The sequence below is a fragment of the Salmo trutta genome, chromosome 3, assembly GCF_901001165.1.
Source record: "Salmo trutta chromosome 3, fSalTru1.1, whole genome shotgun sequence".
NCBI classification, from domain to species: Eukaryota; Metazoa; Chordata; class Actinopteri; order Salmoniformes; family Salmonidae; genus Salmo; species Salmo trutta.
Genome location: NC_042959.1, coordinates 9,342,025 through 9,414,113, shown reverse-complemented (window position 1 = coordinate 9,414,113; position 72,089 = coordinate 9,342,025). Strand labels below are relative to the sequence as shown.

Genomic DNA, 72,089 nt, shown 5'->3' with positions numbered 1-72,089 from the left:
GATACCTTGGATGAACGGTGTGAATTATGTTTGTTTATTTGTTTGTTTGTCTTCAGGTGAGCAACTTTCCAGAGAGGTGGGAGGTGAGCTGGTGTTGAAGCCAGATATGTCAACTGTGACTGACCCCATCACAAGCATCCTGTGGAAGAATGGGAAGATGAAGGTGGCAGAGTGGGACAAGGATTTTGTTGGTCTGGACATCTATGCTGCCTTTAAAGGCCACACAACCCTGGACCAAACCACTGGAGAGCTGAGAGTCACCGGCTTGATGAAACCAGACAGTGGAGTTTACTCAGTGGAGTTCAACAGCAAACTGCTCGACAAGACATATACACTATCTGTTAGTGTGTGTGTGTGTGTGTGTGTGTGTGTGTGTGTGTGTGTGTGTGTGTGTGTGTGTGTGTGTGTGTGTGTGTGTGTGTGTGTGTGTGTGTGTGTGTGTGTGCGACGTGCACATGCATCAAACAGTTATGTATTTTCACATTCTAATCTTGTATAGAAAATACATTTCACCACCTTTAGGGTTGGAAATGAAAAAAGGGGGTGGTGGACCAAATTGCTCTCAAATATATATATATATTTTTTACTAGGCAAGTCAGTTAAGAACAAATTCTTATTTTCAATGACAGCCTAGGAACAGTGGGTTAACTGCCTTGTTCAAGTGCAGAATGACAGATTTGTACCTTGTCAGCTCGGGGATTCGATCTTGCAACTAGTCCAACGCTCTAACCACTAGGCTACGCTGCCGTCCCAGTGTGATCAGAAAGTTATTTTCAAAGGCCTCTTTTCAAAACACACTTCTCTAATATATTTGGTTCCTGTAGCCAATTGCAACCCACCATGCAGTCCCAATAATGTAAATACACTGTTTAGATTTTCTCTGTATATCTACAGTGGCTTGCGAAAGTATTCACCCCCATGGCATTTTTCCTATTTTGTTGCCTTACAACCTGGAATTAAAATTGATTTTTGGGGGGTTTGTATCATTTTAATTTACACAACATGCCTCCCACTTTGAAGATCCAAATATGTTTTATTGTGAAACAAACAAGAAATAAGACAAAAAAACAACTTGAGCATGCATAACTATTCACCTCCCCAAATTCATTACTTTCTAGAGTCACCTTTTGCAGCAATTAGAGCTGCAAGTCTCTTCGGGTATGTCTCTATAAGCTTGGTACATCTAGCCACTGGGATTTTTGCCCATTCTTTAAGGCAAAACTGCTCCAGCTCCTTCAAGTTGGATGAGTTCCGCTGTTGTACAGCAATCTTTAAGTCATACCACAAATTCTCAATTGGATTGAGGTCTGGGCTTTGACTAGGCCATTCCAAGACATTTAAATGTTTCCCCTTAAACCACTCAAGTGTTGCTTTAGCAGTATGCTTAGGGTCATTGTCCTGCTGGAAGGTGAACCTCCGTCCCAGTCTCAAATCTCTGAAATACTGAAATAGGTTCTTAAGAATTTCCCTGTATTTAGCCCCATCCATCATTCCTTCAATTCTGACCAGTTTCTCAGTCCCTGCCGACGAAAAACATCCCCACAGCATGATGCTGCCACCACCATGCTTCACTGTGGGGATGGTGCTCTCGGGGTGATTAGAGGTGTTGGGTTTGCGCCAGACATAGTGTTTCCCTTCATGGCCAAAAAGCTCAATTTTAGTCTCATCTGACCAGAGTACCTTCTTCCATATGTTTGGGGAGTCTCCCACATGCCTTTTGGCAAACACCAGAGATGTTTGCTTATTTTCTTCTTTGAGCAATGGCTTTTTTCTGGCCACTCTTCCATAAAGCCCAGCTCTGTGGACTGTACGGCTTAAAGTGGTCCTATGGACAGATACTCCAATTTCTGCTGTGGAGCTTTGCAGCACCTTCAGGGTTATCTTTTGTCTCTTTGTTGCCTCTCTGATTAATGCCCTCCTTGCCTAGTCCGTGAGTTTTGGTGGTCGGCCCTCTCTTGGCAGGTTTGTTGTGGTGCCATATTCTTTCAATTTTTTTAATAATGGATTTAATAGTGCTCTGTCGGATGTTCAAAGTTTCTGATATTTTTTATAACCTTAACCTGATCTGTACTTCTCCAGAAATGTGTCCCTGACCTGCTTGGAGAGCTCCTTGGTCTTTATAGTCCCGCTTGCTTGGTTGTGCCCCTTGCTTAGTGGTGTTGCAAACTCTGGGGCCTTTCTCAATAGGTGTGTGTATATATACTGAGATCATATGACTGTCAAGTCCTCCTCTTGTTCACCATCCAAAGGACACAGGGACAACTCAATAATTTTCCGACTCAATCTTTTTTATTTTTAGTTTGCCTTCAGTTGATTGGTCTGTCCAGTAATTTAGCCAGTAAATTAGCCAGTAAATTAGGTTGTAAACCTTTAAAGACAGAACAAAAAGTTACCATCTTAATTAAACATTTTAATGAACTTAAATTAGTTTAATAATTAAATAACATTCTAAATAACTAAGATGAATTAACCATTTAAGCCTTTTACCATTGGCGTCTTTGGACTGAACCTGTGAGTGAACTTGGAGTTTTCCCTCTGAAGTTTGTTCTTCTGAATGACTGACGCCCTCCATGCCTTCACAGGTGCTCCAAATCAGTGAAAATGATTGATCAGGTGACAAGCAGCCGGTTTGCTGCTGCTGGTGCACTCTGGGAAGTGCAGTTCTTTGACTCACTCCTGATATTCAGCTCAACAATGACAGATGATGTGACACTTAGATTGCACACAGGTGGACTTTCTTTAACTAATTATGTGACTTCTGAAGGTAATTGGTTGCACCAGATCGTATTTAGGGGCTTCATAGCAAAGGGGGTGAATACATATGCACGCACCACTTTTCCATTTTTTTATTTTTTATACTTTTAAATTTTTTAATTTCGCTTCACCAATTTTGACTATTTTATGTATGTCCATTAGATGAAATCCAAATAAAAATCAATTTAGATTACAGGTTGTAATACAACAAAATAGGAAAAATGCCAAGGAGGGTGAATACTTTGCAAGGCACTGTACATGCTCTGGTATAGTGCATGCATACAGGGCAGTCTCATGTATCAGGACCTGTATAAACCATTTATTACAGAGACATGTAATCACACTATCTCTGCTATTTTCATTAACACTAAGCTCAGCCTTTCAACCTCTCTCAGTGGTTATGGGCACTTATCTTTCTCCCACGTTGACCAGTTATGTACAGCTTCAAAAGCTACTCTGAACAAAAATAAAAACGCAAAATGTAAAGTGTTGGTCCCAAGTTTCATGAGCTGAAATAAAAGTTCCCAGAAATGTTCCATATGTACAAAAAGCTTATTTCTCTCAAATTTTGTGCACAAATGTGTTTACATCCCTGTTAGTAAGCATTTCTCCTTTGCCAAGATAATCCATCCACCTGACAGGTGTGGCATATCAAGAAGATCATTAAACAGCATGATCATTACACAGGTGCACCTTGTGCTGGAGACAATAAAAGGCCACTCTAAAATGTGCAGTTTTGTCACACAACACAATGCCACAGATGTCTCATGTTTTGATGGAGCATTCAATTGGCATGCTGACTGCAGGAATGTCCACCAGAGCTGTTGCCAGAGAATTTAATGTTCATTTCTCTACGATAAGCCTCCTCCAATGTTGTTTTAGAGAATTTGGCGGTACATCCAACCGGCCTCACAACCGCAGACCACGTGTATGGCGTTGTGTGGGTGAGTGGTTTGCCGATATCAGCGTTGTGAACAGAGTGCCCCGTGGTGGTGGTGGAGTTATGGTATGAGCAGGCATAAGCTAAGGACAACGAACACAATTGCATTTTATCAATAGGAATTTCAATGCACAGTGATACTGTGACGAGATCCTGAGGCCCATTGTCGTGCCATTCATCCACCGCCATCACCTCATGTTTCAGCATGATAATCCATGTCGCAAGGATCTGAACACAATTCCTGGAAGATGAAAATGTCCCAGTTCTTCCATGGCTTGCATACTCGCCAGACATGTCACCATTTAAGAATGTTTGGGATGCTCTGGATCGACGTGTACGACAGCGTGTTCCAGTTCTCGCCAACATCCAGCAATTTCGCACAGACATTTGAAGAGGATTGGGACAACATTCCACAGGCCACAATCAACAGCCTGATCAACTCTATGTGAAGGAACTGTGTCGCACTGCATGAGGCAAATGGTGGTAACACCAGATACTGACTGGTGTTCTGATCCACGCTCCTACCTTTTTTTGTATGTATCTGTGACCAACAGATTCAAATCTATATCCCCAGGGAAATCCATAGATTAGGGCCTAATTCATTTATTTCACTTGACTGATTTTCTTATATAAACTGTAACTCTGTAAAATATTTTAAACTGTTGCATGTTGTGTTTATATTTTTGTTCAGTGTATATATCATTATCTGTTGTACTGGTGATTCACAATAAACTAGGATTCTGCATGAATGACTCAGGAGTGTAAGACGTGTTCAAAACATTGAATGCACAATCAAAGGTTCTGAACATAAGGCAGAGAGCATTACAAGTGTTATCACTTTTTAGATGTGTGCTCAGAGTTTTAAAAATGAACCATTTACATCTGACATTTGCATAACAGTGATAGCAAAGAATCAAATCAAATTGTATTATTCACATGCGCCAAATTCAACCTTACAGTGAAATGCTTACTTACAAGCCCCTAACAAACAATACAGTTAAAAAAAATATGGATAAGAATAAGAAATAAAAGTAACAAGTAATTAAAAAGCAGCAGTAAAATAACAATTGCAAGACCATTTACAGGGGGTACCAGTGCAGAGTCTATGTGCGGGGGCACCGGTTAGTTGAGGTAATATGTACCTGTGCTGTTGGTAGAGTTATTAAAGTGACTATGCATAGACGACAACAGAGAGTAGCAGAAGTATAAAAGGAGGAGGGGGCAATGCAAATAGTCTGGGTAGCCATTTGATTAAATGTTCAGGAGTCTTATGGCTTGGGAGTAGAAGCTGTTTAGAAGCCTCTTGGACCTAGACTTGGTGCTCCGGTACCGCTTGCCGTGTGGTAGCAGAGAGAACAGTCTATGACTAGGGTGGCTGGAGTCTTTGACAATTTTTAGGGCCTCCCTCTGACACCGCCTGGTATAGAGGTCCTGGATGTCAGGAAGCTTGGTCCCAGTGATGTACTGGGCTATTCGCACTACCCTCTGTAGTGCCTGCGGTTGGAGGCCGAGCAGTTGCCATACCAGGCAGTGATGCAACCAGTCAGGATGTGTGTGTGTGTGTGTGTGTGTGTGTGTGTGTGTGTGTGTGTGTGTGCCTCACAAGCATTTTCTGACACTATTCCTTCATCTGTTTATGTCCTCTATTTACAGAGGCCGTCTCCAAACCCACAATCCCTTCCTCCTGCACTCTGACCTGTGAAGGCGACACCACTGATGCTGAACTTGTCACCTACAGCTGGAAAGTGGGAGAAGGGGGCGTGGGAGGTCTTAGACAAACAGCTGATTTGTCTCTAAGAGTGACACTGGTGAATCAACCAATGGTTACAAGTACACCTGCAAGATGAAGAATTGTGTTGGGGAAGGGTAGGTCAGCGAGCCAGTTGGACTGGTGTTTGACTCAGGTCAGTGGACACTCAGAAATGTGCTACGGTCTTACGTATTGTTATGTTAGTAACACTACTAGTGTTCTAGGGCATTTGGATCAATATGACAGTAATATCTCCCATGACCATCTTCCGAAACATTTACTCCTGGGCCACTGGTCAATCAGCCTGGACACCACAGACATCCTGCTTGCTGCTTTGAAACAGTGCACTTCACTTTTTCTCTCCCTGTGCTCCATACTTTTGTTGTTAAATTTTTAAAAATATATGTTTTTACATTTCTCAAAGTTCCAGTGCTGTCAAAACATGATTTCCTGTGTTTTACAGTGGCAAGTTTATTAGGTACACCACCCTGATCACAGAAAGGAGGAAAACACCATTTTAGTGTAAGAGCTGTTTGAAAAGACCACCTGAAATTTCTGCCTGTTTTGGTGGGATGGAGTTTTGGCCTGCCTGGTGACATCACCAGTAAATTGGTTAATGGACCAATAAGAAAGAGAGTTCCAAACCTCTCTGCCAATAATAGCTAGTTTTCAGCTTTCCCATCCTTAGTCAGACCACTTCCAGACAGTCCTAGCTACATTCTTGCTTGACAAATTGCTCTTTGCTAATAAGCTATTTTTGTTTCTCTTTGACCATTTTAATTGAAAACCATCACAATATGGTACCCAGAAATTACTTAATATTGAGATAAAAACAGCTGCATTGGACCTTTAAGGACTATTGGAAGACTAGCCATTGGTGGGCTAAAAGAGATCCTAATTAAAAATCATCGAATCAAATGTTCTTGTACTTTAAGTTGTCAGAAAACTTTGAACATGTTCACTGACAATTGTGTAAACACTTTTGAAAAAGCTAATGTCTATCTATGCTTTCTGTGGTGGTGGGGCAGCCAGCAGAAAATACGGAGCGTAGGGGTTGGTAATGTTCTCTCGTTGCGCCGTGACTGGCTCAGTGTTCTCTCACTCATGGGGACACTAAGTCACCGCCAAGTCTAAGGGTAGACATAGAAAATTATAGCCCCTTGGGTGCTGCCATAGAGTTACATTAGAAGTGCCCATCCAAGAAGGCTCAAGGTCATTGGCCACAGATAAAATTACGTCAAATCACGTTATATCTACAGTTGCTTTGATTGGACTGATCATGTCAACATCATACTTTCAAAATCTTAGCTGGTAGTCATCATCATGAATCAAGTCGACAATCTACTGGCAAATCCTTGTCATATGAAGAGAAATAATGAAGAGAAATTATAGATAGAACGTATCAGTGCTCATCGGCCATAAACATTACACAACAAGATGGAAATCGCAAATTCAATAATGAGTGGTTTTGTCACGTTCCTCTTCGTCAGAAGATATGTTGAAATCGCTGTCGGAAAAAGTTGACCAATATGCAGCGGATTGCGTGCTCATCATAATTTATTATAATGTGAACACTACGAACAAACCAAGAAAACAATGACCGCCAGGAACAGTATAGCAGGCTACACACGTATAGCAGTGCTAAAACAACTACCCACAAACAACAAGACCAAACACACCCTAATATATAGGACTCCCAATCAAAGGCAACTAGAAAACACATGCCTTCAATTGAGAGTCCATACCCCAATTAACTAACATAGAAACAGAACAGATAGAAAACCCATAGAAACACAAACATAGAAAAGAAACCCAAAACCCCGACTACATAAACTAATACCCTCTGCCACGTCCTGACCAAACTACAATAACAAATAATCCTCTATACTGGTCAGGACGTGACAGGTTTGGATGGAATCAGTGCCTAACTGCAAGCATTGCAAAGCAATCATTAGCCTGCTACTCAGTGAACTGGCTGTGGCTGTGTAGTCCTAAGTCTAAGATTAAGGGTCTCTTTTCCTAGTTTAAAATTGTAAACATTCAACATTGGCCATGCTGTCAATGAAGCATGATTTGTGCCGCGCTCGAAACAACTGTTAACTCGGAACTGCAAAATCTGACTTTAGTGAGTTCAAGACAACTGGGAACTCGGGAAAAATGAGCCAAGACTGGGAAAATACGTTTTGAACTTTCATCCAACTCGAAATTGTTACTCGTGCTTCTTTCTAGAGCTACAACCTGAAGATAACTGACGTCATCATGATTTGACCTTTTTTTCTTCTTCGAGTTCCCAGTTGTCTTGAAAGCATCATAAATCCAGAGAATACCAGACTTTGATGACAAAGTTAGATGACAAAATTTGCCCACGAAGGACCGCCACGCCACCTTCCTGTTTAAGTGGGCACAGCACAACAAGGTGAGTCCAAAAATGTATTGTATGCTGCTGCATAAATTATGCCAGGGAGATATGTATACTGTAGCTAAGAAAGTAATACTAAGTGTATGTTGTGTAGTAAGCTGTTAGTAGCCCATGTGCCTCACCCTAATAATTTAGTCTATTTTCACCTCAAAACTTTGCCTACTGTTCTGACTTGGTGGTGCACATGTAGCCTGTTTTTGAGAAATGTAATCATTGAATATTGTAAGAGCTTTCATTGTCTTATATGCCCCCTTTATTTATCCTACGGTTCTGACTTGGTGTATAGGGAGAACACTGTAAGAATGGTCCATGTTCTGAATTCTGTCGCTGTACATTTCAAAAGTGCTGAACAAATAGTTATATTGATTACGTCCGTCCTAGCTCGCTCATTAACGTCTTAATCAAAATTACGGATTGCCTCGTATCCGCTTATCATCCCTTTATGCCATAGTTTGTACATCTCAATTGTCAGAAGAAAACACATTTGTTTAAGAGGTTCGGATCTCTTGTTGAAATGGTTAACGTGTCGTCTTTAAAAACGCTGGACCCCGGGTTTGAGTCCTGGTCTGTGCTACCAATATAATTTGTTACAGTTCCTTGTAATATTATATAATATCTTGCATGTGTGCACTATACGTGACCATGTAGAGCCAGAGAAAATACTTTAGTTGGGACTGGTGGTGGGCTGCAAAAGCCTTCAACAGACAACCAACTGTGGGTAGAACAATTAATGACAAACAGTTTGGGATGAAAGTTTAAAGGCCAATAAATGATAAAAATACATACAGTATTATCCCACCACTACAGTAGGGTTTACTGTAATGGTGGGTAGTGGTTACTGTAGCGGTGGGTAGTGGTGGTTAGGGGTTACTGTAGTGGTTACTATAGTGGTGGGTAGGGGTTACTGTAGTGGTGTGTAGTGAATACTGTAGTGGTGGGTAGGAGTTACTGTAGTGGTGGGTAGTGAATACTGTAGTGGTGGGTAGTGAATACTGTAGTGGTTACTATAGTGGTGGGTAGTGGTTACTGTAGTGGTGGGTGGTGGTTACTGTAGTGGTGGGTAGGAGTTACTGTAGTGGTGGGTAGGAGTTACTGTAGTGGTGGGTAGTGGTTACTGTAGTGGTGGGTAGTGAATACTGTCGTGGTGGGTAGTGAATACTGTAGTGGTGGGTAGTGAATACTGTAGTGGTTACTATAGTGGTGGGTAGGGGTTACTGTAGTGGTGGGTAGTGGTTACTGTAGTGGTGGGTAGTGAATACTGTAGTGGTGGGAAGTGAATACTGTAGTGGTTACTGTAGTGGTGGGTAGTGGTTACTGTAGTGGTGGGTAGTGAATACTGTAGTGGTGGGTAGTGAATACTGTAGTGGTGGGTAGTGGTTACTGTAGTGGTGGGTAGTGGTTACTGTAGTGGTGGGTAGTGAATACTGTAGTGGTGGGTAGTGAATACTGTAGTGGTTACTGTAGTGATGGGTAGTGGTTACTGTAGTGGTGGGTAGTGAATACTGTAGTGGTGGGTAGTGAATACTGTAGTGGTGGGTAGTGAATACTGTAGTGGGGGGTAGTGAATACTGTAGTGGTGGGTAGTGAATACTGTAGTGGTGGGTAGTGAATACTGTAGTGGTGGGTAGTGGTTACTGTAGTGGTGGGTAGTGAATACTGTGGTGGTTGGTAGTGAATACTGTAGTGGTTACTGTAGTGGTGGGTAGTGAATTCTGCAGTGGAGGGTAATGAATACTGTAGTGGTGGGTAGTGTATACTGTAGTGGTGGGTAGTGAATACTGTAGTGGTGGGTAGTGAATACTGTAGTGGTGGGTAGTGGTTACTGTAGTGGTGGGTAGTGAATACTGTAGTGGTTGGTAGTGAATACTGTAGTGGTTACTGTAGTGGTGGGTAGTGAATACTGTAGTTGTGGGTAGTGAATACTGTAGTGGTTTCTGTACTGGTGGGTAGTGAATACTGTGGTGGTGGGAAGTGGTTTCTGTAGTGGTGGGTAGTGAATACTGTAGTGGTGGGTAGTGAATACTGTAGTGGTGAGTAGTGAATACTGTAGTGGTTTCTGTAGTGGTGGGTAGTGAATACTGTAGTGGTGGGAAGTGAATACTGTAGTGGTTTCTGTAGTGGTGGATAGTGAATACTGTAGTGGTTTCTGTAGTGGTGGGTAGTGAATACTGTAGTGGTGGGTAGTGAATACTGTAGTGGTTTCTGTAGTGGTGGGTAGTGAATACTGTAGTGGTGGGTAGTGAATACTGTAGTGGTGGGTAGTGAATACTGTAGTGGTTTCTGTAGTGATGGGTAGTGAATACTGTAGTGGTGGGTAGTGAATACTGTAGTGGTGGGTAGTGAATACTGTAGTGGTTACTGTAGTGGTGGGTAGTGGTTACTGTAGTGATGGGTTGTGAATACTGTAGTGGTGGGTAGTGAATACTGTAGTGGTTACTGTAGTAGTGGGTAGTGGTTACTGTAGTGATGGGTTGTGAATACTGTAGTGGTGGGAAGTGGTTTCTGTAGTGGTGGGTAGTGAATACTGTAGTGGTTTCTGTAGTGGTGGGTAGTGAATACTGTAGTGGTGGGAAGTGGTTTCTGTAGTGGTGGGTAGTGGTTACTGTAGTGGTGGGTAGTGAATACTGTAGTGGTTTCTGTAGTGGTGGGTAGTGAATACTGTAGTGGTGGGAAGTGAATACTGTAGTGGTTTCTGTAGTGGTGGGTAGTGAATACTGTAGTGGTTTCTGTAGTGGTGGGTAGTGAATACTGGAGTGGTGGGTAGTGAATACTGTAGTGGTTTCTGTAGTGGTGGGTAGTGAATACTGTAGTGGTGGGTAGTGAATACTGTAGTGGTGGGTAGTGAATACTGTAATGGTTTCTGTAGTGGTGGGTAGTGAATACTGTAGTGGTGGGTAGTGAATACTGTAGTGGTGGGTAGTGAATACTGTAGTGGTGGGTAGTGGTTACTGTAGTGATGGGTAGTGAATACTGTAGTGGTGGGTAGTGAATACTGTAGTGGTTACTGTAGTAGTGGGTAGTGGTTACTGTAGTGATGGGTTGTGAATACTGTAGTGGTGGGAAGTGGTTTCTGTAGTGGTGGGTAGTGAATACTGTAGTGGTTTCTGTAGTGGTGGGTAGTGAATACTGTAGTGGTGGGAAGTGGTTTCTGTAGTGGTGGGTAGTGGTTACTGTAGTGGTGGGTAGTGAATACTGTAGTGGTTACTGTAGTGGTGGGTAGTGAATACTGTAGTGGTGGGTAGTGAATACTGTAGTGGTGGGTAGTGAATACTGTAGTGGTGGGAAGTGGTTTCTGTAGTGGTGGGTAGTGGTTACTGTAGTGGTGGGTAGTGAATACTGTAGTGGTGGGTATTGAATACTGTAGTGGTGGGTAGTGAATACTGTAGTGGTGGGTAGTGAATACTGTAGTGGTGGGTAGTGAATACTGTAGTGGTGGGTAGTAAATACTGTAGTGAATACTGTAGTGGTGGGTAGTGGTTACTGTAGTGGTGGGTAGGAGTTACTGTAGTGGTGGGTAGTGAATACTGTAGTGGTGGGTAGTAAATACTGTAGTGGTGGGTAGTGAATACTGTAGTGGTGGGTAGTGAATACTGTAGTGGTGGGTAGTGAATACTGTAGTGGTTACTGTTGTGGTGGGTAGTGAATACTGTAGTGAATACTGTTGTGGTGGGTAGTGAATACTGTGGTGGTGGGTAGTGGTTACTGTAGTGGTGGGTAGTGGTTACTGTAGTAGTGGGTAGTGAATACTGTAGTGGTGGGTAGTGAATACTGCAGTGGTGGGTAGTGGTTACTGTAGTGGTTTCTGTATTGGTGGGTAGTGAATACTGTAGTGGTGGGTAGGGAATACTGTAGTGGTGGGTAGTGAATACTGCAGTGGTGGGTAGTGAATACTGTAGTGGTGGGTAGTGGTTTCTGTAGTGGTGGGTAGTGGTTACTGTAGTGGTTTCTGTATTGGTGGGTAGTGAATACTGTAGTGGTGGGTAGTGAATACTGTAGTGGTGGGTAGTGAATACTGTAGTGGTGGGTAGTGGTTACTGTAGTGGTTTCTGTAGTGGTGGGTAGTGAATAATGTAGGAGCATTATAATTATCAGGTTGTCAAAAGTAGTTCCAAATGAATGAGGACATATTTTGTACATATCTTGTATAAATGTCCCTGTCTGTATATAAATAATATCTATTGATAGCATTACTATATCATTATGAATATGTGTCAACGTTCTTGCCGAATGAAGGTGATTCTTATTCTGATGAGGATTGGAGGCTGCAGTAATGTTGAGATGCCAGTAGGGAGATCTCTAGTCTGGAACACTGGAACCTTCAGTAGCACCTTGATGAGTGATGAATATGAGTCACATTTAGCCTCCTTTACAAATGTAGGGCCCACTCCTTAAAGAGAAGAAATGCAACCATTTTTGCACGCTAATATCATAAACCCCTCACTAGGCTACATTAACCCCTGAACTCATTCTTACAGTAGGCTACTTCTTGTTTCTATGCCCTGACAGGAAGTATTGTTGGTTTAGTCAGGGGTGGGCAATTCCAGTCCTCGAGGCCCTGATTGGTGTCACAGTTTTGCCCCCAGCCCCAGCTAACACACCTGACTCCAATAATCACCTAATCATGATCTTCAGTTTAGAATGCAAGTTGATTAATCAGCTGTGTTTGTTAGGGATGGAGAAGAAGTGTGGTGTCACACAGGCCCTCGAGGACTGGAGTTGCCCTCCCCTGGTTTATATGCTCACACTCAGCATCACTTCTCTGTCCTCCATACACCTCTACAGTCTGAATCATATCAGAGTTCTCTATATGTACTTTATATTCACAGACTAGTATATGGATAACAGGCTACATTAGACTATAATATGAAAAACAGGCTACATTAGACTATAATATGAAAAACAGGCTACATTAGACTATAATATGGATAACAGGCTACATTAGACTATAATATGAAAAACAGGCTACATTAGACTATAATATGAAAAACAGGCTACATTAGACTATAATATGGATAACAGGCTACATTAGACTATAATATGGATAACAGGCTACATTAGACTATATATGGATAACAGGCTACAATAGACTATAATATGGATAACAGGCTACATTAGACTATAATATGGATAACAGGCTACATTAGACTATAATATGGATAGCAGGCTACATTAGACTAGTATATGGATAACAGGCTACATTAGACTAGTATATGGATAACAGGCTACATTAGACTATAATATGGATAACAGGCTACATTAGACTATAATATGGATAGCAGGCTACATTAGACTATAATATGGATAACAGGCTACATTAAACTATAATATGGATAACAGGCTACATTAGACTATAATATGGATAGCAGGCTACATTAGACTATAATATGGATAACAGGCTACATTAGACTATAATATGAATAACAGGCTACATTAGACTATAATATGAATAACAGGCTACATTAGACTATAATATGGATAACAGGCTACATTAGACTATAATATGGATAACAGGCTACATTAGACTATATATGGATAACAGGCTACATTAGACTATAATATGGATAGCAGGCTACATTAGACTATATATGGATAACAGGCTACATTAGACTATAATATGGATAGCAGGCTACATTAGACTATAATATGGATAACAGGCTACATTAGACTATAATATGGATAACAGGCTACATTAGACTATAATATGGATAACAGGCTACATTAGACTATAATATGAATAACAGGCTACATTAGACTATAATATGGATAACAGGCTACATTAGACTATAATATGGATAACAGGCTACATTAGACTATAATATGGATAACAGGCTACATTAGACTATAATATGGATAACAGGCTACATTAGACTATAATATGGATAACAGGCTACATTAGACTATAATATGGATAACAGGCTACATTAGACTATAATATGGATAACAGGCTACATTAGACTATAATATGGATAACAGGCTACATTAGACTATACCCACTGACACACACACACATACATATATATATATACATATATATATACACACACACACACACACACACACACACACACAGTTTTATTTTAACAACGGGCAGATCTAGGTGTTGAGGGACAGGGACCGTATTGGACCCAAAGAGAGAGGTCCTCGGGGAAATCAGGGAACAGATTGGTGAGAGAGAGAACCAATGAGTCATACAGGGACTCTGTGTGTGTGCGTGCGTGTGTGCATGAGTGTGTGTGTTAGAGAGAGGTTTCAGCTTCCCACTTCCACTACCCTCCTGATGCATTCTCTCCCCACAAGCAACACTGGTGTGTCAGGAGGGTCTCCTGTAGGAGCTGGAACACTGGTGTGTCAGGAGGGTCTCCTGTAGGAGCTGGAACACTGGTGTGTCAGGAGGGTCTCCTGTAGGAGCTGGAACACTGGTGTGTCAGGAGGGTCTCCTATAGGAGCTGGAACACTGGTGTGTCAGGAGGGTCTCCTGTAGGAGCTGGAACACTGGTGTGTCAGGAGGGTCTCCTGTAGGAGCTGGAACACTGGTGTGTCAGGAGGGTCTCCTGTAGGAGCTGGAACACTGGAGTGTCAGGAGGGACTCCTGTAGGAGCTGGAACACTGGTGTGTCAGGAGGGTCTCCTGTAGGAGCTGGAACACTGGAGTGTCAGGAGGGACTCCTGTAGGAGCTGGAACACTGGTGTGTCAGGAGGGACTCCTGTAGGAGCTGGAACACTGGTGTGTCAGGAGGGTCTCCTGTAGGAGCTGGAACACTGGTGTGTCAGGAGGGTCTCCTGTAGGAGCTGGAACACTGGTGTGTCAGGAGGGTCTCCTGTAGGAGCTGGAACACTGGTGTGTCAGGAGGGTCTCCTGTAGGAGCTGGAACACTGGAGCGTCAGGAGGTACTCCTGTAGGAGCTGAAACACTGGAGTGTCAGGAGGGACTCCTGTAGGAGCTGAAACACTGGAGTGTCAGGAGGGACTCCTGTAGGAGCTGGAACACTGGAGTGTCAGGAGGGTCTCCTGTAGGAGCTGGAACACTGGAGTGTCAGGAGGGTCTCCTGTAGGAGCTGGAACACTGGAGTGTCAGGAGGGTCTCCTGTAGGAGCTGGAACACTGGTGTGTCAGGAAGGACTCCTGTAGAAGTGATTGGAATACTTTCATCAGAAGGTAGCCAGCTAATTAGCTAAGACACTAGCTATTTAGTCATTGTTAGCCACTGTCATTGTTAGCCTCTAGTCATTTTTAGCCTGGATAATACCTGCCAGCCTCGGACTGTTTTTCTCCACTACAACGGCAGATTCCTGCCGTAAACCCTGGACCATTGATCATCACAGCTAGCTAGCTGCCACTGAGTGACCCAGCCCCGAAGCTAGCCCTGAGCCAGGCGCATCTCCCGGCTAGCAAACTAAATTACCACAACTACAATACCTCCTTCGCCATCTGGTCCCTTCGTCGACACGGCGCCCCGCCGTACCACCACGACTGGTCCGCAGACGTAATTCCATCAGTTGTGCCTTCAAACGGCCTTTGCCGGACGACGGAGTTTACCGCGGACTGCTAACTTTAAACGCCATGTCTCCCGCGTGCTAGCGTAGCAACGACTACCCCGCGGCTTCCCTGTTCCATCTATTGCTGTACACTGGACCCTATGATCACTTGGCTACATAGCTGATGCCTGGACTGTTCATTTATCACGGTACTCCACTTTGTTTACCTTTGTTTATCTGTCGGCCCTAGCCCCGAACTCAGGCCCTGTGTGTAGCTAACTGACCCTCTCTGCCCATTCATCGCCATTTTACCTGTTGTTGTCTTAGCTGATTAGCTGTTGTTGTCTTACCCGTTGTTGACTTAGCTATCTCTCCCAATCAACACCTGTGATTGCTTTATGCCTCGCTTTATGTCTCTCTCAAATGTCAATATGCCTTGTATACTGTTGTTTAGGATAATTATCATTGTTTTAGTTTACTGCGGAGCCCCTAGTCCCACTGTACATGCCTTAGATACCTCCTTTGTCCCACCACCCACACATGCGGTGACCTCACCCAGTATAACCAGCGTGTCCAGAGATGCAACCTCTGTTATCATCACTCAGTGCCTGGGCTTACCTCCACTGTACCCACACCCCACCATACCCCTGTCTGCACATTATGCCCTGAATCTATTCTACCACGCACAGAAATCTGCTCCTTTTATTCTCTGTCCCCAACGCACTAGACGACCAGTTTTGCTAGCCTTTAGCCGTACCCTCATCCTACTCCTCCTCTGTTCCTCGGGTGATGTGGAGGCTAACCCAGGCCCTGCGTGTCCCCAGGCACTCTCATTTGTTGGCTTCTGTAATCAAAAAAGCCTTGGTTTCATGCATGTTAACATCAGAAGCCTCCTCCCTAAGTTTGTTTCACTCACTGCTTTAGCACACTCCGCCAACCCTGATGTCCTCGCCGTGTCTGAATCCTGGCTTAGGAAGGCCACCAAAAATTCTGAGATTTCCATACCCAACTACAACATTTTCCGTCAAGATCGAACTGCCAAAGGGGGAGGAGTTGCAATCTACTGCAGAGATAGCTTGCAAAGTTCTGCCATACTTTCCAGGTCTATGCCCAAACAGTTCGAGCTTCTAATTAAAAAAATGTATCTCTCCAGAAATAAATCTCTCACTGTTGCTGCCTGTTATAGACCCCCCTCAGCTCCCAGCTGTGCCCTGGACACCATATGTGAATTGATTGCCCCCCATCTATCTTCAGAGTTTGTTCTGTTAGGTGACCTAAACTGGGATATGCTTAACACCCCGGCCGTCCTACAATCTAAGCTAGATGCCCTCAATCTCACACAAATTATCAAGGAAACCACCAGGTACAACCCTAAATCCGTAAACATGGGCACCCTCATAGTTATTATCCTGACCGACTTGCCCTCCAAATACGCCTCTGCTGTTTTCAATCAGGATCTCAGCGACCACTGCCTCATTGCCTGCATCCGCTATGGGTCGCTCCCTAAAACACTTCTGCGAGCAGGCCTTTCTAATTGACCTGGCCCAGGTATCCTGGAAAGATATTGACCTCATCCCGTCAGTCGAGGATGCCTGGTCATTCTTTAAAAGTAATTTCCTCACCATCTTAAATAAGCATGCCCCTTTCAAAAAATGTAGAACTAAGAACAGATACAGCCCTTGGTTCACTCCAGACCTGACTGCCCTTGACCAGCAAAAAACATCCTGTGGCGGACTGCAATAGCATCGAATAGTCCTCATGATATGCAACTGTTCAGGGAAGTCAGGAACCAATACACACAGTCAGTCAGGAAAGCAAAGGCTAGCTTTTCAAACAGAAATTTGCATCCTGTAGCTCTAACTCCAAAAAGTTTTGGGACACTGTAAAGTCCATGGAGAACAAGAGCACCTCCTCCCAGCTGCCCACTGCACTGAGGCTAGGCGACACGGTCACCACCGATAAATCCATGATAATCTAAAATTTCAATAAGCATTTCTCTACGGCTGGCCATGCTTTCCTCCTGGCTACCCCAACCCCGGCCAACAGCTCTGCCCCCCGCGCAGCTATTTGCCCGAGCCTCCCCAGCTTCTCCTTCACCCAAATCCAGACCGCAGATGATCTGAAAGAGCTGCAAAACCTGGACTCATACAAATCAGCTGGGCTAGACAATCTGGACCCTCTCTTTCTAAAACTATCCGCCGCCATTGTTGCAATCCATATTACCAGTCTGTTCAACCTCTCTTTTGTTTCGTCCGAGATCCCCAAAGACTGGAAAGCTGCCGCCTTCAAAGGGGGTGACACTCTAGACCCAAACTGTCACAGACCTATATCCATCCTGCCCTGCCTTTCTAAAGTCTTTGAAAGTCAAGTTAATAAACAGATCACTGACCATTTAAAATCCCACCGTACCTTCTCCACTGTGTAATCCGGTTTCCGAGCTGGTCACGGGTGCACCTCAGCCACGCTCAAGGTACTAAATGATATCATAACCGCCATCGATAAAAGACAGTACTGTGCAGCCGTCTTCATCGCCCTGGCCAAGGCTTTCGACTCTGTCAATCATCGTATTCTTATCGGCAGACTCAATAGCCTTGGTTTCTCAAATGACTGCCTCGCCTGGTTCACCAACTACTTCGCAGACAGAGTTCAGTGTGTCAAATCGGAGGGCCTGTTGTCCGGACCTCTGGCAGTCTCTATGGGGGTACCACAGGGTTCAATTCTTGGACCGACTCTTTTCTCTGTATATATCAACGATGTCGCTCTTGCTGCGGGTGATTCCCGATCCCCTTTTATGCAGACGACACCATTCTGTATACATCTGGCCCTTCTTTGGACACTGTGTTAACTAACCTCCAAACGAGCTTCAATGCCATACAACACTCCTTCTGTGGCCTCCAACTGCTCTTAAATTCTAGCAAAACCAAATGCATGCTTTTCAACCGTTCACTGCCCGCACCCGCCGCCCGACTAGCATCACTACTCTGGACGGTTCTGACCTAGAATACGTGGACAACTACAAATACCTAGGTGTCTGGCTAGACTGTAAACTCTCCTTCCAGACTCATATCAAACATCTCCAATCCAAAATCAAATCTAGAATCGGCTTTCTATTTCGCAACAAAGCCTCCTTCACTCACGCCGCCAAACTTACCCTAGTAAAACTGACTATCCTACCGATCCTCGACTTCGGCGATGTCATCTACAAAATAGCTTCCAATACTCTACTCAGCAAATTGGATGTAGTCTATCACAGTGCCATCCATTTTGTTACCCAAGCGCCTTATACCACCCACCACTGCGACCTGTATGCTCTAGTCGGCTGGCCCTCGCTACATATTCGTCGCCAGACCCACTGGCTCCAGGTCATCTATAAGTCCATGCTAGGTAAAGCTCCGCCTTATCTCAGCTCACTGGTCACAATAACAACACCCACCTGTAGCACGCGCTCCAGCAGGTATATCTCACTGGTCATCCCCAAAGCCAACAGCTACTTTGGCTGCCTTTCCTTCCAGTTCTCTGCTGCCAGTAACTGGAATGAATTGCAAAAATTGCTGAAGCTGGAGACTTACATTTCCCTCACTAAGTTTAAACATCAGCTATCTGAGCAGCTAACCGATTGCTGCAGCTGTACATAGTCCATCTGTAAATAGTCCACCCAATCTACCTACCTCATCCCCATATTGTTTTTATTCACTTTGCTGCTCTTTTGCACACCAGTATCACTACTTACACACCATCATCTGATCATCATCATCTGCTCATCTGTCACTCCAGTGTTAATCTGCTAAATTGTAATTACTTTGCTACTATGGCCTATTTATTGCCTTACCACCTCATGCCATTTGCACACACTATATATAGACTTTATTTGTTTCTATTGTGTTATTGACTGTATGCTTGTTTATTCCATGTGTAACTCTGTGTTTTTGTCTATGTCGCACTGCTTTGCTTTATCTTGGCCAGGTCGCAGTTGTAAATGAGAACTTGTTCTCAACTAGCCTGCCTGGTAAAATAAAGGTGAATTTTTTTTTTTTTTTAAATAATAAAAAATTCCTGTTCTAACAGAGTGCCTTAATAATCAACCAGACAACATCTTATTGACCTTCAGTTTATTCTAAGATGCATTGCAAATCAAATATCTTATTCAGAAGGCACGTGGATGTGGCTCAAATGTTGTGTTGTTCTAACCGCTAGGCTACCTGCCACGGCTATCTCTCCAGGACGGCAGGAGGGCTGCCTGCTCTAATCCTGGGTCTGACGGGAAAAGTCTGTCTGGAAGTGACCTGGCAACCAAATGGTTGCTGGTATCAAATCCTTGATGCCATTGCCTGCCGTTGTGCCCTTGAGCAAGGCACTTAAGCCCCCCACAACAACTGCTCCCTGGGAATCCGGTGTGGCAGCCCCCTGCGCCACTCCCCCCCAAAACTTTGTGCATTTGTGTTTTTCAGAGGGGTTGGGTTAAAAGCAGAAGTCAAATTTCCGTTGGATCTTGTGTGCAATTGACCGATAAAGTGATCTTGATTACAATGCGATTTTGAAATTATATATTTTTTTATTTGGAATTCAAATTATGTGTAACGTTTTTAGTGTTAAATGTTTTGTATTTACTCTTGGGTATTTGCCATTATTATATTTATAGTTATTCCGCTAGGTGTCGCTGTTGTCCTCTGCTTTATTATAAGGACCTGAGTTTTATTATAAGGACCGTTAAAATGTTAATTCTAACTCTAGTTGGTAATTTACCCTCCTGTTTACTATATTCACAATTGATGTTCACAACAAAGACAAATGAATTGGAATTGACATTGCAAATCAAATTGATATCTCAATTGCTTTGCAATATGGCTCATGACAGCAAATTATGAATCATCTCTATAATTCCCTTTGATGAATCATCTAAACAATCAAAGTCCTGCCTCTGTTTTTATAGCTGTAAGGGAAACTGTTAGTTGTGCATAATATAAACGCTGACTCTGGCAGGTAGGTGGGGTTTAACGGGGCTGATTATTTACGGTACTTTTTGTAGCAGCAGAGCTCTCCGGGATGGTATAAGAGTGGCTATTACTACGGGAGGAGAAAACCTACCGACCGAACAAAAGACAGACAGCCTCGTGGAATCGTTCCATCGGCGATGGCACAACTAGAGGTGTTTTTGTTCACGGCTCTAGCTCGCATTTCGTCTGGGAAATCTGCTTCCTTTATTGGCTAATCCTGATCGGTACATCAACCGACACCTTCAACTATGGATTGCACTGAAGTTCCACCTTGTGTGTTTCTGCGTCAAGACAATAAGAAGTAAGAGGAAACCATCACGGACGGCTGTGGGCTATTATCCATTCCGGACTGATCTCCATCTATAGAGCGGGTGATTGAGAAATGTATAAGTGAACGGATTTTTACCCGAAATAGATTTTGATAGGCAATTTTGTTTCAATCCTCGGCTGCAATATTCAGGATATTCCATTGGTTGACGTGTAAAGGGCATGGACACCAATGTTAATTATCCACTGTCTACGCAAGTTATGTTTTAGCTGACATAAATTATCGCTGTAGTTAGAATATATGTCTTCGTGCTCTCTATTTTGCAATTAACGGCTTGGGATGATATAACTGCAGTTTAGAGGATTGCTTTGCGCTGGTAGGAACAGTGCGCTGCTGTAGTTAAGCTCTTTTTAACAGATAAAGGCCTGTCGGGATAGACGCTACGCAGATCACCTATAGGCTTTCAGAAATACCCTTTTGTTAATGACAACAAACCGATATATATATAAAAAATATATAAATTGTTAATCATATAAACGCAAGTAACCTATTCTGAGCTGCAGTGTACAGTTGTAGGCTATAAAGTGGAACCATCTACCCACTGCACTAGCAAGGTGACAGTACAGTAGGGTTGCAGTGTGAGCAGAGTTCTCTGTGACAGAAGGACAACAGCCATGGCTCTGCCAGATAACACCCCCGGCATTCCAGTAGTGGAGGAAGTCATCTTCCCTGAGATAGTAGAGCTGAACGTGGGCGGCCAGGTGTACATCACACGCTACTCAACCCTCATCAGTGTACCAGACTCTCTCCTGGGGGAGATGTTTAGCAGGAAAACCACCAAAGGGCTGGCGAGGGACACCAAGGGCCGTTTCTTCCTGGACCGGGATGGTTTCCTGTTCCGGTATATTCTGGACTACATGAGAGATCAGCAGCTGGTGCTCCCAGACCACTTCCCAGAGCGGGGTCGCCTGCAACGGGAGGCTGAGTTCTTCAACCTACCTGAGCTCATAAAGATCCTGGCGCCCAAACTCAGCAAGCAGAACTCGCTGGGCGATGAGGGGTGTCAGAGCGACCCGGAGGACTCCTCGCCGGGCATCGACACCGGGCGCAACCTAGCCTCGCTGGGCACTGCCGCTGCCTGTGTCAGTCTGGTCCCCAGCGGAGACGGTAAACGCTCAGGATTCATCACCATCGGTTATCGTGGCTCCTATACCTTGGGGCGTGACAGTCAATCCGACGCCAAGTTCAGACGTGTTGCTCGCATTATGGTCTGTGGCAAGACGTCGCTGGCTAAAGAGGTGTTTGGGGAGACGCTGAACGAGAGCCGGGACCCGGACCGACCCCCAGAGCGCTACACGTCACGCTACTACCTCAAATTCACCTTCCTGGAGCAGGCCTTTGACAAGCTGGCGGACGCCGGGTTTCACATGGTGGCTTGTAACTCCACGGGGACCTGCGCCTTCGCTCATGAGCAGACGGACGACAAGATCTGGACCAGCTACACTGAATACGTTTTCTACCGTGAGTGAGGCCATCATCAGCCCTGGTCCCCGGGCCCCCTCGTGCTTCCCAGCCTCCAGCCTCCTCTACCCTTGCCTCCCTGGATCCAGCTCTGGGTCCCCTTGCCTCCCTGGATCCAGCACTGGGTCCTCTTGCCTCCTGGACCCCAGCCTCCAGCCCCTGCCCCCCCGGCTCTTTGACCCCCCTAGTGCTCCCTAGCCTCCAGCCCTTGGCCCCAACCACCATGTGCCCCCTCCCCACTCTCCCAGCCTCCAGCACTTGGATTCCTGACTCACGCCACCCTGGCAGCCCCATGGGCCCGGCCCCCTGCCTCAAGCCCCCCTGGCCCCCAGCCCCATGGGCACCCGGCCTCAAGCCCACTGGATCCCAACCCCATGGGCCCCGGGCCCCCTGCTTCAAACCCCCTCCTCCATATTTCTTTCTGACCCATCAGCTGCTCTCCTTACCGCCTCTGCTGTCCCCTCTCCTGATCCATCTATAACCTGACCATCACCCCCTCAAGCCTCTGCACCAAGCCCCAGAGACCCAACTGCCTCCACCCTCCACGTACTGTCTCCTCCTCCTGTATATAGTATCTGCCTCAGTGAAGCACAATGCTGTGTGTAAAATAGCTTATTTAGCAGTTCAAGCCCTTCCTGGTCTGTGTTTAACTAATTGTAGAACTCAGAGAGTAGGCTGGAGGGGCCTATTGGAAAAGAGCTTAGATTGAAGTGGCCCCTGGTCGGTACTATTTTGTTCTGAATCTAGCCTCTGCTGCTGCTTACTCCAGCAGATCAGACTCTTCTCTTCTCTTCTCCCTCCTACTCCTCTGAACAAAAAACGGCCGATTAATGTGACATCTAAGCAGCCTAGAGGAACGAGCGAGAGAGTGGCCAGCCCGGCACAAGCAAGAGCAAAGTGTTACACAAACGAAAGTCTTTAACTTCCATTCCTCTTTCTCCTGGTTCTTATATCCATTATGATATGTCTGTGACCAAACTGTTGGGAAGGACCGTTCAGTTCTACTATTCAAATGAATTAACATATTTTCCTCCCAATTTCGTGGAAAGGGAATAATACCTTAGCTTTTAAGTCTCTGCTTGTGAAGACAACTAGCTAACATGATGCCATCTTGTCTCGCAAAAAGCACATTGTACTCCTTATAAGGGAAAAGAGCGCCTATATGGACCAATAGCATCCTCTCATGTTGTTTATGTGTGTCTTCTTCAGGACAACCCAGTTTTTTGCATTCTAGAAAAACAACGCTAGTCTTGTCCGAGAGTCAAAACCAACAAACAAGGAAAGAAAACGTTGAGAAAAGAATGATAACTCAAAAAGATCAAGTTGTGTATTTGACTGCAGAAAGAGAAAAAACTAGGGGTTTTAGTACAGGGTGAGCGTTTGTCTGAAATGGCACCCTATCCTCTATGTAGTGCACTACATTGACCAAAGCCCTCTGTGGGCCCTGCTCAAAAAAAGTGCATTACATAAGGAATAGGGGTGCTTGATGAAGTGTGTTTATTGATTGTGCGATGGAGTGTTGAGTATTCTAATCGCCCATGCCTGGAAGACCAGAGGAGATGTGAAGTGTTACATCACAATGTCCACAAAACCTCTCCTTCTACTCCTCCTCCTCTTCCCCCTCGTCCTCCTCCTCCTCTTCTCCCTCTTCTTCCTCCTCCTCTTATCTTGGTTTTTACACCGCCTTTCTGTTTTTACTTTCTTCAAACAAGAACATTTTACAGGGATACGATTGTTATCGAATGCCCACAGCGTTTGGCTCTTAGCCCTCTTCTGAAACTGTGATTTACATTTATGAAGGACAATCCCTTTTTCTCATTGGAGTGTGTTTTTATTCAGCTATCTATCCCAAGCTCTTCTATTCAGTTCAGTATTCCAGTTTTAAGCTCTTTCATATTTGATGATAGCTCTCATTGACTGTAATGTGTATACCCATGAGAAGGAGAAAGGATTACGCCATAGCCAACCAAAGAACGACATTCTCTGAAAACTCTAGCAGCTAAACAACAGTACAGGACAGGACTTTGGATAGGACATGGATATTGTGGATATTTTTGGGGGAATGTTGTAATACAGTCGATTCCTGATAAGTACACCTCTTATAAGTGCGAAATCACTGGTTGGTGCACATTCTCATTACAGTTATAACAGTTGTATATCAGGGGTTGACTGTAGTTGGACTGAACAGTAATTGTAACCACAGCAACTATAACCACAGTAACAGGAGACAGTGTGTGAATGGTTAAAGGTTAAGAGGGGTTAAATGTTCAGAGGGGTTAAGAATGGTTAAAGGTTAAGAGGGGTTAAGAGGGGTTAAGTGGTAGGGGTCATTTTAAGGCATACCCTCAGGGCAAGTCTGCATATCAACAACAACATTACAATTTTAATTTTCAGTGCCTCAGTAGGTAAAATAAAGCTTAGAATCATCTCCAAATTCCAAGGAAAATAAATTATCTGAAAAGGCTCAACTTGTACCAGTAGGAATCGATGGATCAACTAGTAATATGACTAGTAAATTACAGAATATTCTCCCTGATAAAGTGAAACTCTTGTTCAAGAAACTTTCTTTGCGGTTTGGTAGACGGAGTGATTTTAATTTGAGTGAAGGTGTGAAGAAGACATTCTGAATGCCTGACGGATGATAAATGTTTTCTTGGATATCGCTAGAGTATGATAGTACAGTGTTGACAGGAGCAATGAGTCGTCAGTAAAAAAATAAACCATGTAACCAGGCAAGTCAGTAAAGAACAAATTCTTATTTTACAATTTCGGCCTACCCCTGCCAAACCCGGACGACGCTGGGCCAATTGTGCACATCCCTATGGGATTCCAAATCACTGCCAGTTGGGATAGAGCCCAGGATCGAACCAGGGTCTGTAGTGATACCTCTAGCACTGAGATGCAATGTCTTAGACCACTGTGCCACTCCGGAGCCAATGTCATTGTCAGCTTCAGTATCGATGTCACAAGTCAAACATAGACCAAACGCCAATGGAGAAAACATGTTTGTCATTCAGTAGGTCCACCGTACACCCTGAAGGAAACATGTTTGTCGTTCAGTAGGTACACCGTACACCCTGAAGGAAACATGTTTGTCGTTCAGTAGGTCCACCGTACACCCTGAAGGAAACATGTTTGTCGTTCAGTAGGTCCACCGTACACCCTGAAGGAAACATGTTTGTCGTTCAGTAGGTCCACCGTACACCCTGAAGGAAACATGTTTGTCGTTCAGTAGGTCCACCGTACACCCTGAAGGAAACATGTTTGTCGTTCAGTAGGTCCACCGTACACCCTGAAGGAAACATGTTTGTTGTTCAGTAGGTCCACCGTACACCCTGAAGGAAACATGTTTGTCGTTCAGTAGGTCCACCGTACACCCTGAAGGAAACATGTTTGTCGTTCAGTAGGTCCACCGTACACCCTGAAGGAAACATGTTTGTCGTTCAGGAGGTAAACCGTACACCCTGAAGGAAACATGTTTGTCGTTCAGGAGGTAAACCGTACACCCTGAAGGAAACATGTTTGTCGTTCAGTAGGTAAACCGTACACCCTGAAGGAAACATGTTTGTCGTTCAGGTGGTCCACCGTACACCCTGAAGGAAACATGTTTGTCGTTCAGTAGGTACACCCTGAAGGAAACACTGGCACTATACTTATTACATGTTGTGGGAACATAATTAGTATGAGACTTTCTTTATTTTTGCTTTTATTTCTACTCTCCGTTAGTCAGCACCTCTACAAAACATTTTTGGGTGTGCGTCAGCTTATGCCTTTTGTTATACAGCAGGCGAAAGGAAAATGTAATCTGTCAATTCAAATGTGCTATTTATCGTCTGCTACAGTTGCATTGTACGTCCCTTATGAATTATTTATTAACTAACCTGGTAAAGTATGGTGACATGCTTCAGGAGAGTTGTGTACGCGCTCATTTATATTATTGTAACCTAAAATTGTTAAAAGAACATACAAATATTTCACTAGTAAACTCTTTTAATTTGTTTACTGAAGACTCCACAAGCCTATAAAAGTAACTGTATACTTCCAAGACTTTCCACCTCTCTCTGCTCTGTCTCTGTCTGTCTGTCTGTCTGTCTGTCTGTCTGTCTGTCTGTCTGTCTGTCTGTCTGTCTGTCTGTCTGTCTGTCTGTCTGTCTGTCTGTCTGTTTGTCTCTCTCTCTCTCTCTCTCTCTCTCTCTCTCTCTCTCTCTCTCTCTCTCTCTCTCCACCTCAATCTCTCTCTCTTTTTCTTCAGTGGGTTCTCAGTGGGATCTTGTTGTGAAAGGCTGGCCTCCCTCTCTACCCTCTCTCTCTCTCTCGTAGTAAGGCTGGCCTCTATCTATCGTTCTCACTCTCTCATTGTGAAAGGCTGGTCTCTCTCTCTACCCTCTCCCTCTCTATCTTTCTCACTCTCTCTCTCGCAGTGAAAAGGCAGGCCTCTCTCTCTACCCTCTCCCTCTCTATCTTTCTCACTCTCTCTCTTGCAGTGAAAAGGCAGGCCTCTCTCTCTACCCTCTCCCTCTCTATCTTTCTCTCTCTCTCTCTCTCGCAGTGAAAAGGCAGGCCTCTCTCTCTACCCTCTCCCTCTCCCTCTCTATCTTTCTCACTCTCTCTCTCGCAGTGAAAGGCAGGCCTCTCTCTCTACCCTCTCTATCTTTCTCACTCTCTCTCTCGCAGTGAAAAGGCAGGCCTCTCTCTCTACCCTCTCCCTCTCTATCTTTCTTACTCTCTCTCTCGCAGTGAAAAGGCAGGCCTCTCTCTCTACCCTCTCCCTCTCTATCTTTCTCACTCTCTCTCTCGCAGTGAAAAGGCAGGCCAGAGTCAGTGACAGAACGGATCTGGAATAGCAACGGTAGGTAAGTGGCTCTGTCAAAGCAGATTACAGAACCTCTGTGTGTCTCTGCCTCTAATCCATTAATTAGACCTGAGTATACTGTAGCAACCTAGTATCAGTCAGACACAAGACATTAATAAACATAGTTGTTGTTGAGTGACAGCCAGGTCAGGTGGACCGCAAACAGGGAACACTGGTTTTCATCAAAACAGAGAAAATTAAGTCTCTGATCTTTGTCATTGAAACAGAGAAAACTAGGTCTCTGATCTTTGTCATAAAAACAGAGAAAGCTAAGTCTTTGATCTTTGCCATTGAAACAGAGAAAACTAAGTATGATCTTTGTGATCAAAACAGAGAAAAGTATATCTTTTATCTTTACCATTGAAACAGAGAACCAAGTATCTGATCTGATATTTGCCATTAAAATAGAATACACTGAGTCTCTGATCTTTGCCATAGAATCAGAGAAAGTAGTCAATGTAGTCTTTGTTTTTAGCCAAAGGGGTTTTGCACCATTTGTGTCCCCTCCGTGGTGAGATAGGGCGATGGTGCAGCCAGGTTGTTAAAGATTGACGTCGAATTTGGACGTCTATCCATGTCCTGAGGACGTTTTGAAATGCCTTCAAAACCGGCCACTAAGGGCAACAGTGAGCACTATTACAATCAAGTAGGCTTGGGTTTTGCTATGGTGTTGTGGACTGGGGTGGCTATTACAGTCAAGTAGGCTTGGGTTTTGCTATGGTGTTGTGGACTGGGGTGGCTATTACAGTCAAGTGGGCTTGGGTTTTGCTATGGTGTTGTGGACTGGGGTGGCTATTACAGTCAAGTGGGCTTGGGTTTTGCTATGGTGTTGTGGACTGGGGTGGCTATTACAGTCAAGTGGGCTTGGGAAATCAATTAACTCAGGATCAGAAGGGTGGGAGTTTGATCCCAGTCGTGAACACTGTTTTATTATTTCTTGTTTTAACCCTATCCCAAACCTTAACCCTTACCATAACCGTTCAGAATGAGTGACTAAACTTAATGTTTTAACCCTATCCCAAACCTTAACCCTTAACCTTAACCATTCAGAATGAGTGACTGAACTTAACCCTTAACTTCAAAAGTTGACGTTTTGAGAACGTGGCTGAACGTCTAATTTTTCAATGAGACTGTGAGAGCTTGTTGAATGGTGTTGACTTATGTCTGTAATATGTAAAACATTTTCTCTCAATTAAGTATGAATCAAGTCAATGCATCATGACCTTGTTATTTAAAGTGACGTGAGTCTATTAAGTATGAATCAAGTCAATGCATCATGACCTTGTTATTTAAAGTGTGGTGAGTCTATTAAGTATGAATCAAGTCAATGCATCATGACCTTGCTATTTAAAGTGACGTGAGTCTATTATCAATTAAATTCAATGCGTCATGACCTTATGTAAAGTGAGTGAGTCAAGTCATAAATGTTTTAAATGGCTTAGATGTCGGAGGCTCTCTCACACACACACACACACACACGTTAAAATCTTTGTGTGCCGCCTCTTCCAATCTAGAGCCGTCTATTTTTGGGTCGCTGTTTCGGAATGCATGGCGGTGGAATCTTCCAGAGTGTGTTGTCACAGTGCCTGGAATGTTTTTCCGACCAATCCAAACTGAGTCTGGAGTGATTGAGGCGGTGGTATGAGTGTGGGTTTTGTTGCATCAGTGAGTGACTTTACACATCGACATCGTAGTGTAAAGTCTCATCAGTGAGTGACTGTGCACATCGACATCGTAGTGTAAAGTCACATCCACATCGTAGTGTAAAGTCTCATCAGTGAGTGACTGTGCACATCGACATCGTAGTGTAAAGTCACATCGACATCTTAGTGTAAAGTCTCATCAGTGAGTGACTGTGCACATCGGCATCGTAGTGTAAAGTCACATCCACATCGTAGTGTAAAGTCTCATCAGTGAGTGACTGTGCACATCGACATCGTAGTGTAAAACTCCAAAGCCACTAGCTGGGACGTGTCGAAGCACATTGAGGGAATATCAGAAGGCAGTGTCCATGCTACAGGTCTATACCTCTCTGGTTAACTATGAGGCTCAGCATTCAACACCGTTAGATACGCTGAAGCTATCCCGGATGGTCATCTAAAACTGGTGTGAAAAGTCCAGCATGTTTGGCTGTGAGCCATATAGTGAGCAGGTGTAAACTATGTCTGATCGTACCAGGGACGTGTTACAATAAAGACATTTTATCATGAATGGTTCTTACCTGCCTTTTTTAATATGCTGTCGAGAATACAGTATCTGTATTTGTACTGCAAGATAGTTACACTAAGCAAGCATTCACAGCACATAGAAATTCATCTCTGACCTTGCTATTATAAACAGATGGTTTCTGATGATTTTGCAGCACTGGTTCATCTACCTCCTCTTGCTGTTATTGTATTTCTCGCCCTCTCGATCTTCACATGTCCTCTATTACACAACAGGTGAGAGAGGGAGTATTGTAGAGTGTTCCGGAATCTACTGGAATGTAGCTATAGAGTGTTGTAGAATCTAGAGTGTTGCTACTGGAGCGCTCTGTCACCAGGCAGCATTAGGACTGGGGCTCTATGTGTGGACTGGAGAGTGGAGTAGAGAGAGCCAGGGACACAGTAGGCCTTATACTGTAGCTTAGCCTTGAAAGTCCCTGAGCCAGAGCGAGATAAGGCCCTGTGCATCTTCAGGACAACATGCCTTCAGCAGTCAGCATCAATCGCTCAGTGTTTGTGTAACAAATGGCACCCTATTCCCTATGTTGTGCTCATAGGGTTCTGCTCAAAAATAGTGCACTAAATAGTGAATAGGGAGCCATTCGGGATATACCCACTGTTAGGAGAAAAGGAAAGAGAAGGAAAGAGGAATGCACAGAAATAAATATACAGAGAGACATGTTCAGAGAGAGAGAGGGAGAGATACACACACATACGGAGAGGGGCAGGGAAATACGGAGAGGGGCAGGGAAATACAGAGAGGGGCAGGGAAATACGGAGAGGGGCAGGGAAATACAGAGGGAGGGAGAGATACACACACATACGGAGAGGGGCAGGGAAATACGGAGAGGGGCAGGGAAATACGGAGAGGGGCAGGGAAATACGGAGAGGGGCAGGGAAATACGGAGAGGGGCAGGGAAATACAGAGGGAGGGAGAGACCACTGCAGTGGTTCCCAAACTTTTTATAGTCCCGTACCCCTTCAAACATTTAACCTTCAGTTGCGTACCCCCTCTAGCACCAGGGTCAGCACACTCTCAAATGTTGTTTTTTGCCATCATTGTAAGCCTGCCACACACACACTATACGATACATTTATTTAACATAAGAATGAGCTCTCATAGGACCAGGGCACAAATAATAATACATTATTTTTCTCTTTATTTAACTGTCTTACATATAAAACCTTATTTGTTCATTGAAAATTGTGAATAACTCACCACAGGTTAATGAGAAGGGTGTGCTTGAAAGGGTGCACATAACTCTGCAATGTTGGGTTGTATTGGATAGTCTCAGTCTTAAATAATTTTCCTCGCACAGTCTGTGCCCGTACTTAGATTTCATGCTAGTGATGGCCGAGAATCCACTCTCACATAGGTACGTGGTTGCAAAGGGCATCAGTGTCTTAACAGCACGATTTGCCAAGGCAGAATACTCTGAGCACAGCCTTCTGATTAAATTCAATTTTCACTGAACCGCTTGTTGCAATTTCGATTAGGCTCTCTTGTTCAGATATCGGTAAGTGGACTGGAGGCAGGGCATGAAAGGGATAACGATCATACAATGATGGAAAGACCTGAGTGTTGTCCTTGTTAATGCAGACAGTGAAGAGCTCCAACCTCTTAAACCTCTTAAGGATTGGACCCCTTTTTTCAATTTTCACCTAAAATGACGTACCCAAATCTAACTGCCTGTAGCTCAGGACCTGAAGCAAGGATATGCATATTCTTGATACCATTTAAAAGGAAACACTTTGAAGTTTGTTGAAATGTGAAATTAATGTATGAGAATATTACACATTAGATCTGGTAGAAGATAATACAAACATAAAAACTTGCTTTTTCTATTTTTTGTTTTGTTCCATCATCTTTGAATTGCAAGAGAAAGGCCATAATATCATATTGCAGTTTAGGTACAATTTCGATTTTGGCCACTAGATGGCAGCAGTGTGTGTGCAAAGTTTCAGATTGATCCAGTGAAGCAGGCAATAACTTCGGGGGTACGCCAAATAAAAATGTGTTTAACTTTTTTTTCTCACATTTTAAAACAGTCCATTTATATTTTCCAACGGGGCTATACATTTGGGTGAGGTTTTTTTCTCGCCTGAGTAGCCTCGTTTCACTGCCAAAAATAAAATGAAACCATCTAGTGTTCAGTGAAAAAACAACACAATGTCAAATCCAGGCAGGCTAGTCAAATAATGAACATCCAATCACATTAACCGTTCCTCTTTCATGGGAATTCCACTAACGTTCCGTATGTAGCCAAACGTAGCTGCTGCTCATGTTGGTATCTGTACTGGTGGCGCAAAAGCCATGACAGGAAGACATAGTGGAGTGGTAACGCGGGTGCAAGCGGTTGCTCTCAACGCCACTTGGATACACTGCAGCATCCACCGAGAGGCTCTTGCTGCCAAGGGAATGCCTGACATCTTGAAAGAGGTTTTGGACACTACAGTGAAAATGGTTAAACATGTCAACCAAAATAATACCAAAATGTACACTTGCTTTATCGACTTTCAAAAAGCATTTGATTCTATTTGGCATACAGGACTGTTCTACAAAGTTATTGAAAGTGGTGTAGGGGGTAAAACATATTACATTATTGAATCAATGTATACTGGCAATAGGTGCAGCATCAAATTTGACAAGAAAATAACACAATTCTTTAATAACACTCAATAATGGACACTCTTACTGACAGTTGTGGCTGCTTTGTGTGATGTATTGTTGTCTCTACCTTCTTGCCCTTTGTGCTGTTGTCTGTGCCCAATAATATTTGTACCATGTTTTGTGCTGCTACCATGTTGTGTCAACAAATTGGCCACTATTCTAGAAAAATCCTCAGCCCCTGGTGTTAGTCTCCACAATTCAGAGGTTAAATGCCTACTCTTCGCAGATGACCTATGCCTGCTGTCACCCACAGCACATGGCCTACAGCAGAGCCTGGACCTGCTAGAGCAGTACTGCCAGACCTGGGCCCTGGCAGTAAACCCCAAAAATACTAAAATAATGATTTTCCAGAGAAGATCCAGATCTCAGGGAATTAGACCAAAGTTCTCATTTGGTACAAAATATATAGAGTACTGCACACACTAGAATTACTTAGGTTTAAAAATAAACTCAACTGGACACCTTAATGAGGCAGTGAATGAACTGAGAGAAAGCATGCAGGGCATTCTACGCCATTAAAAAAAAAATCAAATTTAAATACCTATTAAAATTTGGCTAAAATTAATTGAATGTGTCATTGAACCAATTGCACTTTATGGCAGCGAGGTGCAAAACAAGATTTCATCAAATGGGACAAACACCCCATTGAAACCCTGCATGCAGAGTTCTGTAAGATTCTCCTACATGTCCAGAGGAAAACTACAAACAATGCATGCAGGGCAGAATTAGGCTAATATCCACGAATAATAAAAACGCCAAAAAGATGAATGAAGTTTTGGAAACATCTCAAATACAGTGACCCCCTCTCATATCATTACCAAGCCCTGCAATGCCAAGAGCTGAGCAAAGAAATGAGTCCCCTCATCCAGCTGGCCCTGGGGCTGAGTTCACAAACCTGTTCTACTAACCTGTTCTACTAACCTGTTCTACTAACCTGTTCTACTAACACACTGAAGCCTCAGGACCAGAACATCCAATCAATCAGAATAAACCAAATTACAACACAGTCAAAACAAAACTACATTACTTATTGGGAAACACAAACACAAACACAAAGCAAAATGCAGTGCTATCTGGCCCTAAATCTACAGTACACCGTGGCAAACTATTTGACCATGGTTACTGATCAAAACCTTAGAAAAACCTTGACAAAGTACAGGCTCAGTGAGCACAGCCTTGCTATTGAGAAGGGTAGACACAGAAAAACCTGGCTCCCTGTAGAGGAAAGGCTGTGCAACCACTGCACCACAGCAGAACCTGAGACGGAGCTGCATTTCCTGACAAAATGTCAAAAATATAAAACAATTAGGGTCATTTCCCAAAAATTTGAAACCCTTATTCAAGGTTTTAAAGACCTCTGTGATGAGAATATACTACCCGTCCTGTTGGGGGAGGACGCAGAGAGCTGTGGGTTGGCAGTGCACTACATTGCTGCCTGCTGTAAGATGAGGGACAGTGTCTGACAGACCAACCAACCTGCACATGTCCTCTATGCTTATTGTTATTGTTCAATGTGTGGTTATTTTGACCATTTGTTATTGTTGTTACTGTTGTCCCATTGACAATCTTGATTATTATAATTAATTATGTTAATATTTTAAATGTCCAAGGTAAGCTTTGGCATGTACATTGTTACGTCATGCCAATAATTGAGAGAGAGAGGGCGAAAGAGAGAGAGAGAAAGAGAGAAAGAGAGAGAGAGAAAGAGAGACAGATTTATTATATTCATTCTATTGACTGTTACAAAGTATATTGTTTACATTCTTGCTTTGGCATTATTGACGCAATATTTTTCATGCCAATAAAGCAGCTTGAATATGATTCTGAATTTGGGATAGAGAGAGAGAGAGAGGAAGAGATAATATCAATAACAGTGTTTTGGTTTCTAATCTAATCTCATCTTCCACTGAGCATCCTGGATGAATCTTTCCTGTTGTCATCTATTAAGATTGTATGCTGTATTCTGCTGGCATACAATACACTGCACTCTGCTGTGCTGTGTAGCTCTGTGCTGTGTAGATCTGTGCTGAGTAGCTCTGTGCTGTGTAGATCTGTGCTGAGTAGCTCTGTGCTGTGTACCACTGTGTAGCTATGTGCTGTGTAGCTCTATACTGTGTAGCTCTGTGTAGCTCTGCTGTGTAGCTCTATGTAGCTCTGTGCTGTGTAGCACTGCGTAATTATGTGCTGTGTCGTATAGCTCTGTGTAGCTATGTCCTGTGTAGCTCTGTGCAGTGTAGATGTGTGCTGTTAAGCACTGTGTAGCTATGTGCTGTGTAGCTCTGTGTAGCTCTGTGCTGTGTATCTCTGTGCTGTGTAGCTCTAGTGCTGTAGCTCTATGCTGTGTAGCTCTGTGCTGTGTATCTCTGTGCTGTGTATCTCTGTGCTGTGTAGCTCTGTGCAGTGTAGCTCTGCGCTGAGTAGCTCTGTGTAGCTCTGTGCTGTGTAGCTCTGTGTAGCTCTGTGATGTGTAGCTCTGTGCTGTATAGCTCTGTGTAGTTCTGTGCTGTGTAGCTCTGTGTAGTTCTGTGCTGTGTAGCTCTGTGATGTGTAGCTCTGTGCTGTGAGGCTCTGTGTAGCTATGTGCTGTGTAGCTCTGTGCTGTGTAGCTCTATATAGCTCAGTGCTGTGTAGTTCTGTGCTGTGCAGCTCTGTGCTGTGTAGCTCTGTGTAGCTCTGTGATGTGTAGCTCTGTGCTGTGTAGCTCTGTGTAGTTCTGTGTAATTCTATGCTTTGTAGCTCTGTGATGTGTAGCTCTGTGTAGCTCTGTGCTGTGTAGCTCTGTGCTGTGAAGCTCTGTGTAGCTATGTGCTGTGTAGCTCTGTGCTGAGTAGCTCTATGTAGCTCTGTGCTGTGTAGCTCTGTGTTGTGTAGCTCTGTGCTATGTAGCTCTTTGTAGCTCTGTGTATGTTGGTGCTGTGTAGCTCTCTGTAGCTCTGTGTAGTTATATTTAGCTCTGTGTAGATCTGTGTAGCTCTGTGCTGTGTAGCTCTGTGCTGTGTAGCTCTGTGCTGTGTAGCTCTGTGTAGCTCTGTGCTGTGAAGCTCTGTGCTGTGTAGCTCTGTGCTGTGTATTAACAAGTAGCTTTCTGTCCCAGTCAACACACACAAAGAGATTCCATATCAAAAGAAAAATGTTGATACATGCTCTCATGATTATACTGAATTACACTGCCACAGTTTATTTGAATACAATATGTGTTTCTACATATAGCAGTGTAATCTCGTATTCTCCTGTAAATGTAGAGATGTGGCTATTTTTCCCACATCAAGAGAGGACTGAGCCATGTTGACATTATAATGACACCCGATCACTTATATTGTAGTGCACTGCAAGGACACATGTTTAGTCAACGATGTGTGTGTGTTTGTGTGTGTGTGTGTTTGTGTGTGTGTGCGTTCTTCTGTAAGACCACTCTGATAGGGTAGATGTTTATTAATAAAGTCAGCTGGCTCCTTCCAGGGTAATATTATATCTACTGTCTCTATCCCCTTCCAGGGTAATATTATAACTACTGTCTACATCTCCTTCCAGGGTAATATTATATCTACTGTCTACATCTCCTTCCAGGGTAATATTATATCTACTGTCTCTATCCCCTTCCAGGGTAATATTATAACTACTGTCTACATCTCCTTCCAGGGTAATATTATAACTACTGTCTACATCTCCTTCCAGGGTAATATTATATCTACTGTCTCTATCTCCTTCCAGGGTAATATTATATCTGCTGTCTCTATCTCCTTCCAGGGTAATATTATATCTGCTGTCTCTATCTCCTTCCAGGGTAATATTATATCTACTGTCTACATCTCCTTCCAGGGTAATATTATATCTACTGTCTACATCTCCTTCCAGGGTAATATTATATCTGCTGTCTACATCTCCTTCCAGGGTAATATTATATCTACTGTCTACATCTCCTTCCAGGGTAATATTATATCTACTGTCTCTATCTCCTTCCAGGGTAATATTATATCTACTGTCTACATCTCCTTCCAGGGTAATATTATATCTGCTGTCTCTATCTCCTTCCAGGGTAATATTATATCTACTGTCTACATCTCCTTCCAGGGTAATATTATATCTACTGTCTACATCTCCTTCCAGGGTAATATTATAACTACTGTCTACATCTCCTTCCAGGGTAATATTATATCTACTGTCTCTATCTCCTTCCAGGGTAATATTATATCTACTGTCTACATCTCCTTCCAGGGTAATATTATAACTACTGTCTACATCTCCTTCCAGGGTAATATTATAACTACTGTCTACATCTCCTTCCAGGGTAATATTATAACTACTGTCTACATCTCCTTCCAGGGTAATATTATATCTACTGTCTACATCTCCTTCCAGGGTAATATTATATCTACTGTCTCTATCTCCTTCCAGGGTAATATTATATCTACTGTCTACATCTCCTTCCAGGGTAATATTATATCTACTGTCTACATCTCCTTCCAGGGTAATATTATATCTACTGTCTACATCTCCTTCCAGGGTAATATTATAACTACTACTGTCTACATCTCCTTCCAGGGTAATATTATAACTACTACTGTCTACATCTCCTTCCAGGGTAATATTATATCTACTGTCTACATCTCCTTCCAGGGTAATATTATATCTACTGTCTACATCTCCTTCCAGGGTAATATTATATCTACTGTCTACATCTCCTTCCAGGGTAATATTATATCTACTGTCTCTATCTCCTTCCAGGGTAATATTATATCTACTGTCTCTATTGTATCTGCTGTCTCTATCCCCTTCCAGGGTAATATTACACTGAGTATACAAAGCATTAAGGACACCTTCTCTTTCCATGACATAGACTGACTAGAATAATTCAGGTGAAAGCTATGATCCCTTATTGATGTCACTTGTTAAATTTGGTTCAGTGTAGATGAAGAGGAGGAGACAGGTTAAAGAAGGAGTTTGAAGCCATGACACATTTGACAGGTGTATTGTGTCCGTGTCCCATTCAGAGGGTGAAGGGCAAGAAATAATATTTAAGTGCCTTTGAACAGGGAAATGTATTAGGTGCCAGAAACACCGGTTTGTGTCAAGAGCTGCAACGCTGCTATGTTTTTCATGCTCAACAGTTTCTTGTGTGTGTCAAGAATAGTCCAACTCAATATTAAGAACATGTTCCTGATGTTTGGTATACTCAGCGTATATGGAATTTGCTGTGGTCCATTTGAAGTCAGCCAGGCCATATACTAGAGAGGCATGGCTGTGAGTCATACTGATGCTTGGTATGCATGTCAATGAGTTGGCTCAGTCAATGTCTGGTTATAGGTTTATATCACCGCAGACCTGCCCACACACACTCTATACATTCATGCCCAGCACACAAACAAGCAAAAAAACACACTTGCAATTACATGTACGTACACACACACACACACCAGTGAACATACATGTACACCAGTAGTGGTCAGGAATAGCATCAGTGGATAAAGACTGAGGACTGCATTTAAGGTTAATGAAGCTTCAAGCTCTAAGGCTAATCTCATCTAATTGGTGGCTTATTGTATCCCTCTCTTCTCTCCTCTCTCTTTATCTTCTCTCCTCTCTCTTTCTTCTCTCATTCTCTCTCTCTTTCTCTCTCTCTCTTTCTCTCTCTCTCTCTCTCTCTCTCTCTCTTCTTCTCTCTCTTTCTTCTCTCCTCTTTCTCTTTATTCTCTCCTCTCTCTATTCTCTCGCTTCTCTCCTCTCTCTCTTATTCTCTCACTTCTCTCCTCTCTCTCATTCTCTCCTCTCTATTCTGTCTGTCTGTCTGTCTGTCTGTCTGTCTGTCTAATTAAGAGACGCTTGACGCTTCACATCTCTGCTGTTTCCTCACACAGACTCACATCTCTGCTGTTTCCTCACAGACTCACATCTCTGCTGTTTCCACAGACTCACATCTCTGTCTCCTCACACAGACTCACATCTCTAATGTCTCCTCACACAGACTCACATCTCTGCTGTTTCCTCACACAGACTCACATCTCTGCTGTCTCCTCACACAGACTCACATCTCTGCTGTCTCCTCACACAGACTCACATCTCTGCTGTCTCCTCACACAGACTCACATCTCTGCTGTTTCCTCACCTAGTAGTAGAACAGTAGAGTTATACTGTGGTATTAGAACAGTAGAGTTATACTGTAGTAGTAGAACAGTAGAGTTATACTGTAGTAGTAGAACAGTAGAGTTATGCTGTAGTATTAGAACAGTAGAGTTATACTGTAGTATTAGAACAGTAGAGTTATACTGTAGTAGTAGAACAGTAGAGTTATACTGTAGTACTAGAACAGTAGAGTTATACTGTAGTATTAGAACAGTAGAGTTATACTGTAGTAGTAGAACAGTAGAGTTATACTGTAGTAGTAGAACAGTAGAGTTATGCTGTAGTATTAGAACAGTAGAGTTATACTGTAGTATTAGAACAGTAGAGTTATACTGTAGTTGTAGAACAGTAGAGTTATACTGTAGTATTAGAACAGTAGAGTTATACTGTAGTAGTAGAACAGTAGAGTTATGCTGTAGTATTAGAACAGTAGAGTTATACTGTAGTATTAGAACAGTAGAGTTATACTGTAGTAGTAGAACAGTAGAGTTATACTGTAGTATTAGAACAGTAGAGTTATACTGTAGTATTAGAACAGTAGAGTTATACTGTAGTTGTAGAACAGTAGAGTTATACTGTAGTATTAGAACAGTAGAGTTATACTGTAGTAGTAGAACAGTAGAGTTATACTGTAGTAGTAGAACAGTAGAGTTATACTGTAGTAGTAGAACAGTAGAGTTATACTGTAGTATTAGAACAGTAGAGTTATACTGTAGTAGTAGAACAGTCGAGTTATACTGTAGTAGTAGAACAGTCGAGTTATACTGTAGTATTAGAACTATAGAGTTATACTGTAGTATTAGAACTGTAGAGTTATACTGTAGTATTAGAACTATAGAGTTATACTGTAGTAGTAGAACAGTAGAGTTATACTGTAGTATTAGAACTGTAGAGTTATACTGTAGTAGTAGAACAGTCGAGTTATACTGTAGTAGTAGAACTATAGAGTTATACTGTAGTATTAGAACTATAGAGTTATACTGTAGTATTAGAACTGTAGAGTTATACTGTAGTATTAGAACTATAGAGTTATACTGTAGTAGTAGAACAGTAGAGTTATACTGTAGTAGTAGAACAGTAGAGTTATACTGTAGTATTAGAACTGTAGAGTTATACTGTAGTAGTAGAACAGTAGAGTTATACTGTAGTATTAGAACTGTAGAGTTATACTGTAGTAGTAGAACTGTAGAGTTATACTGTAGTAGTAGAACAGTCGAGTTATACTGTAGTAGTAGAACTATAGAGTTATACTGTAGTATTAGAACTATAGAGTTATACTGTAGTATTAGAACTGTAGAGTTATACTGTAGTATTAGAACTATAGAGTTATACTGTAGTATTAGAACTGTAGAGTTATACTGTAGTATTAGAACTATAGAGTTATACTGTAGTAGTAGAACAGTAGAGTTATGCTGTAGTAGTAGAACAGCGGTTGCTGCCTCTACACCACTGGTTCTCAATCCTGGTCCTGGGGACCCAAAGGGGTGCACACTTTTAGTTTTGCTTGAGCATTACAAACCTGATTCAAATCAGCTGTGTAGTGCTAGGGCAAAAACAGAAATGTACAGCCCTGTGTGTCCGCAGGACCAGGATTGAGAACCAGTGCTCTATACCACTGCCCTGTCCAATGCTGTATTCTCCTGCCCTACCCTGCCCTGTCCTCTGCTACCCTGTCCTCTCCTACCCTGCCCTGTCCTCTCCTACTCTGTCCTGTCCTCTCCTACTCTGTCCTGTCCTCTCCTACCCTGCATGTCCTCTCCTACCCTGGCCTGTCTCTCCTACCCTGGCCTGTCCTCTCCTACTCTGTCCTGTCCCCTCCTACCCTGCCTGTCTTCTTCTACCCTGGCCTGTCTTCTCCTACCCTGTCCTGTCCTCTCCTACCCTGGCCTGTCCTCTGCTACCCTGCCTGTCCACTCCTACCCTGTCCTGTCCTCTCCTACCCTGCCCTGTCCTCTGCTACCCTGCCTGTCCACTCCTACCCTGTCCTGTCCTCTGCTACCCTGCCCTGTCCTACCCTGCCTGTCCTCTCCTACCCTGCCCTGTCCTTTCCTACCCTGCCCTGTCCTATCCTACTCTGTCCTGTCCTCTTCTACCCTGCCTGTCCTCTCCTACCCTGCCCTGTCCTACCCTGCCCTGTCCTATCCTACTCTGTCCTGTCCATCCTACCCTGCCTGTCCTCTCCTACCCTGGCCTGTCTTCTCCTACCCTGGCCTGTCCTCTGCTACCCTGCCCTGTCCTACCCTGCCTGTCCTCTCCTACCCTGCCCTGTCCTCTCCTACCCTGCCCTGTCCTCTCCTACCCTGGCCTGTCCTCTCCTACCCTGGCCTGTCTTCTCCTACCCTGGCCTGTCCTCTGCTACCCTGCCCTGTCCTACCCTGTCCTGTCCTCTCCTACCCTGCCCTGTCCTCTCCTACCCTGCCCTGTCCTCTCCTACCCTGCCCTGTCCTCTCCTACCCTGGCCTGTCCTCTCCTCTCCTACCCTGCCCTGTCTTCTCCTACCCTGCCCTGTCTTCTCCTACCCTGCCCTGTCCTCTCCTATCTCTCTCCCCCTCTGACTTTCTCTCCCTCTCCCACTCTTTTCTCCTCTGCTATAGCTCTCCCTCATCTTCTCTCTCTCTCTCTCTCTCTCTCTCTCTCTCTCTCTCTCTCTCTCTCACGTATTCTCCTTCAGTGTGACATGAGTGTTGACAGCTTTGTAATTGCTTAGAGGGTTGTCACTGCATTTCAAAGCTGCATAATATGCAGGAGTGGCCTATTAGTTCTGTACTATGTAAAATAGTAGGTTAGATTTAGATTATACCTCCAAATGTCATGAGTCTTCAAACAGTCTGAGAGGTGGGCAGAAAGATTATATAGATTATGGATGGATGGATGTTTGGACAGACTGGACGGATGGATGGATGAATAGATGGATGGACAGACTGGATGAATGAATGGATGAATAGATGGATGTATGGTTGGGCCGGAAGGTTTATGGATGGATGGAGCATATTGGATTGGTTACGATAGCTTAGCTAGTTTATGGCTCATTTCACATGACAGATGCTTCATATCTGAACTGAATTATGGGTAATTAACTCAAATGAGCAGGATGTGAAAAAAACACTAGTCAATCTAAAGAGACACTAGTTACTATGCAATATCTTTTCCCGTGGTGTTACCATGAATACAAAATAGTTGCTGTGTTTCGCAGGGTCCCACGTCCTTGGGCCAGTTCACCATTACAGAATGACAGCAGATGAAACAACCACAGTCACATTACTCAAATTCACCATCATCTGAATATATTCATCTAATTCACCGTACTCAGGATCTGTAGATCTGTGTACTGTTGGCAAAGTATCACTCTTTCTACAGATGATTAGACTGTAGCTAAAGACATGTCGTGTACAGTTGGAGTAGAAGAGGAGAGATGATGAAGGATTAATAGGAACTGTGTGCTGGGTGCAGTAGACATGAGTTGACATGAGGTGCTAAGCCCTGGCAATGATGTCACATTAGAGCTGCTAATTGCTCCAATGGTGGAAACACGGGGATGTGTCACAATGAGCAGATGGGTGAGGGAGAGAGAGGGAGCGAGAAAGAGAGAGAGGGGGAGAGGGAGAGAGAGAGAGATGAAAACAGATAAATAAATGTATAGAGAAAGACAAGGTGTAAAAGAAAGGGGGACAGGGAACAAAAGAGAAAAAGAGAGATGGAAACAGAGAGAGAAGGAGAGATGGAAACAGAGAGAGAAGGAGATGGAAACAGAGAGAGAAGGAGATGGAAACAGAGAGAGAAGCAGCGATGGAAACAGAGTGAGAAGGAGATGGCAACAGAGAGAGAAGCAGCGATGGAAACAGAGAGAAGGAGATGGAAACAGAGAGAAGGAGATGGAAACAGAGGGGGGAAGGAGATGTAAACAGAGGGAGAAACACTCAAGGTGTCATTCCCCCCAAAAATCCACCTCCTCAACGTTAAAAATACTTTCAAGACTCTCCCCTTTACTGTATTTTTTTTGCACACCCTCCCCCCTCTTATAATTAACTCAAAATAATGTTTACAACCATAAATTACCAACCATAAATACCGGGTAAGCCTACAAGGTAGGGAGAGATGTTTATCCAGATTGACAGAGTCTATTTATTGTGGTGTTGAAAGCGCAAACTATGATATTAAAGTGACCAAAGTCTGTATGTTTTGTTTATTGGTTGCGTGATGCATTGGCACAGAAACTCATCGGTGGAAAATTTGTTAAATATATTTGATATAATTATAAATACAGCATCAAAATGTTGAAAGTAGAATTTCCCCCTAGCTGATCGTTGTCTGCAGCCTGCTCTGATCGCAGTGTAGGCCTAGTGAAACAGGCAGGGAGAGTGAGCTGATCCGGGGTGGTCGGCGAACCCTCAACCTCCTTGCCCCTAGTGCTGCGTGGCATCGATTGTACCACAAAAGCAGGATGAAGTGCCAAAGTTCATATCCACCTTTATAAACACAGGGTCTCTACAGTTATTTTAATTTATGGTTGTAAACATTATTTTGAGTTAATTATAAGAGGGGGGAGGGTGTGCAAAAAAAATACAGTAAAGGGGAGAGTCTTGAAAGTATTTTTAACGTTGAGGAGGTGGATTTTTGGGGGGAATGAAACCTTGAGTGTTTCTCCCTCTGTTTACATCTCCTTCCCCCCTCTGTTTCCATCTCCTTCTCTCTGTTTCCATCTCCTTCTCATTCTGTTTCCATCTCATAGATACAGACACATTATGTAGATACAGACACGTTACATAGATACAGTCACATTACAGAGATACAGACACATTACATAGATACAGACACATTACAGAGATACAGACACATTACAGAGATACAGACACATTATATAGATACAGTCACATTACAGAGATACAGTCACATTACAGAGATACAGACACATTACAGAGATACAGACACATTACATAGATACAGTCACATTACAGAGATACAGTCACATTACAGAGATACAGACACATTACATAGATACAGACACATTACAGAGATACAGACACATTACAGAGATACAGTCACATTACAGAGATACAGACACATTACAGAGATACAGACACGTTGCATAGATACAGACACGTTACATAGATACAGACAAATAAAAGGTTTGACTGTTCACACATTGGTCAGCTTTTGACATTCTTTAAAAAGTGTTTATGGTTGGTATGTCCACTCAACAGCGTCAGAATATAAAAATGTGTTCTTACTAGATAGACTCTTATATTTAAAAGAGTGAATATTATAATCTCTGACTCTGGTTTTATGATGGTGGACAACAGCTGTAACAAATGTAAAATAGTTGGATAGACTCCTGGGGAATGAGTCCGTGATCATTCTGTGGACCAGACCAAGTTGAATTAATAGTACTCTTTTTTTCCCACAGATAGCCAGCCTAGCTGCTTAAAATGCTTGAGGGGGAAATTTAAGTAAAATGTAAAAAAAAATTTTTTTTACAATTTTTACAAGCTTCTTTTAGATGTTTGGGTTTGCTGGTGATAATTTAAAGTGCCTCTTGACTAGAACAAGTACCAGAGTCTTTAGGGGGCCTGTAGCTCGGTGTCCATCCAATTGGCAAAAGATTTTCATGCGAATATTCTAAAATCTGCAGGAAAACAATGCGTGAATTTTACCCTCAGTGTTGTGTTCCGTTAAATTGACTTGTTGCGGATAAAAGTCTGCGCGTGAATACGTAGTGCATATCATTTGTTTTTTAAATGGGTTTCCATCTCATTTTCAACTATAGGCTTACTGATGGTTTTGTCACAAAAAAAATGTTGCGAAGGTATAGCGAATATGCCAACAGCTCGCGGATACAGTCTGGGTATTGCCCACATGATGAGATTATTATTATTATGGACAAAAGTACGAGATTAATATTATTTTTATTTGTCAAACTGCAGTCAAGCATCGATCATCATGTCACCAGAATAAGACTCTCAGTATTTATTGGAAAGGAGCATCAAGTTCATCACCGTGCACTTTCACTACCCTGTGAAGTTCATCAAAACATTATAACTTTCATTTAGCCCAATACACTTCATGCTTTCCCATGATGTCTTGACATTTTTTATCCTACATACAGTATACTTTACTCGCATAAAAAGTTTGGATGGAAACCTAGTGAATGTTAAGCCGTTTTGAGGATTCTAGAATATTTGCCCATGCCTACAAGAGACTTTTGAAGGAGCCTAATCACATTAAAACAACGTGACTGGTTGTGTTTATGCCACATATAAAAGGGAATACATTTTAAAAGTTAAATGATAAATATTCAGGTTATAGTGAAGCGTTAGGTTCTAGGTGCGCAAATATTAGCTGCTCAGATTGGAGAGGAGGCAGAGCTCGAGCTTTCTGAATAACATGTGTTGCTGGGAGCATATGTTGCCACATTATTTTAGGAGGACTTGGGAGAACGATGATCTGCAACAGACAGCACATTAAGTATCAGAAGTAAACATACACCAGACTGGCCTGCTACTGTTCCTTTCTAGACCGTATTAACTGTCCAGAGTAGACCCACAACGGATCCAAATGGAATGAAATATTCAAATCACAATTTTTTTTGCTCTACTATTCAAATTACATTTACCCTGCAGCCTAAGTAGAATTTTGTTCTCACTTGAAGGCAATGATGCAATTATTCATTGCATTCTGGTGAAGGCTGGGTAGGATACTAGTATTGTCCCTAAACAAGATCAGTAGGGAAGCTTTTTGAGCTGCATGTCTTTACTGTTCTTTCATTTATTTAATTTTTTTAATTGAACCTTTATTTAACTAGCCAAGTCAGTTAAGAACAAATTCTTATTAAAATGATGGTCTACCAAAAGGCAAAAGGCCTCCTGTGGGGACGGGGGGCCTGGGATTAAAAATACAAATAAATTAAATAAAAAATATAGGACAAAACACACATCACACAACACAACACTACATAAAGAGATACCTAAGACGACAACATAGCAAGGCAGCAACACATGACAACAACATGGTAGCAGCACAAAACAGGGTACACACATTGTTGGGCACAGACAACAGCACAAAGGGCAAGAAGGTAGAGACAACAATAGATCACGCAAAGCAGCCACAACTGTCAGTAAGAGTGTCCATGATTGAGTCTTTGAATGAAGAGATTTCGATAAAACTGTCCAGTTTGAGTGTTTGATGCACAATGATGCACCTGGCCTCTCTGCTGCCAATCAGCTATTCCTATTTGTTCTTGTGGATTCATATTGAAAATTGATGCAGCTTTGAATGCTTTTATGTGTGGTATGATTGCCTATTGCCGATCTGGACAAACAATCCACCTACCACTACTGTGACTATGAATGGTGAATAGAGGGCAAGATAGACAGATAAACTGGTACACTAAATTGACCAGTGGTATAGTAAAATTAGCCTGAATGGAAGAAATTATGACTACACTGCCCCCAAAACTACACTACCCTCCCCTGAACCCAGTAAAACCACACTACCCTCCCCTGAACCCAGTAAAACCACACTACCCTCCCCTGAACCCAATACAACTACACTACCCTCCCCTGAACACAGTAAAACTACACTACCCTCCCCTGAACCCAGAAATTATGGCTACACTGCCCCCAAAACTATACTACCCTCCCCCTGAACCCAGTAAAACTACACTACCCTCCCCTGAACCCAGTAAAACCACACTACCCTCCCCTGAACCCAGTAAAACTACACTATTCCCCCCCTGAACCCAATACAACTACACTACCCTCCCCTGAACCCAGTAAAACTACACTACCCTCCCCTGAACCCAATAAAACTACACTACCCTCCCCTGAACCCAATAAAACTACACTACACTCCCCTGAACCCAATAAAACTACACTACACTCCCCTGAACCCAACAAAACTACACTACACTCCCCTGAACCCAATAAAACTACACTACCCTCCCCTGAACCCAATACAACTACACTACCCTCCCCTGAACCCAATAAAACTACACTACCCTCCCCCCCCCCCAGTAAATTTGGAATGGTCCCTTTGTTTTTCTCTGCAGTGAGTGAAAGATGAGAGAGAGAGTTGGGGAGTATTTTCTCTATTTTCCTCCCTAAGTCTCTATGATGGAGAGAGAGATGCTGCCCATCGCCCAGTGGATTATTCCTGTGACACTCATAAGCCCACACACACCCACATCTAAACCCACAAAAACACTCCTAAGCCCACACACACCCACATGTAAACCCACACACACTCATAAACCCACACACAAATTCATAAACCCAAACACATTCCTAAACTCACACACACACTCATACAGCTGCACCATCGAGAGCATCCTGACTGGTTGCATTACTGCCTGGTCATGTGACTGCACATACTGTATAAAGGATTTTAAGGCAAGTGACATTGGCCCTAAATGCGTTTGTGTGTGGTTGCCGTGGGAGCGAGGCTGGTAATGGAGAGATTCTGAAGTGGTAATGATTGAGCTGTCTGATTAAATAGGCATGAGAGAGAGAGAGAGAGACATAGAAAGAGATTTGGCATGGGTCCTCAAATCCTCAAAAGGTTTTACAGCTGCACCATCGAGAGCATCCTGACGGGGTTGCATCACTGCCTGGTATGGCAACTGCTCGGCCTCCGACCGCAAGGCACTACAGAGGGTAGTGCGAATGGCCCAGTACATCACTGGGACCAAGCTTCCTGCCATCCAGGACCTCTATACCAGGCCATGTCAGAGGAAGGCCCTAAAAATGTGTCAAAGACTCCAGCACGGCAAGTGGTACCGGAGCGCCAAGTCTATGTCCAAGAGGCTTCTAAACAGCTTCTACCCCCAGGCCATAAGACTCCTGAACATCTAGTGAAATGGCTACCCAGACTATTTGCATTGCCACCCCCCCCTCTTTACACCACTGCTACTCTCTGTTGTCATCATCTATGCAGTCACTTTAATATCTCTACCTACATGTACATACTACCTAAACTAACCAGTGCCCCCGCACATTGACACTGTGTCAGTACCCCCCTGTATATAGTCTCGATATTGTTATTTTACGGCTGCTCTTTAATTACTTGTTACTTTTATCTCTTATTCTTATCCGTATTTTTCTTAACTGCATTGTTGGTTAGGGGCTCGTAAGTAAGCATTTCACTGTAAGGTCTACACCTGTTGTATTCGGCGCATGTGACTAATAACATTTGATTTGATATGATAAACCCACACAAATTCCTAAACCCACAATCTCACAGCTAAACCCACACACACTTGTAGACCCACACACACCCAGAAACCCACGTACATACAGTATATAAAGTGAGCTCCAACAGTATTTGGACGGTGACACATTTTGTTGTCATTTGGGCTCTGTACTCCAGCACTTTGGATTTGAAATTATACCATGGATATGAGATTAAATTACAGACGGTCAGCTATAATTAGAGGGTATTTTCATCCATATCAGGTGAACCATTTAGAAATTACAGCACTTATATGTGTATTAAAGTAGTCAAAATTTAAGTATTTGGTCCCATATTCCTAGCACACAATGACTACATGAAGCTTATGACTCTACACACTTGTTGGATGCATTTGCTGTTTGTTTTGGCTGTGTTCAGATTATTTTGGCGCCCAATATAAATGAATGGTAAATAATGTATTGTGTCATTTTGGAGTCACTTTCTTGGTAGATAAGAGTATAAGAGTAGATATCTCCAAGACATGCTAACCTCAGGGTTAGGTTAGCATTTTGGGGGGGGGGGTACGATATTTGTGTGTCTGTAACTTTCTCACTCATCATTATTCACGATTCATTCAGGATTATCTATAATCATGGTAGCCTCCACACACACACACACACACACACACACACACACACGTTAACCTTAACCCTAACCATACTGCTAACCTTGTGCCCTAACCTTAAATTAAGACCAAAAAGTACATGTTTTTTATGATAAAGCCAATTTGTGGCTGTGGTAACTAGTAGCATTTCTCCTTCCAGGGTGTATTTGTCTTGGTTCGCATGGTAACATGAACTCACATCTAATCCTGGTTGGGAAGCTTTGTCTGTGGTATGTTTCTGACACACTTTGATAAATCCCAACATTAAAGGCTGAACGTCATCAGATATTCTCTGTTCTCCTGTATACCAGCTAAAGGACCGCTCTATCGCTCACAGTTTTTCTATTCATCCCACTCTTTTCTCCCTCTCCACATATATCACATATACTTTATATCTCGAGCTTTCTACACGCTCTGAGGTTGATCGAATAGAATAGTGGAACTGCACAACATACTATTAAAGCTGAATTATGTCACTTTTTGGGGCAACGCAACCAAATTCATCTAGAAATGTAATTCTCATTGAAGCATGTCTAAGAAGTGGTAGATCTGTTCTATGTGTGCCATTTCTATACTTCCCTTTCTTAAGTTTTGTTTTTGCGTCTTTTACTTTCGGTTTTGTAATCCAGCTTCAAACAGCTGAAAATACAATATTTTTGATAATGGAAAATATATTTCACAACAGTTTAGATGGTACAATGATCCTCTACACTGTCCCTGCTTGTTCTATCACATGAAATTAAATTAGGCGAACTATTAGACATTTAGCAACCAGGACATGACGAAGCTAGTTCTGCGAAGTGCACCTTTAAAGTTCTATTCCCTCGCTCTCTCCCCCTTTCTCCCCCTGTCTCTCCCCCTTTCTCTCTCCCCCTTTCTCTGTCTTTCACTCTCTCTCTCACTCTGCTACAGGTGGGCGATCAACCTTTCCCAAACTTCATCCCTTGGACCTCCCAGACACCAGTCGCCATGCAGACCAGTCCGTCGACAACCCCTGCCACCCCAGCACTGCCGTCAGCCAACCAGAAACAAACACCACTCTGGACCTGCGAAATGGCCGGCCCCTCGACCCTCCTCCTCCTGCTACTCCCCCACCTCCCCTTCCTCCAGCCCCAGTCCCAGCCCCGGTCAGCCCTGACCTTCCTCCCTCTTCTCTCCCCTTTCCGCCCCTGCCAGACATGAGCCCCCAGCGGCCCACCACCCTCGCCCTGAGGACCCTGCCCCACCCCAGCACCGTCAAGCAGAACGGGGGACCCCCACCGGGCATCAATGAGGAAGAGGAGGAGAGGAAGGTGATGGAGGAAGATCTAAAAAAGTGTATTGAGGATTTTAGGAAGATCAAAGTTCCTAAAGTCTTCCCTGACAAGAAGAGGCACTGGCAGAGCGACCTACTGAAGAAATACAACGCCTAGGGGTACTGACGTTACCACGGCAACCTAACAGACCCAACACAATAAGATAGTGTTCCTGTGCATATCGGATTACAGTAATAAACAGTGTGTATCAACGCTTGGCTTGCATAGGACTTGCATTGAAATGGCATTGGTCTTGAGAAATCAGGCATGCATCAAACTCTACCAGACTACATTGATCACAGTAGAACCATTTTCCAGTGGTTTTATTATGACTTAAAGGCTATTATCACATAATGCTTTCTGCTTCATGGTTCCAGATACTCACCTTTACTTGAAGCAGGAACTATGAGGACAATCCAATTAAGTGTCAACAACACATGGAACGACTACGTTCACAGGCTAGTGCTGCTGATGAAGATAACATGTACTTTACATGTGAATAGAGTTGGAGTTGACGTGTAATACATCAAATGGAGAGTTTGTTGATGGACTGGACATCTATAATATAATCTACAGAGGAAAACTATGACTGATATCAGACTGGACATCTATAATATAATCTACAGAGGACTACTATGACTGATATCAGACTGGACATCTATAATATAATCTACAGAGGACTACTATGACTGATATCAGACTGGACATCTATAATATAATCTACAGAGGACAACTATGACTGATATCAGACTGGACAACTATAATCCAGAGAACTACTATGACTGATGTCAGACTGGACATCTATAATATAATCTACAGAGGACAACTATGACTGATATCAGACTGGACATCTATAATCCAGAGAACTACTATGACTGATATCAGACTGGACATCTATAATATAATCTACAGAGGACTACTATGACTGATATCAGACTGGACATCTATAATCCAGAGAACTACTATGACTGATATCAGACTGGACATCTATAATCCAGAGAACTACTATGACTGATATCAGACTGGACATCTATAATATAATCTACAGAGGACTATTATGACTGATATCAGACTGGACATCTATAATCCAGAGAACTACTATGACTGATATCAGACTGGACATCTATAATCCAGAGAACTACTATGACTGATATCAGACTGGACAACTATAATCCAGAGAACTACTATGACTGATATCAGACTGGACATCTATAATATAATCTACAGAGGACTACTATGACTGATATCAGACTGGACATCTATAATCCAGAGAACTACTATGACTGATATCAGACTGGACATCTATAATATAATCTACAGAGGAAAACTATGACTGATATCAGACTGGACATCTCTATACTGTATAATCTCCAGAGGGTTATAAACTAAAATGGGACTGCTATTCTTGCCAATATGAGAAACGTATCCATGTAGAGAATGTTAGTGGCATGTCTTTTACCCACACAGAGTAACGTTTGGAAATAGGGCTTTCAGTTCTGTGATTCCACTTTCACCCTTGCCGAGATCAATATTTTAGTATGTTCTGGAATAGATCTATATGTTGGCCCTGCTCTCTAGTTAGAATCAGGCTAACAGAAAGTAATAGTGTTATTTTAGTTCTGAGGAGCTTCACCTCACTGATGCAAAATAAAGAAAAAGGAAATGTGATCCCTGGGCCTATTAATGTCAAGTGTTTCAACTGATTAATATTAACACAAGCTTCAACGCCTAGTCCACACACACACACACACACACACACACACACACACACACACACACACACACACACACACACACACACACACACACACACACACACACACACACACACACACACACACACACACACACACACACACACACACACACAACAACAAAGCCTGGAAAAAGCTTTTCCAGTTTGGTTTTGGGTTTATTATTGTGCCATTGTCCATGCCTAAGACAGAATAATAGTGAATGTGATTGAATTTTAATTATGGTATTGTGATTAGTTAAGATAGGAACAGTTGAATAACAACTTCATGACCAGGACAATCACATACTTATTATTCCCATCTGTGCTGTGGCATAGACATCATCACTCAGCCTGGCCTAATGAATCACTGCATGGCCTCTCTCTCTCTCTCTCTCTCTCTCTCTCTCTCTCTCTCTCTCTCTCCACCTCTCTCTCTCTCTCTCTCTCTCCACCTCTCTCTCTCTCTCCCTCTCTCTCCACCTCTCTCTCTCTCTCTCCACCTCTCTCTCTCTCTCCACCTCTCTCTCTCTCTCTCTCTCTCTCTCTCTCTCCACCTCTCTCTGTCTCTCTCTCCATTCTCACATCGGGAAGAGCAGTACGTTCATTTTTGTAAATAGGTTATTATAAAGCCTGTCCTCCTGAGGAAGGAGTTTTAATTGAACAAGCACAGCAGTGTGCTGCCAGACCTGGTCTCTTCTACCGTGACGATGATTATTTATAAAAAAATTCTCTATTCTATCCTCTCTCTACCTCTCAATTCAATTTACATTTACATTTAAGGGGCTTTATTGCCATGGGAAACATATGTTTACATTGCGAAAGCAAGTGAAATAGAAAATAAACAAAAGTGAAATAAACAATAAAAAGTTAACAGTGAACATTACTCACAAAAGTTCCAAAAGAATAAAGACATTTCAAATGTCATATTATGTATATATACAATGTTGTAATGATGTGCAAATAGTTAAAGTACAAAAGGGAAAATAAACATAAATATAGGTTTGTAACGGCCGTCGTTAAAGGTGGACCAAGACGCAGCGGGAATATGAATGCTCATCTTTTTTAATGCAAGAAAAGTGAACACTACAAAAATAAACAAATAAGACTACACAGTTCCGGTGTAGTAGCTAAACAGAAAACAATCACCCACAAAACACCAAAGGAAAAACAGGCTGCGTATGTATGACTCCCAATCAGCAACAACGAACTACAGCTGTTCCTGATTGAGAGCCACACACGGCCAACCAAAGAAACAAACCAACATAGAAAAATAAACATAGAACGCCCACCCATGTAACACCCTGGCCTAACCAAAATAGAGAACTAAAAACCCCTCTCTATGGCCAGGGCGTTACAAGGTTGTATTTACAATGGTGTTTGTTCGTCACTGGTTGCCCTTTTCTTGTGGCAACAGGTCACAATTCTTGCTGCTGTGATTGCACACTGTGGTATTTCACCCAATAGATATGGGAGTTTATTAAAATTAGATTTTAAAAAATCATATTTGTGGATCTGCGTAATCTGAGGGGAATATGTGTCTCTAATATGGTCATATATTTGGCAGGAGGTTAGGAAGTGCAGCTCAGTTTCCACCTCATTTTGTGGGCAGTGTGCACATAGCTTCTCTTCTCATGAGAACCAGGTCTTTCTTCGGCGGCCTTCTCAATTGCAAGGCTCTGCTCACTGATTTGGGGTCAGTCACAGTGGTCAGGTATTCTGCCACTGTGTACTCTCTGTTTAGGACCAAATACCATTCTAGTTTGCTCTGTTTTTTTATAAATTCTTTCCAATGTGTCAAGTAATTATCTTTTTGTTTTCTCATGATTTGGTTGGGTCTAATTGTTTTGCCATCCTGGGGATTTGTGGGGTCTGTTTGTGTTTGTGAACCGAGCCTCAGGACCAGCTTGCTAAGGGGACTCTTCTCCAGGTTAATTCCTCTGTAGGTGATGGCTTTGTTATAGAAGGTTTGGGAATCGCTTCTTTTTAGGTGGCTGTAGAATTTAACATCTCTTTTCTGGATTTTTATAATTAGCTGGTATCTGCCTAATTCTGCTCTGCATGTACTATTTGGTGTTTTACATTGTACACAGAGGATATTTTTGCAGAATTCTGCATGCAGTCTCAATTTAGTGTTTGTCACATTTTGTGAATTCTTGGTTGGTGAGCGGACCCCAGACCTCACAACCATGAAGGGCAATGGGTTATATAACTGATTCAAATATTTTTTGCCAGATCCGAATTGGTATGTCGAATTCAATTTTCCTTTTGATGGCATAGCAGACTGTTCTAGTGCCCTCGCCAATTTGTTGATATATATGTTGAAGAGGGTGGGGCTTAAGCTGCATCCCTGTCTCACCCCCTGACCCTGTGGGAAGAAACATGTGAGTTTTTTGACAATTTTAAACGCACACTTGTTGTTTGTGTACATGGATTTTATTATGTCGTAGGTTTTTCCCCCAACACCACTTTCCATGAATTTGCACTGCAGGCCCTCATGCCAAATTGAGTAGAAAGCTTTTTTGAAATCAACAAAGCATGAGAAGACTTTAGTTTGTTTGTTTGTCATTTAGGGTGTGCAGGGTGAATATGTGGTCAGTCGTAGGGTAATTTGTTAAAAAGCCAACTTGACATTTGCTCAGTACATTGTTTATGTTGAGAAAATGTTTGAATCTGCTCTTAATGATAATGCAGAAAAAACAGTTTTAATAATGGTTTTCATATACATACATTACCAGGTCCATAATGTAGAGGCCTATGGGATTTTCATTGGAGAGGTAAGGGAGGAGGATGGTACATGTGACCTGAATAATACAACAATACCAATTAACATACCTTTATGGCAGAACAACCTGTCTTTATCTGTCATCTGTCTGTTGGCCTCAGATCTCAGACAAACTGCAGTGTCTTTCACAAGTTTAACATTTTCTGGGGAAACTGTGCCATTTTTGTTTGAGCAGGCAGAAGTTTCAGCTACCCAGACCTGGATTCAAAAACACTCCAGGAAGGCTAAACCTAAGAGAGATTTCAAATAGAATTTGAATACAGGTCTGACTAATACAGGTTATTCTAATGAAATGGGGTTTAGGTACTGATCCTAGATCAGTTCTTCAGACGTCTCAGACAGATTAAATGTGTAGTCTCCCATTGACATCAATGCGTGACTAAGTGAATATTTGACTTAAGTGGAAGTTTGTATTCAGAGCAGTGTTTCTTATTCTTATGAGTCATGATATCTATCAAGGAGCATTAGAGAGAATACAAACATCCTCTTTGCTCGGAGTGGAAGGATTCACTCCAGATGAACACTTTGTCATGATCCTGAAGGAAACCGCTGAGTCTCAAATGGCACACTATTCCCTATACACTACACTACTTCTGACCAGGGTCATCGAGAGCAGGCCGTTGGTCCCACCAGCCCTAATTCCTGCTCCTCTGCATCTTGGCAGGCAGTTTGAGTTGTCCCTCCGAGACCTGGCTGACCGCTGTCCCTCCAAGACCTGGCTGGTCGTTGTCCCGCCAAGACCTGGCACTGTTGTCCCTCCAAGACCTGGCTGACTGTTGTCTTTCCAAGACCTGGCTGACTGTTGTCCTTCCAAGACCTGGCTGGCCGTTGTCTTTCCAAGACCTGGCTGGTCGTTGTCCCGCCAAGACCTGGCACTGTTGTCCCTCCAAGACCTGGCTGACTGTTGTCTTTCCAAGACCTGGCTGACTGTTGTCCTTCCAAGACCTGGCTGGCCGCTGTCTTTCCAATACCTGGCTGGTTGTTATCCTTCCAAGACCTGGCTGGTTGTTATCCTTCCAAGACCTGGCTGGTTGTTATCCTTCCAAGACCTGGCTGGTTGTTATCCTTCCAAGACCTGGCTGGCCGTTATCTTTCCAAGACCTGGCTGGCCGTTGTCCTTCCAAGACCTGGTTGGTTGTTATCCTTCCAAGACCTGGCTGACCAACCAACAGCCAGCAGAGCTTCATCTCATACTGGCAGGCTGAAGTTGAGAATTATGTGTGTGTGAGAGAAATCACTAAACTGGGTTCATCAGTTCCTTATCAGCTCATTTTCTTCATAATTGGCGCTCAGCCCTGGCTTGTTATTAGTCAAACACACACACGCAGACTGGCTTGTATTAGTCTGAATGCTGGCCCAAGTCCTAGCTCCAAAGCTGTGCTACGTCAGTAGAGTGCATCTGAGTCAATCTGTTCACAAATGGAAAAGGAAAGCCTCAGATTCTCAGGATTTCATGACACTGGGGATTTATTCTGTCTCATGCCTCTCTCTCTCTGGTCTTTTGACTCTGAGTGTCATCCAGGTCTTGTGGTCTTTCTACTGGAGGGAGGGGGCTACTTTTCAACAAAGACAATACCTACCCTTTAAGAGAGAATGTGAATCTATTTTCCCAGAGAGGAGGAGGGATTGATGATGAACATGTTTCTTATTCATTATTAAAAACCAAGGTATTTCAGCCATCTAGCTTTCATTTGAGAATAATGACCCAAGGCCTCGTCCAGGATCCTGTCTCGTTAAAACAGGGTTATCCTGCTGAAACTGCTGACACGGTGGATAGCAGAACATTACCGTGAGAAAGCAACTGGAACATTGAGTTAGACCAGTCTGACATATATTAGCATCTCATTTCTCTAGGAGGGACGTGAGTAATTCTTTCACCTTTATTACCCTACCCTGGCTGAGTGCCCGTACAATCTGTCCCTAGACAATTACTGCATCCCAAATGGCACCCTATTCCCTATATAGTACACTACTTTTGAAAAGACCCCATAAGGCTTTGGTTAAAAAAACCTGTCTCCATAGGAGAACCCTTTGAAGAACCCTTGTTGGTTCCAGTTCCCGGTAGAACCCTTTTGGTTCCAAGTAGAATCATTTTGGGTTCCATGTAGAACCCCTTTTCACAGAGGGTTCTACATGGAACCCAAAATGGTTCTACCTGGAACCAAAAAGGGTTTTACCTGGAACCAAAAAGGGCTCTCATTTTATTTAGTTTTTATTTAAACCTTTATTTAACTAGGCAAGTCAGTTAAGAACAAATTCTTATTTACAATTACGGCCTTCCAAAAGGCAAAAGGCCTCCTGCGGGGACGGGGGCTATGATTAAAAATAAAAATAAATAAAATAAAAATATAGGACAAAACACACATCACGACAAGAGAGACACCACAACACTACATAAAGAGAGACCTAAGACAACAACATAGCATGGCAGCAACACATGACATCACAGCATGGTAGCAACACAACATGACAACAACATGGTAGCAACACAACGTGGCAGCAGCACAACATTGTAGCAGCACAAAACAGGGTACAAACATTGTTGGGCACAGACAACAGCACAAAGTGCAAGAAGGTAGAGACAACAATACATCACGCAAAGCAGCCACAACTGTCAGTAAGAGTGTCCATGATTGAGTCTTTGAATGAAGAGATTTCGATAAAACTGTCCAGTTTGAGTGTTTGTTGCCGCTCGTTCCAGTCGCTAGCTGTGACTGGAAGAACGGGTGTTGTATGTAGAGGATGATGGCTGCAGTAGATATCTCAGATAGGGGGGAGTGAGGCTTAAGAGGGTTTTATAAATAAGCATCAACCAGTGCGTCTTGTGACGGGTATACAGAGATGACCAGTTTACAGAAGAGTTTAGAGTGCAGTGATGTGTCCTATAAGGAGCATTGGTGGCAAATCTGATGGCTGAATGGGGACAGCCGAAGAACCCCTTTGGAAACCTTTTTTCTAAGGGTGTAGTGCACTATATAGGGAATCCAATTACAACTGGGCCGAAAGTGAAGCTCAATAAATGGTTATATATATTAGAGATCTGAGGCATAACTTGTCCAAGGTTTCCCATCACATTGATGCTGGGCCAGTATTCATAAAGCATCTCCGAATGAGGATCTAACAGCAAGGCCTACTGTCTATCCATGATGATCTGCCTACAAGACTAAACTGATCATGGATCAACACTCCCACTCTGATATCCGTTATGGATACGAGCTCAGGTAGGCCCAGGTAGTCCCACGTAGGCCCAGGTTGGCCCAGGTAGGCCCAAGTAGGCCCAGGTTGGCCCAGCTTGGCCCACGTAGACCCAGGTAGGCCCAGGTTGGCCCAGGTAGGGCCAGGTAGGCCCAGGTAGGCCCACGTAGACCCAGGTCGGCCCAGGTTGGCCCAGGTAGACCCAGGTTGGCCCAGGTAGGCTCAGGTAGGGCTAGGTAGGCCCACGTAGACCCAGGTAGGCCCAGGTAGGCCCAGGTTGGCCCAGGTAGGCCAAGGTAGGCCCAGGTTTGCACAGGTAGGCCCAGGTTGGCCCAGCTTGGCCCAGGTAGGCCCAGGTAGGCCCAGGTAGGGCCAGGTAGGGCCAGGTAGGGCAATGCCTTTTTCTTGAAGACTTGACCTGGTAATACATTACTCAGAACATGAGGACAGAGAAGTTCAGTCATTCATGTTCAATTTGTCTGACAAACCCACCTTTTCAGAACAAGGGCTGAGCGATCATCACACCAGTAGTTTGTAATGAGGGGTTTTCCTCTTCCTTGGTCTATTTAACCATCCTGTTCTGACCTAAACCCAGTTTCACTAATTGCACTCTTTCTGGTGTTACTTAATGATGTTCCTCATTATTACCAGTACTCATCAAGGGCCTGAAGACTTCCAACTATGTGTGTGTGTGCACGCACATCATTCCTTGCATACATGCTTATGTGTGTGTGTGTGTGTGTGTGTGTGTGTGTGTGTGTGTGTGTGTGTGTGTGTGTGTGTGTGTGTGTGTGTGTGTGTGTGTGTGTGTGTGTGTGTGTGTGTGTGTGTGTGTGTGTGTGTGTGTGTGTGTGTGTGTTTGTGCATGTATCTGTGAAATTGGAACAGGCACGCACACAGATGCAAAACACAGAGGATTCTGACTTAATCCACATTTGTAGAGAAACCAGAAACCAGGGCAGCCGGTGCTTTCTGCAAACACGCTCTAGATGCACACCACACGGATGTTCCCTAAACAAATGTAAGTTATTTAACTGTAACACTGATTTGGCAGAGCAAGCTATAGCCAGAGGACCTAACTACAAACAGCAGGGGACACTACTCCTCAGAGAGAGAATCAGTGAATAGGAGGAGAGAGGGATGGAGAGAGAGAGAGGGGGTGGGAAGACAGACAGACAGAGAGAGGATGAGAGAGATGGGAGGGAGAGGGGGAATGGAGGGAGACAGAGAGGGAGAGGAAATAAATAAAAAGATGGAGAACGAGAGAGAGAGGAGACATAGAGAGAGGCAGTGAATGGGAGAGAGAGAGAGAGAGAGAGAGAGAGGGAGGCAGTGAATGGGAGAGAGAGAGAGAGAGAGAGGGAGGCAGTGAATGGGAGAGAGAGAGAGAGAGAGGGAGGCAGTGAATGGGAGAGAGAGAGGAGAAATAGAGAGAGGCAGTGAATGGGAGAGAGAGAGAGAGAGAGAGGGAGGCAGTGAATGGGAGAGAGAGAGAGAGAGAGAGAGGGAGGCAGTGAATGGGAGAGAGAGAGAGAGAGGGAGGCAGTGAATGGGAGAGAGAGAGGAGAAATAGAGAGAGGCAGTGAATGGGAGAGAGAGAGAGAGAGAGAGGCAGTGAATGGAGAGAGAGAGAGAGAGAGGGGGGAGGAATGGAGAGAGAGAGAGAGAGAGAGAGAGGGAGGCAGTGAATGGGAGAGAGAGAGAGAGAGAGGCAGTGAATGGGAGAAAGAGAGAGAGAGAGAGGGAGGCAGTGAATGGGAGAGAGAGAGAGAGAGAGAGGGAGGCAGTGAATGGGAGAGAGAGAGAGAGATAGAGGCGTGAATGGGAGAGAGAGATAGAGCGAGAGGGGCAGGCGAATGGGAGATAGAGAGGAGAAATAGATAGATGCAGTGAATGTGAGAGAGAGAGAGAGAGAGAGGGAGCATGAATGGAGAGAGATAGAAGAAAGAGGGGCAGTGAATGGAGAGAGAGAGAGAGGGGGAGAGGGGAGAGATGGGAGGCAGTGAATAGAGAGAGAGGAGAAATAGAGAGTCATGAATGGGAGAGAGATAGAGAGAGAGGGAGGCAGTGAATGGAGAGAGAGAGAGAGAGAGGAGGCAGTGAATGGGAGAGAGAGAGAGAAGAGGGGAGGCAGTGAATGGGAAGAGAGGAGAAATAGAGAGAGGCAGTGAATGGGAGATAGAGAGAGAAGAGAGGCAGTGATGGAGAGAGAGAGATAGAGGGAGGCAGTGAATGAGAGAGAGAGATAGAGAGAGGGGATGCAGTGAATGGAGAGAGAGGAGAAGAGAGACAGTGAATGGGAAGAGAGAGAGAGGAGAGGAGAGTGAAGAGAGAGAGAGAGAGAGAGGGAGGCAGTGAATGGGAGAGAGAGAGAGAGAGAGAGAGAGGGAGGCAGTGAATGGGAGAGAGAGAGGAGAAATAGAGAGAGGCAGTGAATGGGAGAAAAGAGAGAGAGAGAGGGAGGCAGTGAATGGGAGAGAGAGAGAGAGAGAGAGAGGGAGGCAGTGAATGGGAGAGAGAGAGAGAGAGAGAGGGAGGCAGTGAATGGGAGAGAGAGAGAGAGAGGGAGGCAGTGAATGGGAGAGAGAGAGAGAGAGAGAGGGAGGCAGTGAATGGGAGAGAGAGAGAGAGAGAGAGGGAGGCAGTGAATGGGAGAGAGAGAGGAGAAATAGAGAGAGGCAGTGAATGGGAGAGAGAGAGAGAGAGAGAGGGAGGGAGGGTAGCAGAGAATGTAGCTCTTTTCTCTGCTTTTCCATTCCCATCATTAAAACCTGCTCTCTAATCCTGCAGATACTTTAATCTCCAAATTCTGCATCCCCCTCCCCTCGTACACGTGCTTGCCTTCTCTCGCTCTCTCTCTCTCTCTCTCTGTCTATGTCTCTCTCTGTCTCTAGCTCTATCTCTGTCTATGTCAAATCAAATTTGATTTGTCACATGCGCCGAATACAACACAGCGAAATGCTTACTTACAAGTCCTTAACCAACAATGCAGTTTTAAGAAAATCCCCCCCAAAAAGTAAGAATGATAACAACAGCGGGGCTATATATAGATGGTTCCGGTACAGAGTCAATGTGTCAATGTGTGGGGGCACCAGTGTCGAGGTAATTGAGATAATTATGTACATGTCGTTGAGTTATTCAAGTTTCTATGCGTAGATAATAACAGAGAGTAGCAGCAGTGGTGGTGGTGGGGGGGGGTGGGGGGGGGCAATGCAAGTAGTCTAGGTAGCCATTTCATTAGCTGTTTAGGAGTCTTATGGTTTGGGGGTAGAAGCTATTTAGGGCCGTACGCACTACCCTCTGTAGTGCCTTGCGGTCGGAGGCCGAGCGGTTGCCATACCAGGCAGTGATGCAACCCGTCAGGATGCTCTCAATTGTGCAGCTGTAAAAACCTTTTGAGGATCTGAGGACCCATGCCAAATCTCTTTCTATGTCTCTCTCTCTCTCTCTCTCATGCCTATTTAATCAGACAGCTCAATCATTACCACTTCAGAATCCCTCCATTACCAGCCTCGCTCCCACGGCAACCACACACAAACGCATTTAGGGCCAATGTCACTTGCCTTAAAATCCTTTATACAGTATGTGCAGTCACATGACAGAATGATAACTCCCCAAACTTTGACACCAATTTTCTTGATCTCCTGTAACAGCAATGCAGTAACATATAATAGGATATAAGGCTATATACAGTATACTGGAATATCAGAGGATATAAGGCTATATACAGTATACTGGAATATCAGAGGATATAAGTCTATATACAGTATACTGGAATATAAGAGGATATAAGGCTATATATACTGGAATATAAGAGGATATACAGTAAGGTTATATATACTGGAATATAAGAGGATATAAGGCTATATATACTGGAATATAAGAGGATATAAGGCTATATATACTGGAATATAAGAGGATATAAGTCTATATACAGTATACTGGAATATAAGAGGATATAAGTCTATATACAGTATACTGGAATATCAGAGGATATAAGGCTATATACAGTATACTGGAATATCAGAGGATATAAGGCTATATATACTGGAATATCAGAGGATGTAAGGCTATATATAGTATACTGGAATATAAGAGGATATAAGGCTATATATACTGGAATATAAGAGGATATACAGTAAGGTTATATATACTGGAATATAAGAGGATATAAGGCTATATATACTGGAATATAAGAGGATATAAGGCTATATACAGTATACTGGAATATCAGAGGATATAAGGCTATATACAGTATACTGGAATATCAGAGGATATAAGGCTATATATAGTATACTGGAATATAAGAGGATATAAGGCTATATACAGTATACTGGAATATCAGAGGATATAAGGCTATATACAGTATACTGGAATATCAGAGGATATAAGGCTATATATACTGGAATATCAGAGGATGTAAGGCTATATACAGTATACTGGAATATAAGAGGATATAAGGCTATATATACTGGAATATCAGAGGATATAAGGCTATATATAGTATACTGGAATATAAGAGGATATAAGGCTATATACAGTATACTGGAATATCAGAGGATATAAGGCTATATACAGTATACTGGAATATAAGAGGATATAAGGCTGTATATAGTATACTGGAATATAAGAGGAAGTTAAATGTGCAACCAGAGGAAAAAGAACTCCGGACCACCTTTACTCCACACACAGAGACGCATACAAAGCTCTCCCTCGCCCTCCATTTGGAAAATCTGGCCGTAATTCTATCCTCCTGATTCCTGCTTACAAGCAAAAATTAAAGCAGGAAGCACCAGTGACTAGATCAATAAAAAAAGTGGTCAGATGAAGCAGATGCTAAGCTACAGGACTGTTTTGTTAGCACAGACTGGAATATGTTCTGGGATTCTTCCGATGGCATTGAGGAGTACACCACATCAGTCATTGGCTTTATCAATAAGTGCATCTATGTCGTAGTCCCCCCCCCCAACCAGAAGCCATGGATTACAGGCAGCATCCGCACTGCGCTAAAGGCTAGAGCTGACGCTTTCATGGAGCTGACGCTTTCTTATAAGCTTCTAACCCAGAAGCTTATAAGAAATTCTACCATGCCCTCCGACGAACCATCAAACAGGCAAAGCATGAGAGCACCAGCTGTTCCGGAAGACTGTGTGATCACACTCTCCGCAGCCGGTGAAAGTAAGACCTTTAAACAGGTCAACATTCACAAGGCCGCAGGGCCAGACGGATTACCGGGACGTGTGCTGCGAGCATGCGCTGACCAACCGGCAAGTGTCTTCACTGAAATGTTCAACCTCTCCCTGTCAGAGTCTGTAATACCAACATGTTTTAAGCAGACCACCATAGTGCCTATGCCCAAGAACACTAAGGTAACCTGCCTAAATGACTACCGACACATAGCACTCACGTCTGTAGCCATGAAGTTCTTTGAAAGGCTGGTCATGGCTCACATCAACACCATTGTCCCAGAAACCTTAGACCCATTCCAATTCGCATACCGCCCCAACAGATCCACAGATGATGCAATCTCTATTGCACTCCACACTGCCCTTTCCCACCTGGACAAAAGGAACACCTATGTGAGAATGCTATTCATTGACTACAGCTCAGCGTTCAGCACCATAGTGCCCTCAAAGCTCATCAAGAATCTAAGGACCCTGGGACTAAACACCTCCCTCTGCAATTGGATCCTGGACTTCCGGGCCGACCCCAGGTGGTGAGGGTAGGTAACAACACATCCGCCACGCTGATCCTCAACACAGGGGCCCCTCAGGGCTGCATGCTCAGTCCCTTCCTGTACTCCCTGTTCACTCATGACTGCACGGCCAGGTACGATTCCAACACCATCATTCAATTTGCTGATAACACAACAGTGGTAGGCCTGATCACCGACAACAACGAGACAGCCTAAAGGGAGGAAGTCAGAGACCAGGCCATGTGGTGACAGGACAACAACCTCTCCCTCAACGTGATCAAGAAAGGAGATGGTTGTGGAATACAGGAAAAAGAGGACCGAGCACACCCCCATCGACGGGGCTGCAGTGGAGCAGGTTGAGGGCTTCAAGTTCCTTGATGTCCACATCACCAACAAACTAACATGGTCCAAGCACACCAAGACAGTTGTGAAGCGGGCACGACAAAACCTATTCCCCCTCAGGAGACTGAAACGATTTGGCATGGGTCCTCAGATCCTCAAAAGGTTCTACGGCTCCACCACCGAGAGCATCCTGACTGATTGCATCACTGCCTGGTATTGCAACTGCTCGGCCTCCGACCGCAAGGCACTGCATTGTTAGGGGCTCGTAAGTAAGCATTTCACTGTAAGGTCTATACCTGTTGTATTCGGCGCATGTGACTAATACAATTGGATTTGATTTGAATTGATATATGGCTATATACAGTATACTGGAATATAATAGGATTTAAGGCTATATACAATAAACTGGAATATAATATGATATAAGGCTATATATACTGGAATATAATATGATATAAGGCTACATATACTGGAATATAAGAGGATATACCCTCTAGGTCAAGTGTCTTCAGAAAGTATTCATACCTCTTGACTTATTTTACAGCCTGAATTCAAAATGGATTAAATACATATATATGTTCACCCATCTAAACATGTTTATTGAAAATAAAATACAGAAATATATAATTTAAGTAAGTATTCGCACTCCTGAGTCAATACTTTTGTAGAAACACCTTTGGCAATGATTACAGCTGTGAGTCTTTCTGGGTAAGTCTCTAAGAGCCTTCCACACTTATCAAGCTCTGTCAAATTGGTTGTTGATCATTGCTAGACAATCATTTCCAGGTCTTGCCATAGATTTTCAAGTAGATTTCAGTCAAAACTGTGACTCGGCCAGGAACATTCACAGTCTTCTTGGTAAGCAACTCCAGTGTAGATTTGGCCTTGTGTTTTAGATTATTGTACTTCTAAAAAGTTAATTCATCTCCCAGTGTCTGGTGGAAAGCAGACTAAACCAGGTTTTCCTCTAGGATTTTGAATGTGTTTACCGCCATTCCGTTTCTGTTTTGACCTGAAAAACTCCCCAGTCCTTAACGATTGCAAGCATACCCATAACATAATGCAGCCACCACTATGACTGAAAATATGGAGAGAGGTACTCAGTAATGTGTTGTATTGGATTTTCCCCAAATATAATACTTTCTATTCAGGAAAAAAAGTGAATTCCTTTGACACGTTCTTTGCAGTATTACTTTAATGCTTTGTTGCAAACAGGATGCATTTTTGGGAATATTTTTATTCTGTACAAGCTTCCTTCTTTTCACTTTGTCAATTACGTTAGTGTTGTGGAGTAACTACAATGTTGTTGATCCATCCTCAGTTTTCTCCTATAACAGCTATTAAACTCTGTAAGTGTTTTAAAGTCACCATTGGCCCCATAGTGAAATCCCAGAGCGTTCTCCTTTCCCTCCTGCCAAGTGAGTTAGGAAGGATGCCTGTATCTTTCTAGTGACTGGGTTTATTGATACACCATCCAAACTGTCATTAAAAACTTCAACATGGGATATTCCATGTCTGCTTTTTAACTGTTTACCAATCTACCAATAGGTGCCCTTCTTTGCGAGGCATTGGAAAACCTCCCTGGTCTTTGTGATTGAATCTGTTCACTCATTGACTGAGGTACCTTACAGATAATTGTATGTGTCAGCTAGAGAGATGAGGTAGTCATTCCTATATGATGTTAAACACCATTGATCTACATAGAGTAAGTCTATGGAACGTATTATGTATGTGACTTGTTAAGCACATTTTTCCCTCCTGAACTTATTTAGGCTTGGCATAACAAAAGGGTTGAGTACTTATTGACTCGACATTTCAGCTTTTCATTTTTAATTAATTTGTAACAATGTAATTGCACTTTGACATTATGGAGTATAGTGTGTAGGCCAGTGATACAACATCTCAATCTATTTTAAATTCAGGCTGCAACACAACAACATGTGGATAAAGTCAAGGGGTGTGAATACTTTTTGAAGACAGTGTGTGTTCACTTTCACAATAGGACACACATCACTGAGGACACCATTCAGGCTGTAATATAGGATGTAACACAACAGTAACACAACAGTAACACAACAGTAACACAACAGTAACACAACATGATGTATAGTGCATTTGGAAAGTATTCAAACCCCTTATTATAAATGTGATTTTTTTTAAAATCCTCATCAACCTACACACAATACCCCATAATGACAAAGTGGAAAGAGGTTTTTAGAAATGTTTGCAAATGTATTAAAAATGAAAAACAGAATAACTTATTTACATAAGTATTCAGCCCCTTTGCTATGAGACTCAAAATTGAGCTCAGGTGCATCCAGTTTCTATTGATCATCCTTGAGATATTCTTGATTGGAGTCCACCTGTGGTAAAATCATTTGATTGGACATGATTTGGAAAGGCACACAACTGTCTATATAAGGTCCCACCGTTGACAGGGCATGTCAGAGCAAAAACCAAACCATGAGGTCGAAGGAATTGTCCGAAGAGCTCCAAGACAGGATTGTGTAGAGGCACAGATCTGGGGAAGGGTACTAAAAACTGTCTGCAGCATTGAAGGTCCCAAAGAACACAGTGGCCTCTATCATTCTTAAATGGAAGAAGTAAGGAACCACCAAGACTCTTCCTAGAGCTGGCCTTCCGGTCAAACTGCACAATTAGGGGAGAAGGGCCTTGATCAGGGAGGTGACCAAGAACCCGATGGTCACTCAGAGAGAACTCCAGAGTTCCTCTGTGGAGATGGGAGAAACTTCCAGAAGGACAACCATCTCTGCAGCACTCCACCAATCAAGTATTTATGGTAGAGTGCCCAGATGGAAGCCACTCCTCTGTAAAAAGTTCACTTGGAGTTTACCAAAAGGCACCTCAGACCATGAGAAACAAGATTCTCTGGTCTGATGAAACCAAGATTGAACTGGCCTGAATGGCCCAATTCTTAAGCAAATAACACAAGCTTTAATTGAGAGTCAAGTGAACTACTGTTCTGTGGTCTGGGGAAATGCATCATCAAGTGAAGTTAGGAGGCTGCAGATTGCACAGAACAAAGCAGCAAGGATTGTTTTACGGTGGAGATATGGTTTTTCTGTTGCAGTCATACGCAATGTTCTTGGTTGGTCATCAATCGACAAGATAATTGAAAAAAACATGCTTATTTTATTTCATAATATACATCATTTAAAACGGCCAAGTACAATTCACAACGGCAATCAGTTGGTAAGAGACAGACATTCCGTAAATACTAGGAATAGATTGTCCACCATCTATGCGTTATCCAGACAGAAAAGAGAAATAGGCAAAAGAACATTTCGATTTAGAGCAATAAAGAAATGGAATAAATTAACTGAGCAAACCAGAAACCTTTCAATATATACATTTAAACATTATTTTAAAACAATTTAAATATAATACACAGAAATGTTGTGGGATTACAGTAGATGAAGAATTCATATTTTTTAGATTGATTATTTATTTTTATTACGTTAGTATATTATGTATGTTTGTAATAGTGTGTTATATGTGAAAATGTGTTCGTATATAAATTGTATTTTAATATTTAAGGACTCTTGGAAGATTAGTCCAAATGGGGACTAAAAGAGATCCAAATAAAATAAAAAATAAAAATCAATGCCAAGCGTCACATCTGGAGGAAACCAGGCACCGCTCATCACCTGGTCAATACCATCCTATGGTGAAGCATGGTGGTGGCAGCATCATGTTGTGGGGATGTTTTTCAGCGGCAGGGACTGGGAGACTAGTTAGGATTGAGGGAAAGATGAATGGAGAAAAGTACAGAGAGATCCTTGATGAAAACCTGCTCCAGAGAGCTCAGGACCTCAGACTGGGGAGAAGGTTCACTTTCCTACAGGACAACGACCCTAAGCACACAGCCAAGACAATGCAAGAGTGAATTCGGGACAAGCCTCAGAATGTCCTTGAGTGGCCCAGCTAGAGTGGCCCATTTGAACCCGATCGAACATCTCTGGAGAGACCTGAAAATAGCTGTGCAGCAACGCTCCCCATTCAACCTGACAGAGCTTGAGAGGATCTGCAGAGAAGAATGGGAGGAACTCCCCAAATACAGGTGTGCCATGTTTTTAGCGTCAAACCCAAGAAGACTTGAGGCTGTAATCGCTGCCAAAAGTGTTTCATCAAAGTACTGAGTAAAGGGTCTGAATACTTATGTAAATGTGACATTTGCAAACAATTATAAAACCTGTTTTTGCTTTTATGGGGTATTGTGTGTAGATTGATGAGGGGGAAAAAACGATTTAAATCATTTTAGAATAAGGCTGTAACGTAACAAAATGTGGAAACGGTGAAGGGGTCTGAAAACTTTCTGAAGGCACTGTATATTGGAATAATTGGAATATAAGAGGATATAAGGCTATATATATATACTGGAATAAAGTGATTTTTACTAGGATTAAATGTCAGGAATTGTGAAACACTGAGTTTAAATGTATTTGGCTAAGGTGTATGTAAACTTCCGACTTCAACTGTATATACTGGCATATAAGAGGATATAAGGCTATATATAGTGGAATATAAGAGAATATAAGGCTATATATAGTGGAATATAAGAGGATATAAGGCTATATATACTGGAACATAAGAGGATATACAGTAAGGTTATATATACTGGAATATAAGAAGATATAAGGCTATATATACTGGAATATAAGAGGATATAAGGCTATATATACTGGAATATAAGAGGATATAAGGCTATATATACTGGAATATAAGAGGATACACAGTAAGGTTATATATACTGGAATATAAGAGGATATAAGGCTATATATACTGGAATATAAGAGGATATAAGGCTATATATACTGGAATATAAGAGGATATAAGGCTATATATACTGGAACATAAGAGGATATAAGGCTATATATACTGGAATATAAGAGGATATAAGGCTATATATACTGGAATATAAGAGGATATAAGGCTATATATACTGGAATATAAGAGGATGTAAGGCTATATATACTGGAATATAAGAGGATATAAGGCTATATATACTGGAATATAAGAGGATATAAGGCTATATATACTGGAACATAAGAGGATATAAGGCTATATATACTGGAACATAAGAGGATATAAGGCTATATATACTGGAACATAAGAGGATATAAGGCTATATATACTGGAATATAAGAGGATATAAGGCTATATATACTGGAATATAAGAGGATATAAGGCTATATATACTGGAACATAAGAGGATATAAGGCTATATATACTGGAATATAAGAGGATGTAAGGCTATATATACTGGAACATAAGAGGATATAAGGCTATATATACTGGAATATAAGAGGATATAAGGCTATATATACTGGAATATAAGAGGATATAAGGCTATATATACTGGAATATAAGAGGATATAAGGCTATATATACTGGAATATAATATGATATAAGGCTATATATACTGGAACATAAGAGGATATAAGGCTATATATAGTGGAATATAAGAGAATATAAGGCTATATATAGTGGAATATAAGAGGATATAAGGCTATATATACTGGAACATAAGAGGATATAAGGCTATATATAGTGGAATATAAGAGAATATAAGGCTATATATAGTGGAATATAAGAGGATATAAGGCTATATATACTGGAACATAAGAGGATATACAGTAAGGTTATATATACTGGAATATAAGAAGATATAAGGCTATCTATACTGGAATATAAGAGGATATAAGGCTATATATACTGGAACATAAGAGGATATAAGTCTATATACAGTATACTGGAATATAAGAGGATATAAGGCTATATATACTGGAATATAAGAGGATATAAGGCTATATATACTGGAATATAAGAGGATATAAGGCTATATATACTGGAATATAAGAGGATATAAGGCTATATATACTGGAATATAAGAGGATATAAGGCTATATATACTGGAATATAAGAGGATATAAGGCTATATATACTGGAACATAAGAGGATATACCCTGTAGGTCTAGTGCCTTCAGAAAGTTTTCATACGTCATGACTTATTTTATAGCCTGAATTCAAAATGCATTAAACACATAGTTCTTTGCACCCCATCACTGTGAGGTATTGTTTGTTTTGTGGCACACTTCTATTTGGAGCTCTGTTTTTCCCATAATTTAATCCTCCCGTGCATGATCGTTTTTGCCTGCCTCACTAATGATGCCTTTTGCCTTTTCCCTGCCTGTACTGTTGTCTTTTAGGATCCCCTGTGTATGACTTTCTTCCTGCCCCTGGAACCAGCTACCTGCCTCCTCCTGTGTATGACTTTCTGCCTGCCCCAGGACCCAGCTACCTGCCTCCTCCTGTGGTCCTATACAAATAAACACCTGCTGTGCCCTGCACTTGAAACCAGCACTCTGTCTCCCATCGAGTTCATTACAGATATACAGTAAGGCTATATATATATATATATATAAGAGAATGTAAGGCTATATATATTGGAATATAAGAGGATATAAGGCTATATATATTGGAATATAAGAGGATGTAAGGCTATATATAGTGGAATATAAGAGGCTGTAAGGCTATATAGTGTATACTGGAATATAAGAGTATATAAGGCTATTTATAGCAGGGTTGGGCTAAATTCAGAATTGAGAATTTAATTCAGATTTGAATTGAGAATGCCTCATAAATTCCAATCCAATTACATAATTTGAATTGCAGTAGTAAACAGGATACAAATTTGCAATTAAAGGAAATTAAATTCAATGAAATTCAAATGCCTATTTTATTCTAATTTATATTAGGTGTAATCTATATAAATATACATCTTTACACAAAACATCAAACATGTCGTTATATATTGTATGTCAAATATTGTTGAAAAAATAGATTTTCAGGATGATCAATGAAAGTTAAGGAATGATAAAGGAAAACAAAACCTTTATTAAAACATTGTTATTAATCAAGTACTGTACATTTTGTTAAATATGGAGACAATGTCTAGTATGAACCCTCCTGCTCTCACTAACTTACATTCTGTTTCGCTTCACGGATAGTTTTACCCTCAAGTTGACCCCGAGGCCTTCAAAAAGAAGACAAGCAAATTAAATGGTTGGTGGAACTATAATTGGTTAATCTAAGCACTAAGGTTAAAGAGTATATGAACATCGTTTCCAGAGAAAAAGTTATATATTCTTGCAGGTTGATGTTAATTGTCATGAGTCTTGGCTATATTGTAAAAATTCATGAAAACATACATTTGCTTTTTGGTCTTAATTTAAGGTTAGATTTAGGTTTAAAATCAGCTTGTGTCACGCCCTGACCTGAGAGAGCCGTTTTTCTCTGTTTGGTTAGGTCAGGGTGTGACATGGGGTGGGCATTCTATATGTTGTATGTCTATGTTGTTTTTTTCTTTGATTGGCCGAGTATGGTTTCCAATCAGAGGCAGATGTCATTCGTTGTCTCTGATTGGGAATCATACGTAGGCAGCCCTTTTTCCCACGTTGTAACGGGCGTCGTATAGAGGGGACCAAGGCGTGGCGTGTTGAGTGCTCATGATTATTCACTTTTACAAAGAAACAAAACGACAGCAAACAGTTCCGTCAGGCAACAGACAACAAAACGGAAAACAACTACCCACAAACACAATAGAAAAAAAAAACAACTTAAATATGATCTCCAATTAGAGATAACGTGAACCAGGTGCCTCTAATTGGAGATCATCCCAAAACTCCAACAGAGAAATAGAAAAACAAGAACTAAACATAGAAACAAAAAACATAGAATGCCCACCCATATCCCACCCTGACCTAACTAAACAGAGAAAAAACAGCTCTCTTAGGTCAGAGCGTGACACACGTCAGTTGTGGGATCTTGTCTTGGTGTTGCATGTGTTTGCTGCCTAGCTTTTCATTCATTGTATTGTTTTGCTGGTTCACATTGAAAATAAATATGATGAACCCAACTCACGCTGCGCCTTGGTCTACTCCTATCGACGAACGTTACAGAATTACCCACCACAAGAAGACCAAGCAGCGTGCGTCTACGGGGAAGACGAGGTGGACATGGGAGGACATCCTGGATGGCAAAGGATCCTGGATGTGGGAGGAGATCCAGGCCGGAAGGGATCGCCTCCCATGGGAAAAGGTGGAAGCAGCGAGGGAGGAACAGCGACGAGATTGGGAGGCACGGCAACGACGGAAGCCCGAGAGGCAGCCCCCCCAAAAAAAATAAATTGGGGGGGGGGGGGGGCACACGGGGAGATTGGCTAAGTCAGGGTTCAGATCTGAGCCAACTCCCCATGCTTACCGTGGGGAGCGTGTGACTGGTCAGACACCGTGTTATGTGGTGATACGCACGGTGTCGCCAGTACGCCTTCACAGCCCAGTTCGTCCTGTGCCAGCGCCTGCCGCGCTAAAGTAAGCATACAGCCAGGATGGGTTGTGCCAGAAGCTCCAGACCTCCTTCCACGGCCCAGTATACCCTGTGCCTGCTCTGCGCACCCAGTCTCCTGTGCGTCTCCCCAGTCCGGTGAGACCTGTTCCAGCTCCACGTAAGAAGCCTCCAGTGATGATCTATGGTCCGAAGCCTCCAGTGATGATCCATGGCACGAAGCCTCCAGACTCCGGTCCGGAGCCTCCAGCGACGTCCCCCGGTCCGGAGCCTCCAGCGACGTCCCCCTGTCTGGAGCCTCCAGCGACGTCCCCTAGTCCGGAGCCTCCAGCGACGTCCCCCAGTCCGGAGCTTCCAGCGACGTCCCCCAGTCCGGAGCCTCCAGCGACGTCCCCCAGTCCGGAGCCTCCAGCGACGTCCCCTAGTCCGGAGCCTCCAGCGACGTCCCCCAGTCCGGAGCCTCCAGCGACGTCCCCCAGTCCGGAGCCTCCAGCGGCAATGATCCATGGTCCGGTTCCTCCTCCGACAATCCACAGTTCGGTGAGACAAAAGCGGAGGGGATCAGTGGGCGGAGCGGGGGCTACGCCCCGAACCGGAGCCGCCACCATGGGTAGATGCCCACCCGGACCCTCCCCTATAGGTTCAGGTTTGCGGCCGGGAGTCCGCACCTTTGGGGGGGTACTGTCATGCCCTGACCTGAGAGAGACGTTTTATTTCCTCTATTTTGGTTAGGTCAGGGTGTGATGTGGAGTGGGCATTCTATGTCATGTATTTCTTTGTGTTTGGCCGAGTATGGTTCCTAATCAGAGGCAGCTGTCTATCGTTGTCTCTGATACGGAATCATACTTAGGCAGCCTTTTCCCCACCTGTATTTGTGGGTAATTA

The 72,089-nt window shown here is 42.9% G+C and overlaps 1 protein-coding gene, 1 long non-coding RNA gene and 1 pseudogene across 7 annotated transcripts; all 3 read left to right on the top strand.

Annotated features, from left to right (window-relative positions):
- The first annotated feature begins 10 nt into the window (after positions 1-10).
- On the top strand, positions 11-5,648 carry LOC115163917 (uncharacterized; annotated as a pseudogene).
- A 14,645-nt stretch (positions 5,649-20,293) lies between these two features.
- On the top strand, positions 20,294-50,756 carry LOC115167834 (uncharacterized). Of its 5 annotated transcripts, none has more exons than XR_003870580.1 (2): positions 20,294-20,632; positions 48,706-50,756. It is a non-coding gene; the product is annotated as an uncharacterized LOC115167834 (long non-coding RNA). The 5 variants fall into 5 exon arrangements; XR_003870577.1 differs by having other exon boundaries at positions 20,294-20,702; XR_003870578.1 differs by having other exon boundaries at positions 20,294-20,715.
- On the top strand, positions 20,711-26,122 carry LOC115167826 (BTB/POZ domain-containing protein KCTD12). Of its 2 annotated transcripts, none has more exons than XM_029722499.1 (2): positions 20,711-25,140; positions 25,270-26,122. In XM_029722499.1, the coding sequence occupies exon 1, from the start codon at positions 21,274-21,276 to the stop codon at positions 22,126-22,128; it is 855 nt and encodes a 284-aa protein (XP_029578359.1). In that variant the 5' UTR covers positions 20,711-21,273; the 3' UTR covers positions 22,129-25,140; positions 25,270-26,122. The 2 variants fall into 2 exon arrangements, with proteins under 2 accessions (XP_029578359.1, XP_029578349.1); XM_029722489.1 differs by having other exon boundaries at positions 25,227-26,122.
- Positions 50,757-72,089: the final 21,333 nt, after the last annotated feature.

Bases quoted from the DNA above. Each gene is read 5' to 3' on its own strand.
- LOC115167826 (XM_029722499.1), top strand. From the start codon at position 21,274: ATGGCTCTGCCAGATAACACCCCCGGCATTCCAGTAGTGGAGGAAGTC.